Source organism: Pyrus communis, chromosome 3 (assembly GCF_041283825.1).
Source record: "Pyrus communis isolate YQ-2024b chromosome 3, ASM4128382v1, whole genome shotgun sequence".
Lineage (NCBI taxonomy): Eukaryota > Viridiplantae > Streptophyta > Magnoliopsida > Rosales > Rosaceae > Pyrus > Pyrus communis.
In genome coordinates this window covers 16974177-17044763 of record NC_142567.1, presented here as the reverse complement: position 1 = coordinate 17044763, position 70587 = coordinate 16974177, and the positions used below count along the sequence as shown (strand labels likewise).

General features: G+C 37.0%; 5 protein-coding genes and 2 long non-coding RNA genes across 30 annotated transcripts in view; 3 read left to right on the top strand and 4 right to left on the bottom strand.

The window, feature by feature from the left end:
• The window catches only part of LOC148698049 (uncharacterized), a 3946-nt gene extending 291 nt beyond the window's left edge, over positions 1 to 3655 (top strand). Inside the window, exons 2-6 of one of the 3 annotated variants that reach the window (XM_088691161.1) lie at positions 2009 to 2062; positions 2170 to 2224; positions 2357 to 2397; positions 3172 to 3231; positions 3326 to 3655. In XM_088691161.1, the coding sequence (XP_088547287.1) occupies positions 2009 to 2062; positions 2170 to 2224; positions 2357 to 2397; positions 3172 to 3231; positions 3326 to 3361 (246 nt within the window). In that variant the 3' untranslated portion in view covers positions 3362 to 3655. Of the gene's footprint in view, positions 1 to 2008; positions 2063 to 2154; positions 2225 to 2356; positions 2398 to 3171; positions 3232 to 3325 lie in introns of all 3 variants that reach the window. The other 2 variants (XM_088691160.1, XM_088691162.1) reach the window with 2 other exon arrangements.
• LOC148698048 (uncharacterized) overlaps positions 1 to 5527 on the bottom strand; it is a 5782-nt gene extending 255 nt beyond the window's left edge. Inside the window, exons 1-2 of the long non-coding RNA XR_015960792.1 lie at positions 5341 to 5527; positions 1 to 2738 (exon numbers count right to left, since the gene is read on the bottom strand). The exon at positions 1 to 2738 is cut by the window's left edge and continues 255 nt beyond it. This is a non-coding gene — a long non-coding RNA (uncharacterized LOC148698048). The remainder of the gene's footprint in view (positions 2739 to 5340) is intronic.
• A 7418-nt stretch (positions 5528 to 12945) lies between these two features.
• Positions 12946 to 15726, bottom strand: LOC148698047 (Core-2/I-branching beta-1,6-N-acetylglucosaminyltransferase family protein). Its single transcript, XM_088691159.1, has 2 exons — positions 14173 to 15726; positions 12946 to 13469 (listed from the first exon to the last, which is right to left on the bottom strand). The coding sequence occupies exon 1, from the start codon at positions 15306 to 15308 to the stop codon at positions 14193 to 14195; it is 1116 nt and encodes a 371-aa protein (XP_088547285.1). The 5' UTR covers positions 15309 to 15726; the 3' UTR covers positions 12946 to 13469; positions 14173 to 14192.
• A 16064-nt stretch (positions 15727 to 31790) lies between these two features.
• Positions 31791 to 36689, top strand: LOC137709552 (uncharacterized). 6 transcript variants are annotated; one of them, XR_015960790.1, is made up of 7 exons: positions 31892 to 32057; positions 32178 to 32379; positions 32468 to 32679; positions 32912 to 33024; positions 34568 to 34902; positions 35818 to 35889; positions 36180 to 36689. It is a non-coding gene; the product is annotated as an uncharacterized LOC137709552 (long non-coding RNA). The 6 variants fall into 6 exon arrangements; XR_015960787.1 differs by having other exon boundaries at positions 31870 to 32057; positions 34568 to 35889; XR_015960789.1 differs by having other exon boundaries at positions 31895 to 32057; positions 35818 to 36689.
• A 793-nt stretch (positions 36690 to 37482) lies between these two features.
• On the bottom strand, positions 37483 to 45400 carry LOC148698046 (protein IQ-DOMAIN 5-like). 15 transcript variants are annotated; one of them, XR_015960784.1, is made up of 10 exons: positions 45147 to 45361; positions 44839 to 44974; positions 43667 to 43778; positions 43213 to 43455; positions 41939 to 42166; positions 40741 to 40854; positions 39187 to 39676; positions 38068 to 38268; positions 37903 to 37967; positions 37483 to 37809 (listed from the first exon to the last, which is right to left on the bottom strand). XR_015960784.1 is itself a non-coding variant. In XM_088691155.1 (8 exons), the coding sequence occupies exons 2-7, from the start codon at positions 43742 to 43744 to the stop codon at positions 38114 to 38116; spliced, it is 1308 nt and encodes a 435-aa protein (XP_088547281.1). In that variant the 5' UTR covers positions 43745 to 43778; positions 45147 to 45394; the 3' UTR covers positions 37483 to 37967; positions 38068 to 38113. The 15 variants fall into 15 exon arrangements, 8 of the variants coding, with proteins under 8 accessions (XP_088547281.1, XP_088547278.1, XP_088547279.1 ...); XR_015960783.1 differs by lacking the exon at positions 44839 to 44974 and having other exon boundaries at positions 37903 to 37965; positions 38069 to 38268; positions 45147 to 45388; XR_015960780.1 differs by having other exon boundaries at positions 37903 to 38268.
• Positions 45401 to 60084: 14684 nt separating this feature from the next.
• LOC148698045 (dnaJ protein homolog ANJ1-like) lies at positions 60085 to 62587 on the top strand. Its single transcript, XM_088691150.1, has 6 exons — positions 60085 to 60421; positions 60762 to 60930; positions 61019 to 61160; positions 61279 to 61555; positions 61676 to 61874; positions 61970 to 62587. The coding sequence occupies exons 1-6, from the start codon at positions 60272 to 60274 to the stop codon at positions 62293 to 62295; spliced, it is 1263 nt and encodes a 420-aa protein (XP_088547276.1). The 5' UTR covers positions 60085 to 60271; the 3' UTR covers positions 62296 to 62587.
• A 4416-nt stretch (positions 62588 to 67003) lies between these two features.
• LOC148698044 (Protein kinase superfamily protein) lies at positions 67004 to 70567 on the bottom strand. Of its 3 annotated transcripts, XM_088691149.1 has the most exons (8): positions 70350 to 70567; positions 69163 to 69325; positions 68811 to 69066; positions 68152 to 68204; positions 68012 to 68079; positions 67645 to 67734; positions 67479 to 67548; positions 67004 to 67410 (listed from the first exon to the last, which is right to left on the bottom strand). In XM_088691149.1, exons 3-8 carry the CDS (start codon positions 69050 to 69052, stop codon positions 67106 to 67108), a joined length of 828 nt encoding a protein of 275 aa, XP_088547275.1. In that variant the 5' UTR covers positions 69053 to 69066; positions 69163 to 69325; positions 70350 to 70567; the 3' UTR covers positions 67004 to 67105. The 3 variants fall into 3 exon arrangements, with proteins under 3 accessions (XP_088547275.1, XP_088547273.1, XP_088547274.1); XM_088691147.1 differs by lacking the exon at positions 69163 to 69325; XM_088691148.1 differs by lacking the exon at positions 69163 to 69325 and having other exon boundaries at positions 70355 to 70565.
• Positions 70568 to 70587: the final 20 nt, after the last annotated feature.

The following is a 70587-nucleotide window of genomic DNA, read 5'->3' as shown; positions in this document are numbered from 1 at the left end:
TTAAAACTTGTTGGGCAGATACAGTATCTACTTTTGAGATAACCCTTTAACATTTCCTATAGTTAGAAGGTGTAAAGATTGAATTTTGATTGTTAAAAGGAAAAATATTGGATTTTGATAGGGATTTCGGTATGCTGCTGCTGCTCTGCTGCAGCTGCCGATGCCATGCGGGACTATAAAAATTATGTATGCATGCTCAATTAGGAGTGAGAACCTTATGGAAGGTCTAGGTTTTGAGTCCTGGATGATGCTGAACAAGCGGCTAAGGAGGCTGTGCGGACAAATTGATTTAGATGGATGATGGGTAGCATTAAGTAGTTTTGATGATGTAGATACCATATTGAGTCAGAGAAGAAAAAAGGTTTCAATCAACTTGGTTAAAGTTCAGAGTCACTCAGTACTACAGTCCGGTGGAATTCCTCTTCACTTGTAAGTGAGAGATCTTAGGTTCAAATCTCGTGAATAATGAATTCGATAACAAATTAGGTTTTGTGTGGCTTAGCTGAACTCCCCCCTCCCTTTAGTGCAAAACATACCGTTGTACTAAAGAAAAAAATTGCATTGGCCAACGTCAAGGATGCATATGAAAATGCTGAAATTTTCATTCTTGTTGACTTGTCTCTCCTTATTGGTGATGGTCAGTTTCCAGGGTTAGAAGATGAGTACCTTAATTAGGATTTATTTGGTTTATGTTGGATTATATTAGGGATCCAAAATACTTATTCGGGTTGGGTGTGCCATCCTTGCTTCTTCTTCCTCTTCTCTCTTTGTATTTTGAATGGATATGGGTGGAAATCAAGCACATGTTCTATTGAAGGCCTTTATCAGGGATAAATGGGAATATGTCAAGGGTACAGTACTTCACCCCTACTATAGTTATGTCTTCAAAAGGGGATCTATATTGGCGGAGGGGTGAAGGTTCTGTTTAGAAGTGATGGTTTTTGGCATAGTTGATAGTATACCTCAATAAATAGTGGTTGATGTGCTTGAAATGCTGGTGAGTATACATTTTATCTGGACACAGGTAAACAGGCATCCTATGGAATAGTGTTCAGATTGGTAGCCGTTGTATTGTTATCTCTTTGTGGACTTTACATGATTTAACAGCTGGTAGGTTAGAGGTTCTTTACGTGTTCTAAGTGGTTAGCTTGTCTGCCTTGTATCGTTATTTTAATCCTGAAAAGATCTGTTTTCCATGCAAACAAGATAGCGCAAAACGGTTCCCTACGTTTGGCTACCTGTTTTAAGCATGGCAGGAGATCTACAAGGAAATTTTTTTTCAACTATCACTGCACTTTGTTCAACTTTTATGTATGAATCCAATATTTAATATTCATTATTAAAGTGCCATTATGTTAACTTTCACAATTGTTTTCCTGGTCTGTTTGTAGTTGATTTGAGTTTGTGTGCTAAAACGAATATTTTACATAATATCAAGTTTTTACATGATATGTTTTTTTATTAACATTTTCAGTCTGTGAAGGGATGAAATCAAGTCTGTAAACTAACTAACTTGGTGGAATTTAATAATGGGAGACCTTTCTTTTGCTGTTACAAAACTATTGTTGCGCTTTTTCTTGGATCCATAAGGTTCTTGGCTTGTTTCTATTAGTCTTTTAAACCTTTTATCTGGTATCAATGACGTGAGCATCAGATCAAAGAAACGGCTTCATGGTTTTGGGCATAAATCTCACATTGATATTGTTCAAGGAAGTAGAAAGCTTCATGGAATTTGATTGTTGTAGGAAAAAACTTGTGAGGTTCGGAATCATTTCTTGAGTTTCTGCAATGTCAAAGTTCTGAGATGGTTTACCTAGCACTTATAAAATTCTTGTCCTATTGCTGAAAATTAAATTCCAGGTATCTTAAATGATTCTAAACAATTTGGTGGAGCGATCAATCCATTTATTCCGTTGGAATTGACCATTCTTTTACTAGTTATTATGAATTTTTTTTGGTTGATTATATATGCATCAGCCCATTCTTGAACAACTTTGTGTAATTTTAGGGTGAATCAGAACAATCTAGAGAATCAACTTCTAAGTCACCACAGCATGAAGCGGTATTACTGAAATTTTGTAAAAATTTCCATTTTACAGTACACACACATTCACACACGTGGTGCTTGTTGACATATTTGAATGTTCTCAACAGCTTAAAGGGTGGCAGGATGCATGGGATGAGGATAAAAGTGAAGTGGAGAAGCAAGGAATTGGCGAACATTGTATGTTTTAACATACGCACTCTCTATATTCATCTGCCATGGATAAATTATTAACCAAAACGAAATTCCACCAGTTTGCTGGTATTTTGTGGAAGTTAAATTTATTGCACTTATCTTAATGTGTAATTGCAGGTGAATTCTGGGGGAAGCTAAAGTTGGTTGCTGAGAGAAAGGTATGTCCATCTTCGCCTTTGATTTTCTTGGTTTTCATTGGATATGTGGTGACTGTATTTTACATAATATGAATTTCGAAGACCATTACACAAAACTTTTGTACGAGGTTTTGAAATTAATTGAGTTGATGGAGACTTGTGCAGTTGAAATGAACATATAAGAAACGGCAGAGATCTTATGCAACTCAGTTTTTTTTTCCCTCTCTTTGCTAGTTCATAATAAAACAAATCTAGATAGAGTGACTACAACCACCAGCTCCAGAATAAGTCCTCTTGGCCTTACCTCAAAAGAAACAAAAAATTAAAACTCACTTTGTTTTCTTGTTTGAGTAGTTAAAATGCTAATTCTTTACATATAGTAAGTTAGGAACCAAATCGATCACAAAAAAATAACACTCTGTTGTAATTAAAAGAAAAAAAAAATAGTAATGTTAACAGAAGCCTTGGCCTGTGGACACTGCTTGGTGATAAGCTAGTGTATGTAGTGTGCATGCCTTATCGGTACTTTTAAGTGGTATCGTATTTGTTAGTTGATCATATGTATCAGTTGTCAGCTGTTCATCTGTTGATTGTAAATTTTGCGTTGTTCAGTGAAGTCTTATTTACAAATGGAATTAACTGAAATTGAGGAGACTCTTTCTCAACTACAAAGGATGAAGTAAATGAAACAAAAAATAAAGCCGAATAGTTTCGGTTGTCCCAATACAAATTTTGGCTTGAAGGACAATGGAGAAATACGAAAGGAAAACTAACTGCTTATCCTCAATTGTTTAGGTGGGTGCTACAGAAGCGGAGAGATTTTGCAAGGCGTTTCAACGGATTCATAAGAGACTTGTATGTAGAATATGTTTTTCAAGGAACAATAGTCGTAAATACGAATTTAGTTTCTGTCTGCATTGCTGAAATTCCTCGATTGTATTTGCTTCAGGTCTGTGAAGGACTGAGTTTGGATGCTGCCCAATAATTCCTGAACTTGTCGTGATCTGTACCATAGATTCTGTGTGCTTTTGTACGTTTACATACTTTTGTGTATGGTGATTGGAAGCTTTTTCCTTCCTCATCCTCCAAGGAAACTCTCGTGTCAAGGAGTTTCCGGCGACCACCCCCCTCTGATAGACAACTGAGATTAGACCGACCCTTGTGATTGTATGAACTTTGTTAAACCATTCTTACCTGAGCTAATAGGCGATTGTTGTTGGGATTGTTTTGGACCTTCACAAGTGACAAGTTTACCTGTCAGTATAATCGAGGTTTTCCATCTGTTTTGTTCGTTGAACGCCAATCTATGACAACGCTATACGAGTCTTCCTTCGACGTTTTACATTTTCCTTGGTTACAGTTAATAGAAAAGGGATGGAAAAATAGTACACGAATCACTTGTACTTACAAGGAGCTTCAACACAGAAACGCCGAGCTAAGGGTTTAGGAGGGTTTTTGGAGCTTCTCCAGCTTCACAGAGAGAGAGAGAGAGAGCGTTATCACAATAATATTTCTAGAGGTGATTGGTTAACTATTTTTTAGTTACCGTGGAGGTATATGGTAATTCTTTCCTTCCATGAAAAGAAAGAGACAATTGGAGATTGGACAGCTTCCAAGTAGGGAGGACACTAATAGCATCCAATGTTTCTGATATGAGTTTTTCTACAACCGCTAATTAATTTATTACCTAAATTTTTTAGATCTCAATTGATATGGAGCGATCCATTTGTTCTTGTGTTCACCCACTTTGAACCTTATCTATTTACCACGTATGAGATACGACAATTTAGTATAAAGTAAATTTTGAATAATAGTTAGCCTCTATGATGCAAATTTGGATTTTTCAAGTTTGCCCAAACAAATGTGTTCCTATTCTACACTCGAATTTAAATTTAACCGACCGTAATTTAGGTTAATTTAGCGTAGGTTAGCGCACGAACTTTCCACTCTAGAATGAATACTCATCATTTGTGCGTCCTAGATTGAATCATCATGGATCTCATTGTTTTACAACATTGTGAATATTTACGTAAAACCGTGAGATATTTTCTGAAATACAGCAAGATGATTTTAGGATCACAAACTCAATAAATCAATTATACAAGAAGAATCGCCACACAGCCAAGAATGTCTTTACTCTCTCCTTTAATTTAAATGCTCTTGCTATTGAATAGAATTTAGCATGGAAAGTGCATATATTGTGAGAGCATAGACAAGTCCTTGTATAATGGTGAAATAAACCTCTCATATATTTACCCTAAAAGAGGCAGGAATAAATTGGTTGGCGAACTCGTCATTTTCGAGATTTGAATTTAAGACCTCTTAAATATTAATGAAGACGAATACAATTTAACCGTAGTATTAAGTGGTAAAAAAATAACACAAATAAGAATATTATTTTGGCCATGATTTTTTTTTTGGGGGTGTTACAAAATTGCATGAATACCAACTTAAATATAAAATTACATGATGTAAACGACAAGAGACATTGATACTAAAATAGTCTTTACATCAAGTGGCCCTCTACTGCAATGGTGAAGAGGAATGTTGCCCTTACACTACAACGTGGATTTGAACCTCGTCAGCTTCCTAATCTAACATCTAATTGAACAAATCAATCGTTTAACAAAATGAAAGTGGAGAAGCAAGGAATTGGCGAACATTTTATGTTTTAACATACACACTCTCTGTATTCATCTGCCGTGGATAAATTATTGACCAAAAAGAAATTCCACCAGTTTGTTGGTAATTTGTGGTAGTAAGTTAAATTTATTGCACTTATCTTAATGTGTAATTACAGTTGAATTATGGGGGAAGCTAAAGTTGGTTGTTGAGAGAAAGGTATGTCCATCTTGCCCTTAATTTTCTAGGTTTCCATTGGATATGTGGTGACTATATTTTACATTTAGTATGAATTTCGAAGACCATTACACAAAACTTTTGTATTGTGTCAAATTTTGACACAACTGGTTTCTGAACATTTTGAAACATAAGACGAACATAAATTTTGACACAACAGATGAATTCTGGGGGAAGCTAAAGTGGGAACATGTGTTCGACCACCACAACCACTTGCACATGCTGTATAAGAGCCTATCACATTTTTGTTTAGTAAATAAATTGTTGTCTATCAAATGATAGTTACTTGGAAGGAAAACTAACTACTTGTACTCAATTGTTTAGGTGGTCTAGATTTGTCCCTCGCACAACTCCCATAGGTCTTGCCTGTCAGGTAAGGTCTGCTGCTTGGTGTATTGAGTTTGTTATTAGTTTGAACGGTGCCTTTGTGGGGCCTTTGTTAAGCCTTGAGGCTCACAGTCAAAGGTAATATGGATATGAGCGTGTCACTGTTATCTTTGTATAACATATTGTTCTTTATTTGTTATTAACTGGGTTGATTACTATCACCACAAGTTACTTAGACTTCTTGATTCTATTGAATTGTTGCAAATGGGTTAAGTCTATATAAAGTTCTTTTTCTTGCCTTGTAAACAAGGACTTTTACTCATAATATCATATGTCCAATTAAAGGGAGTTCAGGGCCCTTCAAATTATCTCTTTGGTTATGGCTAACACTAAAGAAGCAAAATTAATTAGTTCAACAAGATTAATCATAGATGAAACTTTGAACAAAAAGCAGTCGAAAATGATGTAAGATACAATGAAAAATGCATAAAACAACAGATCTAGTTTATGTAAGTACAAACAAAAGAGACTTGGGCAAGATTATGACCTTGTTAGGCAAGGTTCGTCTTCTTGCAACCAATTCTCTTTGTATTTTACAGGGTTTGTAATCTTTGGAAAATGAAATGTAAATCGGGTTTACTAAAGTGATTCAATACTACAACATTGGGAAAGGTAGCAGAACTTCTAAAACTTGACAAAAGATAGCTTTCTATGGTGGACCTATTACTAAAAGGGTAGAGTCTGGACAAACTAAAGCTTTCTGGTTTCTTGCTTGTCTGAGAGAAAAGTTGGATGTCTTTTGATTGATTGGTTGAGTGTCCTTGTCCTTTGTGTCCCTCGTCGCTTTAATAGCCTCTCTAGCCTGACTATCCAAGCCTTGCCTTTTAGTGATAGCCTTCGGAGTATGGTGAGTCACCATTTATTTACCTATTCATGCCCTTAAAAAGTGTTTTTTGCTAGGGATGAGCTGCCCTTTGAGTGTCACTTCTCACATAGGCTTGTTGCCTATTCCTTGGCAAAAATGATTTTTAATTCTTCCTGGGCTGTCGACTTGTCCGAGCCCAATCCTCCTTCTACTTTATACGTTCTTAGGCCTCTGATCACACTAAGCCCAGCATTAGATATTTACTCAAACGTGTCGTGTGGGTGCTGCAGAAGCGGATAGACTTTGCAATGCATTTCAACGGATTCATAAGAAACTTGTATGTACAATATGTTTTTCAAGGAACAATACTCGTAAAGACTAATTTAGTTTCTATCTACATTGTTGAAACTCCTTGTTTCTATTTACTTTAATTCTATGAAGAACTAAGTTTGGATGCTGCCCAAAAATTCCTCAACTCTTCGTGATCTATAGCGGAGATTTTGTGTGCTTTTGTACATTTACTTACTTTTGTGTATAGTGCTTTATAAGCTTGTTCCTTCCTCTTCCTCTAAGGGAACTCTCTTGTGCCAAAGGAGTTGAAAGGTGATTGTTGGTGGGAATGTTTTGGACGTTTACAAGTGACAAAATGAATGGAGAGGACATTTCTGGCTCTTGAAAAGTTTACCCCCAAGTATAATCGAGGTTTTCCATCCGCTGTTTTGTTCGTTGGCGCCAACCTATGACAATGCTATACCAGTCTTCCTTTGACATTTCACATTTTCCTTGGTTTATTTTGCAAATTAGATACCTTTTTCTATTGGGATTAAACACTAAACTGAAACTAGAGAAATGTTCATGTGCTTCCCTAGATATGATGCCCGTAAGGTGATGTCGGAGCTGGAGTCAGTGGTTTTAGTCCTCAAATATATATTTTTTAAAGAAATAGTTGCCAAGTACCTCTTCACTATGACATCAAGTGGTGGGCTCCATGAAAATGAAATGACCAAAGTGCTTAGAGGTTGACACTTTTTAACCCTTTTGGGAGCTGATTTGAGCCTCTAAGGCGATCTTCAATGGAAAGGGCTAAAAAGTCTAAAAGCCAAAAAATAACTTGATTTGTCCAAAAGTTTATCTCCAGCCGATGATTGGGTTATGATTCTATGGAGCTCCCATGCCATTATTTGACCATAAGGGCATCAAGCTGGCCAAATGTAGCCCCCCCTCTTATCTCTTTTTTGGGACTCGGCTTCTCAATTACAATAATTGATTTGAATTCAACAGCTAAATATGAAAACATCAAACATCAGTTTAACTAAATTAACCGATAAACTTAAAGTATAAACTTAAAACTAATAAATTATTGAGAGGGCTATGTTTAGCCCATTCGGTTGAAAATGTTATATGAGTATAACTATTTAAAATAATTGTTTTTTACAGGGTAATAATCCTAGGCGGAGTTATATTTAGCTATTTCAGTTGGAGATGACCTAAAATGTGCACATTTGCCAAATGCTTTTGATTGGAGACTGTTTTGTTCATTTTTAGGGCTAATATTGGCCCAAAGCCCTTCGTTAGAGATGACCTTAAATAACCTCTTTTTTTTTTTCTTTTTTTTTTTTTTATTAACAGTTAAAATAACCTCTTTTTTTATGAGGCTTAGCCCACCCCCCTTAGACCATCTCCAACCCTTTGGTTAAAACTTAAAAATTTTAGCCCATAACATTTAGGTTTTAATCTAGAAACAACTTTTTTGTTAAACCCTTATGTGTTAAAATTTTAGCCCTAGATTATTAAAAAATGAATTTAGGCTTTTTTATCGTTATACTATTCCACCCAAAAGTTTGATTTTAGTTCAAAATGATCAATACATAGAATAGAACAAGTGATTGCTAAGATTCATGTGGGAGCATATACTTTAAATTTAAAGAGAGGGTTCGAAAACCTATTTGTTCTGATTTAGAGGGAGAAATGCACTGGAGTACTAATGTATACCATGCGCCGGAATTTGCGTATAGTAATGTTGTTTCTTAAAGTAACTTTTTTAAAAGAAAAAAAAATTATGTAGATTATCATAATTTAATTTTATGAATATTTTAACCTAATAATATTTAAATTCCGACAAATACTGAAAAATCACTAATTGACATCATGAAACTCGTGAAACACTATGAAAGAATATGAAACACATAAAATAATTTTTTTTAATTACTTTAGCCATTGGATTTAAATTTGGACCATTAGATATTTTTTTTACGATTAGATTCCCACTAACCCAGGAGGAATCCTAGGCTAAATTTGGCTTAGAAATGAGTTTTAACTCATATTTGCCCCAAGGGTTGGAGCAATTTTGGATAAGTGTAAAACCTAAAATTTGAGTTTACTCCAAGGGTTGGAGTAGGTCTTAGTGTAGATAAATCGTTTGTTAAAAGAAAAGCCTCTTTTTAGACATTTCATCAACGTGGTACTAAATTTAAAGAGTTACTTAACAATAGGGAGACAATATTTGCCTCTGTGTTAGAAAAACAACTTGTATGACACGGATTCACCGCAACGTTATGTCCTATGTCAATAATACAAGGACATGGAAAAAAAAGTAATGCATATCATTGTATAATTAGAATGAAATACTGCCATGCAGTAGTATACCTGCACCATATAAATCTTAGCCATGCAGTAGTATACCTGCACCATACAAATCTTAGCCATGCAGTAGTATACCTGCTCCATACAAATCTTTCTCTCATTTTACCCTCAAAAAAAAAAAAAGGTACGGAGACAAGTAGCAAAACCTACTTTCGATGGAAGCAAGGGTAGCGCCAAACATTGACCAAGAAAAAGGATACCCTCCAACGTGGAGATGTATGGTAATTCATTCCTTCAATGAAAAGAAAGAGACAATTGGAGTTTGGACAGCCTCCAAGTAGAAGGGAGCACACTAATAGCATCCAATGTTTCGGATATGAGTTTTTCTACAACCACTAATTAATTTATTACCTAACTTTTTTAGATCTCAATTCATATGTAGTGTTCCACTTTGAACCTTATCTATTCACAACGTATAAGATACCGTCACATAATTTAGTATAAAGTAGAATTTGAATAAATAGTTAGCCTCTATTATGCAAATTTGGATTTGTCAAGTTGGTCTAAACAATGTGTTTCTATTTTACACTTAACTTTAAATTTACTCAACCGTAATTTAGGTTAATTTAAGACTACAAGATCAGATGAATATCAACCAACTTAAATATGAAATTACACGAGAATCAAGTGATGTAAGAGTGTCTCCAAAGAAGATGTCAAATCCTAGGTGGAGATATGACTGTGCATATTTGACATAAAATATCCTTCCAACCGAAGTATGATTTGCTAACTAGATTTGAAGTCTTTGTGTTTAGGAGTCAAATTTGACTTCAACTTTAAATTAATTTTTTATTAGTTTAAAGGTGAGTCCCTTTTTCCACTAACATTTAAACCAATAAAATTTTTTTTCAATAATTTTTTTTAATAAATACAACCATTTAAAGCTCTATATATATATATATATATATATATATATATATATATATTTGACAAATCGGTTAGAGAAACATAAAATTTAACATAAGACTTCAAATTATCACATCAGCCATCAATCGTAATTTGACTCTAATAATTTGATTTTTCCATTGGAGATAATCTAAGCTGCAAGATATTGATGGTAAAATAGTCTTACAAAAATAGTACAGAAGGAGGTAGATTGAGAAGTCGGCTTGGTCATAGATTAAACCACATCTAGTGACCCAGTAGTAAGAGCGCAAACTGCAGCTCCCCAATAAACAAAAAGTTGTGGGAGGTCCCGGTTTCGATACTTTGAGCTAGTGAGTTTGCTTGATTGTGGCCACGAGCATAGTGAAATTTTCTATAGTTTTTTCCGATCCGAGAAAGGTGGATAATCGTGACTTGCCACCAATTTTTTCCTTTCTGCAAAAAGTAAGCTTGGTCATAGATTACTAACAATCTCTCAACCACTTTTGGATGGAGGACCATCAGATTCAGATCGGACGGACATTAATCTCTCAACAACTTTTCATTTAGCTATTTTTTTTCTTTTTTTCTTTTGGGTTTTGTCGGCCGATTTCTTGTAGACAACAACTTGATCGTATGCTAACTTTGACGAGATATGTAAATACATTTTGCATGTTTAACTCGTGATGATCATTCTATTAGTATTATTATACATCTAATATAAAAAGCGAGAATAATTCGAACTTGATTTCATAGCAGAATACTAGCTCTTTTAGTTGACTTGATTAAGCCTAAATCTAAGATGCATGCGTCAAAAATCGGAATGAGCCAAACAGTTTTCCTTTTCCTAGGGATGAACATCCCCAAAATAACAGTGATTAAATAGTTTTACAGTTTGTATACACTTGGTTAGTGACAATGTGTTTATGTACGTCAAATTTACGAGAAATTCTTTCATATCACTATTTCTCCACTCGTCAACCTTTTACTAGAGAATACGTAGTGTACATTTTCAACACATACGATAACGAGTGTCTCACTTTAGGCGTTTCACTGCTGTAAAGTGTAAACATCACCAACCATTCTTGTAGATCTTTTACTAGAGAATACTTAGTGTACATTTTCAACACATAAGATAACAAGTGTCTAACTTTAGGCGTTTCACTGCTGTAAAGTGTAAACATCACCAACCGTTCTTGTAGGTAGGCAGGTGGATGCGTAAAAATGATAAGTTGCCAGTACCAGATGGAAAACTAGTCTTATATACTTTTTCATGGATGTCTGAAAGTCAAAGATGGAGCACCATTCTGTCATGAATTAGCAGTCCCACTACCACCCATATCATATATTTATACAGAAAGTAAGATTTTCTTTCCTCCTATTTTCATTTCATTCTCTCCTTTCTTCTCACATATTGTTTTTCATCTTTTTCTGACCATTAAAAAATAAACATAAAACGTTGACGTAATTTAATTGTAACCGTTCAAATAAGAGGAGATGAAAGAGAAAGGAGACTAAGAGGAGAGAGAATACTACTCCATGTATATGTGTGTATAGATCCAAAAGAATGTGTCATTTTATACGTTGAAATTGGGTTGAGGGTAGCTAGCGGTGGGAGGCAGATCTTCAACCCTCCTGTTTGGATGACATTTCTATCTCCTTCTATTTTGTGTGATCACGGTTAAACCATTTCAACATTTTATATTGATTTTTTTTATAAAGATAATAAGATAAAAAGTAATAAGAATATAAAATATTAACGTAATTTAACCGTGACAACACAAATAAGAAGAAATGAAAAAAGCATCAAGAAGGCAGACAATCTGCCTCCCAAGCGGTGAGCTTGTGCATCCGTGATGAACGACGACGAGGAAAATGAATTGTCGTTTGCAATTAAAAAAAAGTGGTCAAGTATCCAAATCAAATTAAATTAAATAAAATATAAAAAAATAAGGAGCGGACAACGGAGCTCATCTTTAGAGGTATAATTACATAATTATAGTTGGATTGAATCCGAAGATAGCATGAAGGAAGCACCGCGTTCGCACTTCACACAGACACCGCCACGTTTTCTGACATTAATGATATTAATAGAATTGGCAATGGCACACCACATGACATCACAACAGTACAAAAATAAAAACAAATGTTTATCGTTATTTGGTGCGAAGAATATGATGTAGGACCAATCTAAATTAATACGGGCGGTTGGGGCCCCACAAGGAAAGCTGAGAGGAGAGGCAAGTGGTTGGTTGGCCTACCGCCGTTGATTTTAATATCATGTGGTTATGATTGCTTTCATATCATGTGGTTGCTAGCTGCAAGTGCTTGGGATGTATCCCACATAAATAGCCCATTCATTGATTCCAGCTAACATCAATCATACCTTGTCTATCTATTCATTCTACATAAATCAAGTAAAAACGCTTAATTTACCAAAGAAGCCAATCAACACGTATCATTTTGAATCCCTTTCGAACTAGAAAATTTTTTATTGACATTCCTCTTCACTTGTAAATGACAAGATTTAAGTTTGATTCACGCCAAAAATAAATATGAATCACATTATTGTTAACTTATTAAGCGGTTAAGCCTCTCATTCCTCTTAGTATATATAATATCGTTTGTTAAAAAAAAAAAAAACCAAAAACAAACATTAATTAGACCGAGAAAATTCTCTTGCAATCCACGTTATAATCATCCTACAAACAAATAATGTACTATTTGAACACATGACAATCATCCGTATCATCGATTTACACATCAATAGTGTAACTTGACATTACATATTTTTAATACAATTAGGCAATTATAATAAATTAATATTAAATTCGTACAAAATTCAAACTTAGAACAATTTCTACTTAAAAAGCCCATTTCTTCATACTTACATATCCTCCCATAATTTGGTCTACACGGTCCATGTGTCTCTAGAAAAATAATGTGCGATTGTTATTTCTCTACATAGAAATACCTCACGAAATATAATGCGATCCAAAAAATATGCGATCTAACAAAATCTAATCCGGTCAATATTGCGGATTCAGTCTAACAAAAGAACATTTATCTTATGTAGCCAACATTTTTCTCAATGGAATCTACATACATTTTACCAAAATACACAACAATTTTCCATTTTTAGGAGGGAAGGCAAAAAATTTAAAGAAAAATTCTTGGAAAAAGAAATGGGCCGGGCTTACGGTTTCATTACGGCCCTAGGCCCAACACCATCCCTCCAACGTAGGGCCTATTTTTCTTCTTCTTCTCGTCGTGTATTAGAGAGACAGACAGCACTCGATTTCTGCATTTCATACCAATATGTACACGAAGAACACGCATCGAAAAGACAAAAATGACCCTACTAGCTTACCCTTCTCCTCTTTATCTGTTTGTTGATTCCCTCGGCCTCTTTTGACATGATGTCTGAGACGAGGACTGGGTTGGAATTTCCTATATGGGATTCGATAGTTTGGGGGCAAATTTGTACGCCTCTCCAAAACCACGTTCCCACTTGGTTTCTCCAACTTCTTTTCACCTGCACGAGCAAATAGATACCCAATTCACTTAATTGTTTCTATGTACAAAGAAATTCCAAGGTGGACGGACATAGAAGCAAGCGTGACATGCGCGCAACAACCTTTTCTTTTGTGGTTTTAATGAATTACTTTTGTGATACGAGAGATGAATGACTGAGATTGAAAATACAAGATGGTTAATGAGTATTTATTGAAAAAAACAAATGGGAGTTTTAGAGTGGCATCGCACTACAAGCAAGCTGTTAAGTCTTGGAAGGTTGAAGCTACCTAACTCTCAATGCGTTTTTGGCATTATTTAAATAACACGAGACATCTTACAATGATACACCTATTAATCTTAAATCAACAATTTTAATCCGAAAAAGAAAACACATTAAAATTTAAAAATGGGTTGGAAAATTGGAAGGTTTTGCAATCTCAACCGCAGTTAAACGGTCGAAAATTCAGTCATGCAAATCCAGACGTCCACTGAACCGATGCGCATTGTGGAATTTTCGTGGAAGGCACAAAATTTCCATTCCCATTTTAAACGACACTGACTTACCTCCCCTAACAAATAATCCAATTTTCCCGGGTTACTGTTACGGACAAAACTCAACTGAGTCCACTCGCTAACAAGGAACAACCGAGTCAACTCCTAACTCACCAAAAACAAAATTAAAAAGAAATAAAATAAAAAATAGAAAAAAAAAAAACGCTTACCAGAGTGAATGCGGCGAATCTCAGTCCCGGAAAATGACTTTATCGGCCAAATCCAACAAGGGTTTCAGGCAATCCGGCGAGAACTTCCTCGCGAACAAGTACGACTCCGAGAAATTAGACTTCCGCAGCCGATAAATCAACTCCGCCGACACTTCCCCGGGTCGGTACGTGTACGGGTGCCCGTTAACCGTGCCCGTCCAATTAACACGGGTAAGAGTGTAACGGGTTACCCCTTCCGGATCCGCCATTGACAACAAGGTCGGAAAGTAGTGCTCTTCCGGGTAGCATTCGTCTTCTCTGTAACACGGCACTCTGAACTTTCTCCAGAGCGCGCGATCCTTGAGCACCACGAGCGCGTGATGGCGCGTAAGGAGGAAAAACTGAGATCCGACCCGGAATTGATCGAATGGAACCTCCGGCATCATCGCGAAGCGTCCTCTGGCTGAGTACCGCTTCCAGAGATTGGTGGATTTGGAGATGATCTCGATGAAGCTCTTGTAGCGGATCTTGAGTCCCATGCGAGTCAACTCGGCATCGTCGGAGTCGGCAGCGGGGCGGGTCAAGTCGAAGGTGGTGGAGAAGAAGAGGGAATGGTAGACGTATCGAAAAGAGTGGAGGGGGACGCAGTGCTGGGAGAGGACGGCGAAGAACATGTTGGCAGGGTCGTCGATGATGGCGGAGGCGAGGAGGCGGCGCGTGGCGGAGATCAAGGTGGCGGAGGCGCGGTAGGTGCGCTTGGAGGGGACGAGGCGGTTGTGGAAGACGGTGCCGGGGGGAAGAGTGACGTTGGCAGAGGGGTCGGCATGGACGTAAATATTGTAAAGATTGGGGTTGGTTTTGGAGAAGAAGCAGGACCAGAGAGGGGCGAAGTGGAGGTCGGTGTTGGTGAGGAAGAGGAAGGCGATTTTGGGCTTGGAGGATTTGGAATCGAGGGCGAGGTGGGAGAAGGTGGGTTTGGGTCGGTTAGGGTTAGGGTTGAGGGCGCGGGAGAAGAGGATTTGGTCGTCGAGTTCGTCGGCGGGGGAAATGGGGACGGTGGGGTGGGAGGGGGGGAGGAAGCGAGGGCCGAGGAGGAATAGGAGAGGGAGAGAAAGGAAGAGGAAGAAGGAGACCAGAAATGGGGTGGAGGAGAACATTGGGTTGGAGCATGAAAGGGAGGTGGCGGTGGAGGCGGGGGCGGGAGGGGGACGGTGGATGTTGTGGTGGAGGTCGGGAGGATGAGTGGAGGAGGACTTCTTGGAGGTGGAGTCCCTGTGTTTGGGGGTGGAAGGCGGCGGCTGAGGCGGCTGGTGCTTGAACACGTTGAGTGGAGTCAAAGAGTGATTGGTGGGGGGAGGATGGGTTTTGGAAAGTCGGGAGATTTGGACATTTGGAAGGGAATCCAGATTGGAGGTTGCGGTGGGTTTCGCGGGGGAGAGAGAGGGGTGGAGGGATGCAGAGGTACAAGGCCTATATTACTTGCGCTGTTACGGGTCATTAAATCCAAATCCCTAACTTATTTCCTCTCTTCTTTCTCTTCTACTTTTCTATTTATTAGTATCACTTTCACTGCCCCCCTCTCTCTCTTATTTTGCTTTTCAGCCAAGAAAAAATGAAATTTATATTATTCAGATTTATAACAACTAAAATAAATATTATTTTAAAGGCCTTTGATTCATCCATTTTTGGGGCTGACTATCATTTACGAATATCTATTTTTCTACATTTTACTATTGGATTTTGAAATTGCGTCTAGTTTGTATCTTTACTCTATTTATCATATTGATGAGTTTTTTTTTTTTCAAGAGGACTGGTTAGTAGCTTTACCAGGACCGCTAATCTTTTCGAAGGTCGAGAAAACTCATATAGGCATTTCAACTTTTTTTAGTCATCATCATTTAATTCACCAATATGTAAACGTGGCTTACAAGTAAGTGATAAGGGAAATTCTAGTCAATATTCTAATCAAACTTAGTTTACTATTTGTTGTTATATATTTTTAGTTTAGTTAGAGTTTGTTATTAGTTGATAAGGGTGAGTTGTGACTTAGAGAGTGTGTTGATGCCTCGTATACAAATAGCACATGTAATCATATCTCTTTATCGATGAAATCATAATTCCTCAATATGGTATCCTCGGTCTCTGTCTAAAGACGCGATTCTGTCGAAACAATTTCACCTTCTCTCTCGTCTATCTCTCATTTTCTTAGTTTTGTACCCTAACTCTTCTTTTGATTCTTCGATCATGGTGACCTCTACATCTTAATCTTTAGAATTTGCATTGCAAATCCATTCCTCTCCAACCACAAATCTAAACCTAAATCTTTGACTTTCAATTCTATTTAATTACAATTCAAATATTGGATCCATGGTTCCGATCAAGATCACAACACACAAATTACCTGAAATATGTAGATACAACTTTTTCAAATTCAAAGACGACAAAATTTGCTACCACAAATATTACTATAGAGAGTTATTACTGTATATGTGAACAAAATTGCTTATGTAAACTTGAGATTGATTCTCTGTATGGTGAATAGTAAGTTGATATGCAATGTAAAAACATGTCAAGTATTATGAAACCAAGTTCTAGGAAATCCTTGCATTTTTTTTTTTTTTTTGGAAGAAAGGTAAATTCATTACCAACAAAACATAATTACAAGAAATGAGGTCCAATAACAATAAACAAACATCCAAGATATGGACCACCAAAAGAAAATAAAGAGAAGCTCAAAACAAGACTTTCGAGCCCAAACAAAACACTGAAACAACCTAACAGCTTCCTACCACACCCATATATGGATGAAAAAAAGGCTCCAAATTCCATCCAAGAGCACAACATCGTTTGCCACCACACAACAAAAAAAACCAATGGAAAGAAACCCACTAGCATCAATGCCATCAAAGACACCCTAAAAGAAGGAGGTGGTGTAATCACTTGAGTTGGAGCTTTACACACCTTCCAAGAGATTCGCGAGAAATTGCGTTGTAATTGTGAGAAATCGCAATGAGAAAAAGCGGGTAACGAACCGAATTGTTGGATCAATGAAGGATGGAGCCGATTGGAAACGATATGGAATGGATTAGTTGAAATCGTGGAGGTGTAAGGAATGGGGAATGAAAATAGGGCGTAGGCACACGGAAATTAAATGCCGAAGGGGTTGGGTGGGAAAAGAAAGATTGAACCAAAAGGAGGAGAAAAAGATTGCCACCAACCCTAGCCAAAGCTAGGGCTGGCAGCTAGAAAGAGGATAAGGTTAAGGAGGTAACTCACACAGAGGTGAGAAAAGCATTCACAAAGAGAGAAGCTTTCTCACAAGACGAAGAGAAAATTTAGGTTCACAAATTTAGGGAGATTTATGTTATGTTTTTTAAGTCTCATTTGTGGGCTAAGGGTCTGCTATCCCTAAATTGATGTCTCTTTTGTGTCTATTTCCTAATTTTTTGACACTTGTCCATTAAATTAACACCAAATTTAACACTGTTAACTTTTCATAAACTAATTAAACAACTAGAGATTAAAGAAAATAAAAACCATCACTTGATAACCATTGACTGCAACTACACAACCCCAACTGCTACAACCACACAACACCATCGTTGCTAACCATTACAACCACACTAGTGACACCACCCTATCGCCATTAATGTGAGGAGACGTTGCTCCTCACAGACTGCGAAGCTTCCTTTCTTTTCTCTCTCTTCAAATTCTCGATCATCGATCTATCTCATCAATACATGTGAAGTTTGAAGTTGAAATTTAAGGATATCTAATCGATCGATGTGATCAAACCATCTTCGTCAGCAAGAGAAAGGAAGAGAGATTTTGAAACCCCAAATGAAACAAAGAAGATAGTCAATTATAGGAAAAGCAGAACCTGCAAAAATATCTTCAATGGGTATAGGAAATAATCAAAGAATACCAAAGCAGGGGAGAGAGAGAGATAGATAATACTCACCAGGTTTGCGTTGCAATTGGATCAGAGAATGAAAGAAGGACGAAGCTTGCAACTTTCGACTTGCGGGAGAGGTTCAAACTTTGAAATTGAAGGGAAGGTTGAGAGCTTGCAGTTAATGGATGTATGATGATGAGTTTCCACAGGGTTTAAGGGTTTCTTTGAAGGATTGCAGGGAGATTGGGGGAGGTTATTGATACGGTGGCCATTCGTTTTTTAATTAAATTTTATTCAAATGAACAGTGTTAAAATTAAAGTTAAGTGGAGGAACATGTGTCACAAGATTAGAGAGGAGACACAAGGGAGATACATTTGGGATATCAAACCCGTGACCTCATTTGTGTGGGTGTCGGAGCATATTAAGATATTTAAGGCTCATTAACATGCGTGTCTCCGATGGGTGATGATAGAGGATATAAGGCTTAGTATATAAGTGCTGCTGACAGGTGGCATAGGAAGTTATAAGAAATAAGACTCATGTACATGTGTATCATTGAAAACTAGGGTCAGCAAAAACACCTTAGATTACAGCAAGAAAATCATGTTATATTGGTTCATAGCTTGATTTGATGCATTAGTAATATGTAAAGTCTAGTTTTTATTGTTTGGTTTCCCTTGTCAAATGTTGTAAAGTGTACCACAGATGCTCTAATTAGATTTAGGGTTTAATTGTTTCTCTGGGACATGCTGCTAGAAATATCACTTCAAGAGCTTAATTTCTCTCATCAAAGGTTTGTTCATACATATGCATTTCATGTCATTATTTCCAGTTCATTTTGCCTAATGGTTCTGTCTAGTCAAAACTTCTTACTGCTTTCACACGAGCTGGGCACACACTTTAAAGTAACCCACATGGGCTTTTTGACAGCCTTTTCCTTCAGAGTGTTTTTCAATCCTAGATCTTTTTAGATTGTGTTTGTAAATGACACATGACATTTTCATCCCCTCTCTTTGTCTAAAAATCAGCCTTTTATATAAAGTTAAATCTAAGGTCCTTTTGGCTGGGAGATTTATATTTTCTAATAAGGGTTATTTTTAGCTGTGAGCTGCTCTTTGGTTTTTACTTGAAAACCTTAGCTACAAAATCACACTCATGCACTAAGTACACACATCATTGCATATTAAGGTAGCGTTGCTTTTGTGATTTTGATCTTTGTTTTAGGTCAAGTTTTTCTTAGTTTCAAATCTTTGAACTAACCTTTTTTTGGATTCGCGTCAGTTTCATCTTTCAGGTGTTTAACTGGTGAAACTGACTAGACATCGAATCCAGATCCGCACCAACTTCATCATAACATCATTTGCATAAGTTGATTTGATTTCGATGCCACAAGGTAAAGAACTCAGGAGAAGTTGCCACTTTGTGAAGACCGAAGGAGTCCATCTCGTGAAAGGCAAGGTTGCACAAAGGTACAAGCTGCTTCGTAGATTAGGATCTAGGAATTGAGCTTGTACGGTTACTTTGTAAGAATCTTGATTTCACTAGTGGATTGGATATAGTGGAGAGTCCTCGATTTTTTAACCCAGAGGTGGGTTTTTCCAGCCAAAAACATCCCGTGCAATTTATGGCTTTTCTAGTTCACTTATCTTATTATTTGCTTGTGATATATGTTCATTATTATTAGCAAATAGATAAGCCCATGCAACTCAGATTGTCAGAGTTAAAATGTGCACTGAACTAGTCCTTAGTTAACTAGGTTCACTTTAGTAAGCTGAGCTTTGAACTAACTACTTCCGTTATAAGTAAACTAACATTTCTGATCTTAGTTGATGAGTGTTGCTGACTAGTCAAACAAACATATACATAGATTTTAGATTTCAGGTTATTCCACTTGGTAACAATTTCATTTAGTATCAGAGCCTTGCTCTAGATATACATAGAGTGGTCTTTGGGAGATGCTGGTATTGGTAGATCTTCATCATGGATTGTGATCATGTTGCGGGATCTTGCAACTCTCCCTTGTTCTTTGTTGGAAAAAAAAAAAACTGTGTTGCATGGAGCGAGAAGTTTCAAATCTTTCTAGAAGCACAAAATCTAATTGTAGTGGATTATCTTACTTTTGAATGGAAGGCTCATTCGAGGATAGTCGATTGAGAATATGTGGTAAAGGCCAAAGATAAGTGGACTCAAGGAGAGATTAATTCAACTATGGCTAATAGAAAAGCACGGAATGCCATTGTTTCAGTTATCTCACCAACTCAATTTACTCATTCGTTATTGCATCACTGCAAAACAAGTTTGGGGTAAACTCAAAATTTTCCACGAAGGTGACAACCAAGTGAGGGATCTTAAACTCCAAATGACTCTTTCAAAGTTTGAAGATTTAAGAATGTTGGAGTCTGAGACCTTTTTGGTGTTTTATGAGAAAGTTGAAATGTTGACTAATGAGGCATTGAGGTTGAGAAAACCTATTGATGAGACAAAAATTGTCCAAAAAATCTTGAGGACCTTGCTTAAGAGATTTCAAGCAAAGAAAGATGTTAAACAAGAAGTTCAAGACTTGAATGAGATTAAGTTTAGAAAGTTGGTTGGTAAACTTATCACCTATGAGATGGAGCTGGACATGGATGAAGGTGAGTCCAAGAAGAGAAAAGAGGTTGCTATCCAAAGTGATGACAAATCACAAGCAGTGAATGAATCGTGTGATCAATCTCCTGATAACGATCTTGCCTTATTTATTAAACAATGCCGAAGGATTCTCAAGAACAAAGGAAAATATGTTAAAAATGTTGAAGAGTCGTCAAGCAATCTATTTGGTCAACATAATGAAAGGTTATCTTTTGGACGGAATCAAGGGAGGTTTTGTTAATAGGATGGACAAGTCTTTCTTCAAATGTACCTGGACCATGGTGGAAGAGGACATCATGATGCTGAGTGTGTAAACAACAAAATGTCTAGTCAGAGACGTGACAAAGCCATGATGGGCACATGGAGTGATAATAAATATGGAGAATCTGTTTATTCTAACAAGTCATTAGAAGATGAAGAAAAAGTTGTTGCCTTTGTTGCATTTGTAAAAGAAACCTCTACTAAGGACAATAATGAAGTTTTGAATGGTTTTGAAGAAGTATTACATCATGATGCGTTTAAAATGTATGACTGTTTGATGAGAAGCGTTTTAAAATTGGAAAATACTGAGCTATTCGAGAAGGTGTCCGAGTTGCAAGAAGTTGAGTCCATTTATTTGGTCAGGACAGAGTTGAATGAGAAAGTTATTTTTCTTGAAGCTTAGCTTCGTGATCTGAATGAAATGGCTCATATTTGTATTAATGAAGATGAAATAGATGATCTTATTGCCTCGCTTAAAGCTCAGGTTCAGGAATTGATGATATCTCAAGAAAGACTACTACAAGTTCATGAGTTGAAGGCCAATAATGAATTGCTTCTTATGGCCAACTTGAACCTATCGTCTGCGTTGAATGAGGCTATGTACAAAGTGGATTATTTTACTCTTGATACTGAAAGATCCCACAAAGTTCTATGTGTTGGAAATCCATATGGTGCTAAGAATGCTCCTGATTTGGTGGAAAGTGGTTCATGGTCAATAAGTGTAAACTTTCCAAGTTATGAAGGAGTTTTTGCCTGTGACTTCTATGGTCAATACTTCTTCAAATACAAGATCTATTTCCACTTGTCATCACTATGGTAAACTTAGCCATATTAAACCTAGGTGCAGAAAACTGTACTCAGAAATGAAGAATGACTTGAAAAGTAAAGTTGATCGACTAGCCATGGAAGTCAACAGAATGGCTCAATTTGTTGATTCTTCTGGCTTTAGTATCCGAGTTATTTTGGAAGGGTTTTTGATAAAGAGGCATTCATGTCACTTGCACCTGCTAACAGCAATAAGTTTGGTAAGGATGCATAACCTACATCACTGGAAAGGGTGCTGTCCAAATTCCAAACCTTCCCTAGCTTGAAAATGTCTGTTATGTAACTGGGTTGATAACAAACCTTCTTAGCATCAGCCAACTGTGTGATGATGTTGCTAATGAAGTTTGTTTCTCAAAGAGATGTTGGGGAGTTGTTAGTAAAGATGGAAAAAACATGCTAGTTGTTCCTAGATTAGGGGGTAATTGCTATTCTCTTGTCATTCCTAAAGGTGGTGGACATACAATTTGAAACAAAGACACCAATATATGATGTGTTCTAAAGGGGCAGTCATATCTATTATTATCTTAATGTTATTTGTGTGAATCATGCAACTTGCAAAAGCACTTTATGATGTCTCACATAGGAGTCACCTACTCTGGAATTTCCAAAACTTCTCATTTGGTTGAAATGATCTCAAGTGACCAAACTCTAGTGGTGTTTCATACGAGGATGAAGACAATCTCAATTGCTAGTTGCATTGAAAATCAAAGGTATGTTTCTCTCTAAGATGCAATTGCAAATTGTGACCTTATCTTGTTTCCTTGTGATAGTTTGTTGTAGACATTGAATAACTTTGGTGTGAAACTATTGGCTATTTGTTTTCATTGTGATCTTATGTGTGAAATTGATTTTTGGAATGACCCTATCTTGCATTTAACTATAAATCATTTTGGAACTCAATTTTATTTCATTGGTGAGTTTATGGAAAGAAAGGCATTTGTTTTAATTTTAATGTCATTTGAGAAATAACTGACCAACTATCTCATAAGCACTTTGGACAATCGATTGATGGTCTATTGCTCTTTGTGCCATCAATTGAACAAGTTGAACAACTATGCTTCCAATTTTTTTATTGCATGTGTAGTTTCATCAGTTGTATGTGACTAGATAATCTTCTCATCAATCAATTCTGTTGTTCTTGTTTTGCATCTCTTAACTGTTATACATGGGTGAGATTTTGTGGATTAACCTTGAATAATATTTCCATTGTGATGTCACATGTTCTCCCTATTATGGTTGATAGTCTCTGAAAAATTATTCTTTCATTTAGCAAAAACTTATTTTGATTTTGTGGTTAAGCTTACTTTGGTATTGATTAGGTTGGAGTGACTATTACTCCATAAATTGAGTTTAAGTAGCAATTCATGTGCAAAACACCACCAGTTTCTCTTTTGCTATCTTGGTAAATGCTCCTTAAAAGAAAATCATTGGTTTGAGCATCAATATCACCACTTATGGTCAACATACTCAATTTGCCAAAATGGGAATCTCAATCATTCATCTCTACAAATAGTTCTCACGTGCAATGTCATGTTCATCAAACCATTCCCACTTGTCATAAAAAGTTCAAAAGTGTTTTGGGATGCTTCAAATACATCTTGCAAATGACTTGGGGTTTCTTACTTCCTTATGACATCGTAAAGTTTCATTTGGCTTTGGCTTTCCATTGTGCATAGTTTTGTGTGTTGTTCCTTAGCTCGATTTATGTTCCAAGTGTTGTTTCTTGAACTTATTGGATTATTAAAAGTTTGGTTAGCCTTCAAATTAACCTTGAGCATAATGGAATGAAGTTATAATTTAAAGATGTCTACCTCCAATCTCATTCTCATACCTTGACACATCATAGTTAATTTATGAACTTGTGTTAATATATGTCTTACTGTCCATATATGACTTTGAAGACCTGTGTCTATAGTACTGCATATTATATTTCCCTTCAAGTATTTAGTTGAGGTTAACTCTTTTGCTAAGGCATAGATATTGGACCTGTTTTCATCATGGTTCTCCTTGAGAATTGTTTAGCTTAATGGTGCCAAGATTGTGCTTATCTTCTGCGCTTGTAACAACCAGTCCCGAATAATTTTACGGATTTTGGAACGGAAGGGTATTTTGGAAAATTTATCAAGATTGGACTAGATATTTTGTTATTTGCTTTTTGGGCCTTAAAGGAGGAGCTGGGTGGGGCCCACTTGCTTTTTGGTCCCCCAACTCTCTTATCTTTTTTAGCTGCCACGTATACCCCTCTCCTCTCTTCCTCTCACTTTCTTTTCTTCTCTTTTCCCTCCCCCGTGAACAACCTCTATCTTCTCTCTTTACTTTCTCTATCTCCCTTACTGCATCTTTTTTTCCTCGAGGACCAACATACACACCCACCCACACCACGACATCGACGGAAGCACAACCACCATCATCCACCATCAGTGTTGCCTTCTCCCTTCCTTCTTCCCTATAAAGCACAAAGGCTACCCAACCCTCTCCAGCGAGTTCGACGGCTTTCAAGCCGATTTTCGGCTAACTCCGGCCATTACTTGGCAAATAAAAGGTAAAATCCTAACCTACTCTTGTTGGTCTTCATTTTGGTTGGTAAATTGCATGCTAAGGTGGAGAATTAAGGTTGAGCAGAGCTCGAGAAGTTCCGGCCTTTTCCCTCGTCGAAATCGGGTCAGACCCGACCCAAACCCTCAAACCCAAAACCCAAGCCTTCGGCCCAAGGAACCCTCGACCCAAACCCAAAACGCAATGGCCCTAGCCCAGGAACCAAGCCCAACCCAGAACTCGAATCCAGCCCAACCTAGTCGAATCCCACACCCCTGGCTAGCGCGTGGTCTGCACGTGGATGCTTGCCTTAGCTGATGCGTGGATTACATGAGCCTCCACCAAAGGTACTGCGCTCCGCTACCGTCTACGGCGGCGCCGACGACTTTTCCGGCTAACTTTTCAATGACCCAAAATGACTCATGGTGGCACGTGCGGCGACGCATGACCATTGGGGCCTTTACCCCATGGCGGCGTGTGAAGGCGCATGGGGGTACCTGAGGTCCCTCTTTATGTTTTTCAATGTCCTGAATCCGTTTATGACGTCTGTTTCCCGAAATTCAATCGTTATGATAAAGTTTTATTAATTAGTATATTTATGTGCTTAGGTGCAATTGTTTATGGCATTTTCATCTTCGCTAGTTTGCATGACTCTTCAACGGCAAAGTATCTATGAGTGAACCCCTTCAAAAATGCATATTTTACAACTAGAAATGCATACATGAAAGCATGATTTTATGACCACGTTTTATGAAACGTTTATGAGTAAATTGGTTTCATGCTTCATGAATTATCATGTTTTATCGACTTTACATTCCTTGTGGTATATATGATTGATGACTATATACATACTTGTGAATGTGATTTTACGATATGATGTTTTAGCTGCTGAACTCTGATTAAGATGGATATATATATATATTAGAAATATTATATTAATGTTTTTATGTACTTGCTTAGTAGTTATTCATACGATCTGCCTATAGGCAAACAATACTACCCACAGGCGAATGATACTTATTTATATGGCTTTGGTTGGCCATAGGTTGATGGCTTCGGCCGGAAGAAATTTATAATGGCTTTGGCCGGGTGTTCGGTTGGTGCCTATGGGCGGAAAATATTTATATTGGCTCTGGCCGGAAGATATTTATGTTGGCTTCGGCCAGGAGATGTAGTGCCTTTGGGCGATGAAGATATATGTTTATATATATATATATATTTTATATATATGCCTTGTGCTACTACTACTAAGCAACCTATATACAATATATGTTTTTATGAAAGGTTTTATGGCATGCTAGGGTTTTCGGAAAAACCTATTACTTATTATGTTATACGAGTTTTTTAAACTTGAGGGTTAGTATGTTAAAGATTAACTGTTTTAGTAGTACTTATATATCAACTTGGTCCACTCATGTTTTGTTTTGTGCCCCTTCAGGACTTAGATTCGAGGTGTACAATCCTAGTGTCAAGGCACTCCTGCATCGGCATCTTCTAGTCTTCTCAATGTAGGACCCATCCTTTTATTCATTCAATTTTATATTATTCCTTTTAGTGTCTCATTTTAGTTGTATGCTCTGAACACGTTCCACAATTGCATATTCATTATAATTAAATTTACAAGTTTTATTTATGCCGGTTATTTGTTTTTAGTTCTTATGCATCTTAATATGGCTTCGTCACCTTAGGGTGTCGGCTAGCACGTGCCTACCCTGGTGTTTGGTGAATATTAGGGTTGAGCGTGTCAATTTGGTATCAGAGCGTGGTTTGTTCAGAGTATACTTATGATCTTTTGTTACTGTAGTAGTGTGTTGGTCATGACACCATTTGGATGTCACGACTTCTGAATTTGTTGTCATTTGGCACGATTGTGCAACCCACATTTTGCATGAATAGTCACATCCTATTGAAGAATAAGAAATTTCGTGTCAGGATTGTGCCGCATCAGTGACGTGATGGATTGTTAGATGACTTTCAACACCGAACCGATACTTTGCAACATGCGTTCCTTAGGAATTGTAGGCAGAGTTGGTTTTACATTGAAGTGACATGAATTAGAAATCTCATTAAGAGGAAGTCTGGTTAAGACCAGCTGCAGATTCAAAGTGGCGATGCCACTCTGCAACATGCGTTCCTTAGGAATTGTGGGCAAAGTCAAATCTGCATATGAGTATTTAGAAACGGAAAGTTCTTAATGGTATGAGTTGGTTAAGACCAACTGGAGACCCGAAACAGTGATGCCACTTTGCAACATGCGCTCGTTAGGAATTACGGACATAGTCGTATTTACGCAGGAATGTGATGAAACGGGAAAATCTAAGTGGTTTGAATTTTGGAAGATCTGAATCAGTGATGTCACTCTGAGACATGCGTTTCCCTAAGAATAGTGGGCAGAGTCATATCTTTAAGGAAATGATTCGAAACATTCGAAGTTCGTGTGGGAGAAAGCGAGTAAATGCTAGTTGTTACGAAGTTTAGTAAGTGGGAATTTGGTGGGATTAAATTAATGCTCTCGGACTCGTTCCCACTGAGGAAATTTGTGTGAACCCTTTGAACAATTCTCAACGATTGTTCTATCGATAACCTTTTTGCTTACTCCAACCACGAGGTCAGGTTTATTAAACATGGACAATCAGTTGTACACCAAATTCTTCGAACGTTGTTTTTGTTTAAAGTAGACACTTTTCTTGGGAATTTATTTGGTAGCAGTCGTTATTCTCATCAATTTCCAAAAAGGGTTACGATCGTTGGAAATTGAAATTCCTCACATGGTGTTGTGGAATACGAAATATCCTTAGTTTTGTCATTTTCTATTAGCAGTTCTTAACTATTCTTTGAACTTAGCCCTATTTCCTTTTTAACTAAGAAACCAGTCAATCTCATTGTGATGCTGACGATGAATGAAGTTTTTGACAACAGGGTATTGTCTCATCTGATCGTAGTTTTTACACTTTTTGAATTTTGCGCTGATGTAATATTAAATGTTTGGCTGCAAGCTGATGCAGCAAAATCGAGTCACGTGAGTGCCTCTTGACGATTGGAACTGCATGATGTGAACCATCATATCCTTGACCTAGAACTGATAACGACCTTCCTTGCTGTAAAATCTAGTGATGTTTTCTCTACAGCAAGAAATGTTACACCTTTTTTTACCAAAGAAGTTGTACTATGTTTGCACATAGAAATAGTTGAGTCAGAGAAAAATGAGGTAGATAGAACTCATCGGTGAGTTGATTTCACCTTTGAGTACCATCATGGTCAGGCAACTGCTGTAACTGATGCTCTTAGTCAGAAATTCTCATGATTGTCCTTCTTAGGGTGTCGGGGACCCACTAAGGATGCGAATGGAGATGGATGAATGTCACCATAGATTTCCGGTACAAACCACCTTGTACACGTGGAAACTATGATGACGTTTCGGTATTTATTAATTAACTCACTCATCGTATTGTCTACCAGTCCTTGAAGACTATACTTCAACCGTTTGTCAAAATTCTTCATTCTAGATTTCTTTATACTGACGTCTCAATTTACATCGGTTGCGACCATAATCCCAGTTTCACCTTCAGGTACTAGGAAGCATTTGAGTCAACTTTGAGTTCGAGCTTACCCTACGACACTTCGTATCATTTCCTACGTATTATTTCCAAGTAGACAGACTGTTCAGGAAAACCACTCAACCCGAAAGTTTTAGCTAGAACCATCAGTCATTTAACCACCCTTTGACATCCTATTGAGCGAATTATTACCACTAGTGTTTGAATATCTCTGAGGTTATTGTTGTAACAAGTTGTTGTGAATATTAGAATGGGAAAAAGTTTGAGTTCCCGTCTTTCAGAGTTCTTTAGACTACCACCCGAGTCGAGTCCGCACTCAACCATCTCGACTTACCACCACTAAATCAAGTTAGGTACGTACGTACATGTATTCTTGCATCAAAGCTACACATTCACTTCGGTTATCTTGCTTCCTAGCTTTGGATGGATTTGTTTTGACCCTAAAATTCGTGAGTGTTCACTTAGCCTTCTTGGCATAGCTATTCGTGAAATTCGAGAGAAATTTGCAATGAATTAGCTTGCTTAGGAGTTGCGAATCACATTGTTTTGGTTTTCGATGTATCGTCAATTTCATACCTCATCATGATGCACGTTTCACTTCTAAGTTTTGTGAAGTTTTTGTGAAAGCTTTGAGTACTAATTTGTTTGTCCTGTAATGCTTTTTTATTTGCAGACTATTGGTCAGTCTTGAACGAACTATCTAGATCTTGAAGGACGTGTTGCGTTCTTTTAATTTGTGATTTCTGAATGAGTAGATTTTGCATATATCTCATTTGGAGTAGTTACGAAGATAGTTCTTATTTCCAGTTTGTGTAAGGCACTATTTGGGACTTGGTTTGATTGATTCTATTGACAGCATTGGTTGGACATTGGAGTTCTGTGAATTTGTTTATGGATGTTTGATTTTATGATTTGAGAAATTGTGTGCTTGTGTTGTTGTTGACTTGGGATTGGACAAATTGTATGTTTGTACCCTTAGGAAATTACTATTTGCTTATCGAGACAACAATGTGTTGTCGGTATCACGGGCAGCCGACTATGATATCGATGGCTTAGAATTGTTTCCCTTGTCAAATGTTGTAAATTGTACCACACATGCTCTAGAATTGTTTTTATGGGACTATGTTGCTGGAAATATCACTTTAATAGCTTAATTTCTCTCATCAAAAGTTTGTTCATACATATGCATTTCATGTCATTATTTCCAGTTCATTATGCCTAGTGGTTATGTCTAGTCAAAACTTTTTGATGCTTTCACACGAGCTGGGCACATACTTTAAGGCAACCCATATAGGCTTTCTGACAGCCTTTTCTCCAGGAGTGTTTTTCAACCCTAGATCTTTTCAGATTGTGTTTGCACATGACACATGGCATTTTCATCCCTTCTCTTTGTCTGAAAATCAACCTTCTATATAAAGTTAAATCTAGGATTCTTTTCAATCTAGCTAGGAGATTTATATTTTCTGATAAGGGTTATTTTCAGCTATGAGCTGCCCCTTGGTTCTTACTTGAAAAACATAGCCACAAAATCACACTAATGCACTAAGTACCCACATCATTGCATATTAGGATAACATTGATTTTGTGATTTTGATCTTTGTTTTAGGTCAAGTTTTTTTTTAAACTTCAAATCTTTGAATTGACCTCTTTCTAGATTCGCGTCAGTTTCATCTTTCAGGTGTTTGACTGGTAAGACTGACTAGACATCGAATCCAGATTTGCATCAACTTCATCATAACATCATTTGTATAAGTTGATTTGATTTCAATGCCACAAGGTGAAGAGCTCAAGAGGAGCTACCACTTTGTGAAAACCAAAGGAGTCCATCTCGTGAAAGGCAAGGTTGCACAAAGGTGCAAGCTACTCTGTAAATTAGGATATAGGAATTGAGCTTGTGCGATTACTTTATAAGAATCTTGATTTCACTAGTGGATTGGACTCAATATAGAGTCCTTGGCTTTTTTAACCTAGAGGTGGGTTTTTCCGGCCATAAACAACCCGTGCAATTTATAGCTTTTCTAATTCACTCATCTTACTCTTTGCTTGTGATATATGTTCATCATTATTAGCAAATAGATAAGTCCATGAAACTAAGATTGTCAAAGTTAAAATGTGCACTGAATTGGACCTTAGTTAACTAGTTCACTTTAGTAAACCGAGCTTTAAACTAACTACTTCCGCTGTGAGTAAACTAACATATCTGATCTTAGTTGATGAGTATTGCTGACTAGTTAGACAAGCACGTATATAGATTTTAAATTGTAGGTTATTCCACCTGGTAGCAGTTTCATAAATCATACCTGAAGACGCCATCACAACTTGAATCAAAGAAAGATCTTATGCTCACTAAAAAACTTATGCTACTAGTAATAGAGCTAGTAAACTTTGAAACGTGTGTTCTCATGAGCAGGGACCAACCTATATCTAGACGCTAAATCAAATTAACTCCCACCTATCATGGGTAATAGTTAGTAATTGCAGGCATTTAGTAACTACACCATCTCAACTTCATAGACGTGGGTTTATCCACTTCTCTAATTTCAATATGTTTGCCTAAACATCCTACTTTAAAGGAATCAAGTTAATTAAAATATTAACTCTAAATGATGATTATTATTATTATTATGACCTGACAATTAAGTCTTTGTTGGAGAACAATTTAGAAATTAAATAATAACAAAATATGAAAATAACTAAATATAATAAGGAAGTATACTTGCAATAAAGAATGAAAACTATAACAAATAAAAATGAAAAATTATACTAACTTGATTAACAGATAGAGGCTAGCGATGCTATATCATTTGAACAATATTTCCATCCCACTCTTATGCTTGTGGTTCTAGCTGCTTACTGAGTTAAATCTTATGAGTAGTTTATTGTGGTTCTAAGAAAGCTTTTCTTTCCTTTTGCAAGAGCTTTTTCCTTTTCCCTCCTCAAATCTGGTCTGCTTTCTTTTAGTTTGCCATTTTGAGAGTCGGCGACTTAGGCATCTGGCATCCATCTCTGGCTTTTCTCTTTTTTTTTTCCCCTCTCGTGTCTTTCAACCCCATCTTTCCATACTCCCATCAATTTTCTGCATATGGTTCATCTTCTTCATTTCCTTCCCTACCACTCCCCATTTCCCTTAACCAAATATTAGATATTGCAAGGTTGGATCCAAATTGGGATTTTAATTTTAAGGTCTCAATCAGTAGCAAAAATGGGGAAAGTTTTCCATTTTTGGGTTGTTTTGGACATGCAATGCGTTTTATGGACCCACCTTGGACTGCAGACAACTTTAGAGGGGGCTAGCAAGAGAACAAGAGGTGGGATGCTTCTATTTGTTGGAGATTAGGGTATTTTCGATTTTTTTAAACTTTTGACCCTAATGCTTTTTCTGTATTCTTCTCTTTATTTGTTGCTAATGCCCTTCTTCAGCCTCATGTCTGCGGTGGCGGGTTCGTGAGTTTATGGGTCACGTTTGTCCCTTTCTTTGATCGTCCGAGGATGATGCTTGTTGATGGCTCGCATAGGATGCCACAAAATCGTCCTCTATAGATCTCATGTTGTGGCTACGGCCTTAAGGTCTTTGGTGTTCGGTATTCCAATGGTGGTGATAGAAGGACGTTAGTGGCGGCTGTTAGGGTTTCTTTGTTTTCTGTTTGGGCTCAAAATATTGCTTTGAGCTATATTTTATTTGGTTTTAGGGTCCATCTCTATGTTTTGAGCTTAAAGTTGTAATTGGGCCTCTCTATGTATAAGTTTTCTAGTTTGGTAATAAATTTACATTTGTCCAAAAAAAAAAAATTATTGTGGTTCTTTAGACGGCTTGGTGACATGGCGGTTGGTCTTGGTCTTTGACATCATGCCCTGAAATTTATTTGTTTATTTATTTTACAATTTTTGATAAACCAATGTTTAGCCTAACTTTGAAACATAGTGATTCAAAATTATATATACTAAAACTTAGTTTTTTAGGTTACTGTTGATCTATAGTGTGTGGACAGATTTACCCCTCATTTTCTTCTGTTTTCTGATTTTGGTGTGATTTTATAGTGGGGTGGCGATTTTGCCCTTGGTTCATCGCGGAAAGCCTTTCTACTGCTTCCTGTACAGATATCTCGGTCTCTCCAGCTCTCTCTCAAAAAACCCGGAACCAAAAATCTCTTCAGTTCTCTCTCAATTCCAGCACCCACCGCCATCGCTCAGACGCCCCCAAAAGGTAGATTTCTTCTCTCTTCCTTACATTTGGAATCTTGAAAATCCTCGCAACCAAGCTCCCTCATTTGGGCTTCCACGCCCACCCAACAAAACCCCCAATAACAATCACAACAATCCACAGAGGGGTTATGAACATCATCAACTCGCCCAGCACCTCCACTATCATGGGTCGTCTCAGAATCTCCATAAAAGAGCATCTTTATATATATATATTTAAATAGAGAATTTCAAGCTCTCTCTCGCTCTCCATGGTTGCTGACAGAAACAGATGCTAAAGGGAATCAGGACATCAAAACTTGATTGGTAATCTGCAAATCCACGAGGTGGGTTTTTTCGAATTTTCAAATCTTATGAGTTTGAACTTTTGGTGTTTTGAGGAAATCTTTGTGATTATTTGGTTGTGAAATTTAGGATTTTGGCAACATGGGTCGGTCCAAATCTGATTAGGGAGGGCTCTCTGATAAAAGGGGAGCTGTTTTTCTGTACATTTGAGAGAACCCAGAAGGTAGGATTTGATTATTGTGGACTAGTTAATATGCGTTGCAGCTGCTTTGGTGCTTCGGTTGCTGAGAGGAAAAGGAAATCTGGTTCTGGTTCTGGTCGATTTGGCCATGATCTTGATGGTGCGGTCATGGTTAAATGTTCCCACTTTCTGGTTTTGTTATTTTTTTACCTTCGTGCTGTGGTTTTTTTCTTCATGTGATTCTGCTGGATCATCATTGTTATTGTGATTGATTGATTGTTTTGTGTGTTGCATAGAGAATGTGCTGGAAAATATGTGGGTTTTTTGTTCATGTGATTCTGCTGGATCATCATTGTTATTGTGATTGATTGATTGTTTTGTGTGTTGCATAGAGAATGTGCTGGAAAATATCAAGGCTTTCTCCTACAATGAATTAAGATCCGCGACGGATAATTTTCATCCGAGTAATAAGATTGGTCAAGGCGGTTTTGGAACTGTATACAAGGTACTCAAGATTATGCATTTGTCTTTATTATTTATATTGGGAAGTTTGCACCAATTATAGAGAATTCATGATATCTGTAGTTCGAAAGATGTCTTTGTTTCAATTCCAAATTTGCTGCAATGACTAATGAGTTGGCAGCCTCAAAACATCAAGCAATTGGGTTTGCGTTTTAAGAACACTTCAAGTTCTATCCTTATGTTTTTTAACACATAGATGCAATGTTTGGTCAGGTACAAAGTATAATAAAGCATTTATAAAAGGATGATTACCCATTTTTTTTACATTTTTTAAGATCTTATAAATCTTTTCCTACATCTATGCATTTGTTTTTCTCAGTTCACAATTTAGCAGAATGAGAGTATATTTATGTTTACTATAAGATGTGAATTCTAACCTTTATTCATACGTGCCGGCTAAGAATTGTGGTAAAAGAGTTTATTGTGGTTAGCTTAGAGGAAAATATGAGATTAGCAATTTGAAGAGTCTACTTTCTCCTCATATGTTTGCTTTAACATGTGTAAGTTGTAATTATTATTTTTCTCTTCATGGCGTACTTAAATTTATAGATCAGCATATATTTGTTTTTGACATTTCTTGTTAAATTTATTTGAAAACTAACTGAAAAAAGTATCCAATTTTTAAGCAATTAAAAAACTCACCTCAATAATTACAGTTTTATTCCAATTTCTAAGCAAGGGGAAAAAACCTCTGAAGTTTCAATGAAGAGAGTCAGAAGTTCTGAATAGTATATATGTGTAAATAGGATTGTAAATATGAATGTACATATATAAGTAAATAGAGATGTAAACATTGTTGTTAGTATGTTTAAACAGAATTGTAAACCCGCAGCAATGTGCGGGCTCTTTTGCTAGTAAAGGACTATATGTTGGTTACTATACAAGGATTATATATTAACATATTTATTTCTTTATTAAATTAGGATTTTCAATTTGATTGAGGAAGATCTTAGTGACGGTGTACTATGACACGATCATCGATCTGCTTTGTGAAATGATAATATATATATATATATATATATATATATATGTTTGAAATGATTGCGAACTGAGGGCTAATAGAGGACCAATACCTTGTATTTTTCTTTTTCTCATTTCATGTGGGGATATTAAATCCCTAGTATGTTACCTTTCTTTATGATTCCATGAGTGGTTCTAGAATCCTGCTTGACTTTCAATAGGTTCCATAAGTGGTTCTGGAACGCTACTTCTGTTCAGTTCAATGAGAGGTTTTGGAACCCTATTTCGTGTATCCTTGTAGTCTGGTTCCATGAAAAGTTCTAGAAAGCAGGGCTTGATGATGTTGCTCTAGCCCTATGATTTTATTATATATGAAAGAAATGACAATTGGATGCCTGTGTGGATCAATCAAGATTTATGAGTGAGGATTATTTTATATATATAAGGATTCCAAAATGTTTTTTTTAATCACATGTTGTATTATTGTCGCTCACACAAGTTTCGCAGCTTTTTGAGTTTTTGCATTGTTCAATGTGCCATTTCCATGACGTAGGGTTGTTTTGCAGAGTAATAGGTAGCGGTTCTAGAAGAGGTTTTCAAGGGGTGTAGCTGGCATGTGCAGTGCACTCGAGAGTAGGGTTTGTTCCCCTTTGTTGTAATTTCATTGCTGCTGATCATCTGATGTGTATTATGTATGAGTTCCAATTGACTCTATGTATTGTTGTAATGCTACTTTTAGCTGCTACGTGTCGATCCTTGGCGTATCTCGAGATCGGGGTGTGACAACTTTTGATGGTATCAGAATACTGGTTCTTGGACCTTTGCATTTCAACGGATGCTGATACATGCCTTGTTGTATCAGTTGTGTCAAGACCTGAAATTTGGACTTACTTGGGCTAGAGTGAGAATTTTCTTTCATCATCTTCTTGTTTTCCTGTGTTTTCATTTGGAAGTTGTGTGCCTTTGAAGCCGAGGCAACTAGAATTTCATTAATTAGTTGAGCCTTGAAGTGAAGCTGTTAGTTTCGAGAATAAGTTGGTAGAAAAATTGGAAGTGCGAAGGTCATTTCTATTTTCTTTTGATTTTAGTGCAAGTATTTTCAACTTTATTTGATTATATGAGTATTATATAGGAGAATTGAGTTGAGTTTGGAGGCATGAAAGAGGAATCATTGCAATTCGATCACAATAGAATAACATCCTCTGTATGCAGCCGCTCTTGCTTTTTTTTTTTTTTTGTCAAACATTAGAATTGTTAAACTAGATTTTAGATTAGGGAGCCGATGGGGTTCGAACCCACGCCATGGTGTAGGGGCAACACTGTTCTCTACCACTGTAATAGAGGACCACTTGCATGTAGCCGTTCTTGCTTGATATCTTCTTATATTTTCAATCTATAGTTTGAGTATTTTGAGTATAGCAAGCTATTGCACACAAATTTTTTATAAGGTGGACAGGATGTGATATCCGGCCCTTTATTTATTTTGTTTATTTTACAGTTTTCTAAAAATTTGGGATAAACCGATGTTTAGCCTAACGGAAAGGGATCCTCTCCGGATCCCTTCCACCAAATCCACCCAATCACTTAATCCGGACCCTTGAAATTTGATCCAACGGTTAAAGTTATTATAACTTTTAAAGGGGCCTCCTGTTTGTAGCCGTTTGATCAAATTTCAAGGGTCCAGATTGATTGATTGGGTGGATTTGGTGGAAGGGATCCGGTCCTAGCCTAACATCGGAAACCTAGCGATAAGGACTATATGTTGGTTACTATATAAGGATTAATAGTGACATATTTATTTCTTTATGAAATTAAGATTTTCAATTTGATTGAGGAAGAGCTTAGTGACGGTGACATGACATGGGTGCAGGCTTTGCTCGGAGCACAAGTGAGTTGACTTTAATATTATGTGATAAATATTTTGCATATGAAAAACTCCCATGTTATGTACTGCGTGTATAACTTGGATTTACAAATGGTTATTACCCGATCATTGATCTGCTTTGTGAAATATTATGCGTATATGTGTGTGTGTGTGTGTGTGTGGGCTAGTAGAGGATGTATACCTTGTATATTTACTTTCTCGTTTCATGTGTGGATATTAAGTCCCTAATATGTTACCCTTCTATCTGATTCCATGAGTGGTTTCTGGACTCTTGCTTGACTGACTTTCAGTAGGTTCCATGAGTGGTTCTGGAACGCTACTTCTGTTCAATTTGATGGGTGGTTCTGGAACCATAAATCTTGTCGGAGTCCACGAGGGGTTCTGGAATCCTACAGTGATTCCTTGAGAGGTTCAGAAACTATGTGCATAGTTTTTATCGGTTCCATGAGAGGTTCTGGAACCCTACTCTGTGTATCTTTGTTATCCGGTTCCATGAGAGGTCCTGGAACACCGAACTTAAATGTTTTTAAATCACATATGTTGTATTATTGTCACTCACACAAACTTTGTAGCTTATCTGGAGTTTTTATTTGCTCGGTGCACCATTCTCACGGCGTAGAATTATTTTCTAGGGTAACAGTTAGCAGTTATAAAAGAGGTTTTTAAGGGGTGTAGCTGGCGTGCGCAGTGCACTCGAGAGTAGGGTTGTTCCCTTTTGTTGTAATTTTATATATGCTAATTATCATATGTATATTATGTATGAGTCTCAGTTACCTCTATGTATTATTGTACTGTTAGTTTTAGCTGCCACGTGTTGATCTTGAGATTGGGGCGTGACATATTCCCTTAGGCAATGTTTTGATAATTGATGTTTTCTCTTAATTTAAGTGTTTACCACAAAGGCAGGTAGAGTAAAAAATTATGACTAGGAATTTGCTTTCATTTGGCGACTCATTTCGTCTCTTTAATTCCGGATTTTAACTCTTGGCCGAGCACAAAGTTCATCATTTTTTTTCCAATTCAAATCTCTTTGAGCTACTTTCGAGGTCATCTTGAAGAAATTTGTAAGTGGGAAGAAAAATGTTGAATTTTTTATATGAAGAAATTAATTTTGTTTAGATCTCAGTCGTTAAATCACAAGCTAACATTTTCATCGGATAACACTTACGATTTTTTTGTATATCATTGGATAACTCTTATGATTTTTTTTGTTACTATAACTAAGTTTTAGGTTTTTGGCACTTGTGCTAGAGATGGTTTAAGTCGACACTCGAAGGCTAATAAGACCCCCTACATCTTGTTACCTATTCATCACGTGAGAAACGTTTATTAGATGGACAATTCTCTTTCTAAACACGCGACAAACATCAGTTGGACAGTTGGACAAATGACGCCACTGAGACTAAACCTCAGTTACAAGAAAGAATCTCTCCTCACCAACAGGGCAGCAAGTACAAGCCCCAAGGACTTGTTTTGTTAGTCATTTTAAAACACTAACTTATGTCAAACAAACAAACAATTCATGTTCTTCCATATCTTCTCAGTGATTGATTCCCACCACATTTTTATACTAAAGAAAAATAAGTAAACCCAAAATTATATTACAAATTGGTAAATTACTCCAATATACACTAAAGAGGTAAATTACAGTTTCTCAAGTCAGCAAGTAACATTTATTTGGAAAGATTCAAACCCCATTCCGAAAATCGACCAAAAATGGCATGTTAAAAGCCAAAATGATAAGGTATTCAACAATCAACATTCACACAAAAATTTAAAAAAAAAAACAACAAAATGATATACATGATATCCGCCGAAGTTTCAGTAAACCAATTCCCAGACTGTTCTATCTACCAAACATATGCAGATCTATGGTTAGTCCACTTTTATGATATTCACCCCGATACCCACAGATCTTAGCACCTGAGCCAAAGATGATAACATTGAAGGCAACTACAAAAATTGTACAATGAAATAATAAACTCACGCTAACATAATTAACGACACTAAACAAACCTGATTCATTGATCCTGCTACTCTTATTCCTTCCAATACCACCAATTGATCCACTCTTGAATCCGCTGCACGGAAGCCACTTTAAAATGGTATGACAATAACAAAACGAAGCGGTTGCAGCCTCCCAACGTTGCTCAATATGTACAGATTTATAAAAGCAAGCACCTCAACAGGGAATGCAAAGAACGTCATTTTCCATGGAACCTTTGAGTTACGCATCAACGGTTTGCGAGACTGACTTTGTAGGGTTTGAATCCCCTCTTGCACTGGGTTTTGATCTAGCCTTGATGGGTTTCTGAGAACTTGGCGTCCCTTTGACATTGGATCTAATAGGATCTCTGGAAGTTTGGGAGACATTACTTCCTCCTGACCAACCCAAATTGAAAATGAAAAATATTTAGCCGCACAAATATAGGTGGTTTCCTAAAAGGTAGGAATAAACATCATAGTGCATTGCTTATTTACGTGTTGGAATTCATGTGAATTCGTCAGATTTGGATTCATGTGAGTCCATCGAGACTTGGATTGCAACCAATCTTAGAAATGAGCTATACATAAACGTGAACTTCTTAGGGTTTGTATCCGGACAAACTTCAAACATATTGGAGGGAAAATGACGTAAACTACATGTCAAATAAGCCATAAGGCAGTTGGTTGAATTAAGAAACTGATGGTAACTGCCATGTTGATGGGATCAGGCAGTTACCAACATTGAAGGAGTGGATTGGTCCCTCTTCTTGGTACACAACTGATGTTCATCTACGAGTGATAGCCCCATCGAAAATCCTGAGCATTTTGCAGTGTGTACAAGAGAAGGGAAGACATCACAACCGAGAGAATCATGGCTGCAAGTTCAGGTTTGTATACTTATTGCAGTTCCATTAGGGTCTGTAATGATGCTGTATTTACTGCTGCGGTCACTAGGGTTTACACTTGTATAATTATATTAAAGAACATGTAGTTTAGTTACTTAGTTCATTGGATCCTTGTACTAAAGAGATTACATTACGATGCAGCATTTAGTCCCTTGGGGAAATGACATCAAGCATACGCCACCTCTGTATTCTAGAAACAGATATGGCTATCTGAAGGCTTTTTGTTTTCCGGGGAGCTTTATAAATTGAGATAAAAAATAAATAAATTTAAAAAAAATAAAAATAAATAAATTATAAAAAAAAAAAAACCACATTAAGAAAAAACCTGGATATGCTGCTGATTCAAAAAGATGAGCTCATACAATATATATAGAGAGGGAGGGAGGGAGAGAGAGAGAGAGAGACTCACTGCTATTTGGCAGAGACAGCCGCTTCTTTGCCCGTTTGTCTGATTCTGTGGCTCTCTCTTTTGGATTACTATGGGATCTTGAAGTAATAGCACGTTTGGAGTTTCTTTCTTCAGCTGCATCATCCAAATTTGGCTTCGACTTTTGCTTTTCAAATTGGGTATTGGATGCCTCTAACATTCTGGCCGACTTAATAGGTGAAGAATCACAGCCATCAGAATGACACGGACCGGCTTTTTGACTTGAAATATTTGATTGAATATTTGAAGAAAAAGGTTTCTTGCCAGCAGATTTTAACTGGGGCATACTGCTGTTCTTATCATCAGCTGATTCATCCACATGTACCATTACTCCATCCCTAAGATTAATATCTAGGAAGCGGTTCTCCCAGGGACGGACAGCCATCCATCTTTCTAACCAGTTCCAACCCCAGCTGCTTTTATCTGGTTCAAACCCAGATGGAACTGGCAGCTGCCTTGATCCAGCTTGCCACTGCACAAAAACAAAAATCTTATGTGTAAGTTTGTGGGGGTGAACTAAATGCTTCTAACAATTTCCAACTGGGAAAAAAGACTTCTAATGACCCACTGCAGGTTAATATAAAAGATTGATGCAGCTGAGATGCATAATGTGTGTGTAACACAAACACACTATAATTCCACAACTTAAAATAAAAAAGAGATCAATCACATTCACATTGAAATGTCCAACAAACTTTATGATATTTATGTTTTCCCTTACAATTTCAATAGGGTGCTGTTATTTTGGCACTCCAAACCTTTTAATTTTTTGAACAAACGATATTATCTACACTAAGGGGGTGGGGGAGTGGGTTAAGCCTCACAATGGGCTAGCAATAATGTAGTTCAAATTCGCCTTTGGCGAGAATCGAACCTAAGACCTCTCACTTACAAATGAAGAGGAATACCACTAGACCGTAGTACTACGTGGCTACTCATTTGTTATTATGTTAATAAGAATCAGTGGTAAAGTATGTGACAAGCCTTGTCCATCATACCAAAAAGGAACATGTTTACCTCAACCAGCGAACTTATTTTAAAAGAATTCTATTTGTTATCTCTGTCTGCCTCAGAAACAAATTCGTAGGTAAGTGTCTTAACAATTTGTTTGATGGCTAAAGTAAACTTCAATTTAATTGGAATCAAATTGAGGATTCGGAAATCACCATAAAACACACTGATCTAATTATATAATGAAATTCAGTTTTGCTTAATGATGATTTCTAGAAGTAGATGGCCCAACTTCAAACAAATTATATTGGTTGAAACTTCTGTTAGAAACAAAAGACCTAGTAAAACATTATTTGTTATATTTATTATACTAGCTAAATATCATATTAAAGCTGAGAATCCTAAACTGAAGTCACTACTTTCCCACTCCAGATGGTTATGTTTCAACATTTATGCTCCTCCTTTCACGTCGTGTCTTTCCTTTCAATCTTCCGTTCAATGCAATCCATAAACAAATTCAAAGACAAAATAAAAAGACAAATATGCTGCTACAAGGAAATCAACAGAGCGGTTATCATGTGTCACCTGATGAGCAAGAGCATATGCCATGGCTCTCTCACGCTTAGCAGCAGCCTCCTGCCTCTTCAACAACTTGGCTTGAATTTCTTGAACAGATCCTACACCGTCACACCACCCTTCCTGCACCAGAGTCAAAGCAAGAAGAAGCTGTCAACTTCGTGAGCCTGATCCTACACTGTCACACCACCCTTCTCCACTCGCCTACGCCTTCGCCTTTTAAAACATTGATCCCAAGTACAAAAAGTGAACACTAAAAACTAAAAACTTAAAACGAAATAGTTATCAAACCAGCCCGAAGTGTACAAGGCACACTTAAACAAACCACAGAGACTACAAGATTAAACAGAATAACACCGACTGCCAGATTGCTCACAATCCTAATCAAGCTGAGCCTACCTTGTGTTGTCCCTACCTTTACTTGCAAAGAAATATTTTTGGGATATTACGTGGAGCTTATTATTATTATTATTTTTCTTTTGTTACTTTTATTGAACACAAGATATCAATACATTAGTCATTACAACAGAAAGGAGTCTATCACAAAAAGAGAAAGAAAGTATAGCTGCAATTTTCATGACAAATCTGAACTACTAAAAAATGTTAGCTAAAAACTGCCCTCCTATCTAGATGAATATTGGACAGAGGTATACCAATGAAGTCGGTTGAAGGTTGAAAAGGATGCCCACATAGAGAAGCAAAACCTAGCCCTGTCCCATTATTTCCCTCTAAATGCATTGAGATTCTCTAATCACCTCCAGCTTCTATTGCGTTTAGTTTCTGAACCATAGCTGTCTCTTTTTCCAGCCCCTTAAACAGTTACAGGGATGCCTTTTACTAATTTTTTGAGTATTTATACTCCCAGGTTTTAACTCCACCTAAAATGAGAGGGCTTAACCCTAAATCCTAAACTTCAAAACAAAGATTCTACAAGAACCCTTAGGCATAAGCTACTAAACTCTATAAGAGAAAACCACAGTAATCCCTAATAGAACTTAAAAAGAAAAAATTTAATTGTTTCAGGGGGTGAAATAAAGTTGGAAAAAGAGCCATGCGCTATAGAGTTGGGCTCCTAATTGGAGGTTTGCAGTAATTTCCTATCAAATTACAAAGCAGAACAATGGAAAAACATGAAAATAATGACTCCCATCTGCACACGGTACACTGCTTTGTAATTAAAGTAGACACAGTATCTACAGTTGCTTACTTCTATTTCTCGAACATGAGCCTTGTTTGCAAGTTGTTCATGAAGCCTTTGTTGAGCCGTTTGACCTTCCAATGCCAGGCGAACGCGCCTTGCTCGCACTCGAGCCTGAACTCTAACTAAAGCTTGCATACAGCGAAGAGTTATTGCCGCTTGTTTTCTCACAGCATGGCCTCTGACAAGGGCTTGAAGTCTCACCAATCCTTTTAAAGCTCGAAGAGCTCTTCTAGCCTGATATTTATCACCAAAAAATTATAATGTGATGACAAAAAAAAATTGAAAAAAGGTCAATAAATCAAATTATATGGACAAACACAACATGCAGCCACTGTCAATAAAGTACAAACTTTGAAGATGTGGTAGATTAAATGAAGATTGCAGAACAAACCCTTTATGCAAAAAGCTTTCTGAAACAATAAACATTTGCATTTTTTCTCTTCGACATGTCAGTCCAACTATTCAAGCCACCAACTCTGACTAAACAAATACATTCTAGGTTATTTCACAGAAAAAAAAAAAAAAAAAAAAAAAAAACTTGTCAACCAATACAAAATGGCATGTTTGCCAAACCACAAAATGAAAAATGTTTATAAATTCAATTAGCCATCTCTACATGCTTAATGATGACCTGACTTTCTCAGTTTAAGGCTTGGTAGTTGCATACAAATCAACATTTTATTTTGTCACAAAATAACCTGATAAACTGCCAAACTGAATCTTGATCTATGCTTGAGAAATAGGCTTTATTATGCAAACACAAGATCGCTGGCAATTTTATTGGAGCTCATTTAGAAAGTTAAGCAGTAATACCTTTTTCTTTTCTTGTGGTTACTGCAATGCTAATGGGTGGTATCTTCAGCAATTTTTATAGTTAAGGGACTGTTTAGTTTATTGTGGTTAAACTCTAAGGGGCAGTTTAGGATAGCCATGTGATTGCAGAAACTAATATGGCAGATATGGAATTTTGGAATTTTATCACTCCAGTAATATTATGATATGCAAGTCCAACTTCTACTTACATTTTTCCTTTGTCTATAAATGTAAGCATGTGCGCATATCAAATCCTTCATTATTTCTATTAATTAACACTTACTACTGTACCAATTTTTGAAAAGAAAAACAAAATATATAATGTTATATAATTGTTAGAGTAAAATGAGACTTTTGAAAGAAGAATTTGATATAAATTCATTTGAAAAAAGTCATACTTGAAGTAAGCAATACAAACATCATTATCAGTGCTCAATGAGTGCAAATACAATTGAAAATTTTAATACCAGAAAGCCACGAAAGGCTGTTTGAATGCGTGTGGCAGCCCATTCTTCCCTCACATTCTGCTCACTTTCTGCATTGTGCATTTGAAGTGAGGCAGAAGAAGAATCCACAGCATCTGGGTGTAATTGAGTACTGGCATCTCCAACTGGTGGAGCAACATCTGCATCAAACTCATATTTAAGCCTATTTGTGTCAAACTCAATGGAATTCTTTCTCCTGTGCCAAAACTTGTAACCAGCTATTTTCTGCAATGATTGAAAACAGGGAAATAAGTCAGACAGACTGGTAGGTTTGGATAATGTAAAAATATCCCATAAGAAAACAAGTAATATGGAGAAAAAATGTCATTGAAGTGTTTATCCAACCTTGCAAGTGATCGGATGAAGAACAAGAAAGAAGAGGAAAAGAAATAGGAAGAAGATATATAAGATTGGTATTGAAAGTCATGCTACCCACATTGTCATCTTTTTCAATGGATTGCGACTTTTCTGATTTCTTTAACAATGCCTTAATCCATTTTCCAGATACTCCCATGTCGTCAGTCAATTCAGCACAACCAAACGAAGACCTGCTAAGGGAAAGTTTTTGACAGTTAAGTTGTACGTGCAGCAACAAGACTTATTAATTATTATAATATTACTTAATTTCCAAAAAGGATGCTTCTTGATCTCTCACCTAAGGAACCATTGCTACCAGAATAATCACTTATGTAAACTGGTGCACCAACCCAAAATTTCGGGCAACATCCTCATTTCTTTGAAAGCATTATAAACATGAAGCTGAGGTTTCAAAATATGCAGAGCCAAGTAACCCCACATATGAAGCGAATCAAACCGGAAAACAAGAGTGCTATTTTATCACGAGTAATAATCATACAAATTCTAGAATCTCAACCATATATGCCATTGTCAATTGTCCTTAGGCCCAGATGTAAGCAATACTACCTCATAAGTTCATAGCAAAACTTGACAGAACTAAACAAAGATTCACCATAGAAACAGACCCTGTAACTTCCACAGCTAAGATTCAGAGGCTGAATATTAGTCATATTGTAAAAGCATCCAAACTTTCTGAACAATATTGCTTAGCAATCAAGTCCCACATGGATAAAAGACTTTAAGGGAGTTTTAAGTAAAACCAGAGAAGCTAAAAACGCTTACGATTGGTAATACAGTACCCCGATCACACAGTGATGTAGGACATGAAATAATATTATCAGAAGATGCAATTCATTTGGCTTTTGAAATTCTTCTGAAAAAAAACAGCTGACGGACATTGAATATAAGGCAGCAATTATACTGTAGTGTGCTAGATTAAAATCTGTTACATGTATGAGTCTTAAATGAGGTGGGTTTAAGCATCTATAAATTCATGTATTTGTAAAGCAAAGTAGTAGAAGTTGTTCAGTACTACAGTCTAGTGGTATTCCTTTTCAATTGTAAGTGAGAGGTATTAAGGTTCGATTATTGTCATGACGAATTTAAACCACATTATTGCTAGCCCATTGTGAGGCTAAGTGTAGATAATATTGTTTGTTCAAAAACAAAATGTAACAATTTCATCAAACTCGCATCCTTATTGCCAAACCAACTGACAATACAACAACCCAATTGGATAAAATTACAAACCTCAATTGCGATCAACCAAAGCCATCCTCGACACTCACTTAACACCCCACTAAGCCCAAATTCAACCCCTCCATTCCAAATGACCGAAATTCGCAACTTTCGAACAATTCAGACTGAACCCTCGAAAAACAATTCCCTAGTAACAAAAATAGAAAGAATTGGGCAAATAAACGCGGATCCACCGCTCACCAACATAACATACTCAATTCACTCGAAGGCGGAAAATCGGACACAGGCAAAGAGAGAGAGAGAGAGCAGTAAAAGGAGAGAGTTATCTGAGTGAAATTACAGAGAAAAGTTGGAGATACCTTGATCCATCAATCAATGGGGTCAAACTAGTCAAACCCTCAGTCAATTTCCCCTCTATCCCTTTCAATATCCGCTCACTCGAATTCAACCCTTGGAATTTGGAATTTGGAGCTTCAGTTTTTGCTTCTGCTTCGTTCAAAGGCGAATTTTGCAGTTTGTGATAAGAAAGGGATTTGATCCTCTCCTGAGCCTGAGCTAATAGGAGGGTCCTGACCAATCGTCATGATAGTTGAATTTTTATTCAACAGTTATAATCATTATAATTTTAAAGGAATCTTCTTATTTGTAATTGTTGGAGGAAAATTCAATGATTCATAATGATTAATCATGAGGATTCTTTTCATTAGCTCAGGAGAAGGACCGCGAGGACCGGTTGCTAAATGTGCACCGGGAGGCTTGTTACAACTTTTTCTTGATACGGCGTCGTTGAGAGGGTCGGGTCCTTGTCACGCATGAGCCATAGTGTGTGTGACAGAGTTAATCACGGGACGAATGCCACCCACAGAAATATAATGAAAAGCGCAAGTGGTCTCAAACAGTAATGTGGTGGAAAGGAGTTGAATTTTTGCATGATGGTTTGAGTTCGAATTTCGTTAGTATCTAATTTAATTTATAATCTAAAAAAATTTATTGATTGAATATATATATATAGGGAGTGGTGAAAGATTAGGTAGGCCTTTTTGCCCCCGTGCACGTTAGAGTTCACCCAAGTGAAACTTGGAAGCATTTTGCTTCCTAATTATCGCTTACTAATTCATAATTAGAATGAGAAATGGTGAACGAGGAATTATAATTGGATTCATATTAAAGTTGTTTATTAAATTATTTGAAATCGGAGTAGGAGTGATAATTTCATATAAATTGTTCACCACTTCACTTAATTGAAATTTAAGAATACTAAAACGCCCTCATTGCAAAAATATATTTATTTTATTTAATTGTATCACCAATATTAATAACAATTCTATTCATTTTTAACAAATTAGAGATCGTGTCCTGCCTTCCATCTCCATGCGAGTTTTTGGATATGTGTAGTTCTGAGTTTGCACCGTCACCTTATGTTGTGATAATTGCAATGTACAATATCACTCAAGTAATATAATAAAAAGTCGAGTGTCGTTTCAACACGAATTAGTTTAATCTAAATTTACTATTGTAACCAAAATTCAACTAAAAAGTTAACTAAAAAAGAATTGTGTTGACAAAATTGAATATGTAAGAAACTAAATAGAAGTAAATATGAAAGATGAATGAATATAATGCAAGACAAATAAAATATTAGGATGCCGACTTCATCTAACCAAATCTCATGCGAAATCTACAACATATTAACCCTAATTATTTTCCATGTCGACAGTTGGTTTTCCTAAATTATAAGGCTTAACCAAAAGCATTCCTAACTAACAACCCATTTTCTTTCGAGCAACAAATTTAGAAAATCAAGAACTCATTATGCATTATGGAAAATCCATAAAAATAAAAAATAACAAACTATATGAATCATGTTAGTCCATTCGTGGCACTCATTCAAGACATGACATTCGTTACAAGAAGCTATATATTTGTGTTGAGGCCCAAAATGTCACATGCAAGCCCTATCGTCATAAAAGGCCCCAAGCTAAACCTAAACACATGCAAATGTGCGAAATCGAGAAAGGAAAATATTTACAATCATGCCACCCTCCAGTTATTAAACTGGACATTTATATAAATCACGCCATGCCCACGCAAATCCATGCATATACGTCACACCAAGCCTTATCATGCTAAAGTAAGCCCAAGTCACATGCCTAAAGCTTGCCAAACGAATTATGGTGTGGATGGTTATGAAAGTTTATCGGGCCAATGTAGAGTCAAGATTATGGAAGACTTTGGGCTGCTTAGGGGCCCAGATCCAAGCCCATAACCTTTAAAGTCCACGCGGGTGAGTTTGAGAGAGAGCATACTTAGTTTCCTTATTTACCTAGCAAGCTAACCAACTTAGCTAGGAATGAATGAAACCATAAGCCTTAACGTCACATGAAAGCCCAACAGAGCATGCATTTAATGAAGAGAGAAGCTGACTTTCTCTTCCTGGTTCACACAAAAGAATAACACACGAAAGTCAAGAGACGTGTTACCAGAAGTAATGCATGTCGAAGGCTAGCCCGGGAAAGCAGCGCCTAAGGAAGAAAGTCTAGCGCAGGCTTCACGAGACCAACAATGCATGTCTACCTTATACCAAGAGGAAAAGTCGTAGTTGCGCTAGGAGAAAGAAGAGAGAAGACCAAGCTACAATTAGAGATTCGTTAGGAATCCTAGAAATGAGTCATTCACCTACAAAAGGAAGGTCAGAAGCCATTAAAAGGGGATCCAACAACTCAACCCAGGGAGAAGAGATAGAACGTTATGAGGATTAAGGATTATATTGCTCCAAACTAGGGAAATCACTCCCTTAGGGCAAACAACCTCAAACCTTAGAATGCACCATCCCTACAACCATGTTGCTTTTCCATAACTTTCCTCTGAGCATCCCAACCATTAGAAGCTTTGTTACTGCCCTAGGAAACCCAGTGGCCATGCAAACACTCTTTCTCATGCTAACTGATAAACTTCTAGCTTTCACACCACACCTCACTTCACTTGAGCAAGCCATTATTTGCTTAATCATGTTATCTTATAGTCATTGATATAACCAAGATATTTTCTAAGACATTCTAATTCTTTCGAAATATTTTTGGACTTGGAATGAAACCGAACCAAGGGAAACAAGAGGACGTTCTCAAAACCCAACCCCACCTCAACCTAAATGTCCCCTAACATATCTCCTTCTAGTCTCAATCTAATTCTTCTAATCAAAAAATTGGTGGCCAATTAATTGCAAGCATTAAGAACAGTAACGAACACTCAAAATTGACTAATAATGAGAAATTAATATAATTGTAAACTTCGAGTATTCATGGATAAGCTAGATCTTAGATCTAGCAAATAAATTAGATCATTGTAAATTTAAATAAAAACATGATAAAATTTGAAACATAGAAAAAAACAACCACAGTTTTACCTCAGCTCCACGACAAATCTACAAACTCTAGTTTATTCCTTCTTGCTCTCAACTTCTCTCTCCTTCTCTGTATGTATGTGTGTTAAGCTAAGAGGTCATTTCTTTTTCCTTTCCTTTTTTTTTTTTTTTTTTTTTGTTCTGTACCATCTTTTGTCTAATTAGAATTGGGAATTACTACTTCCTTAAAAAGCAAGGAAAAATCAAAATTTTCCTTTCTTCTTGAAACTACACGCCGCTAGGAAGTAAACCCAATCCTTATTGGGAAAAAGATCATCCGCTTCTAGTAACTTGGGCCACTGCACCTTCCATCTTCATTGGACCCACTTTCAATTACACAAATCATCCAATGCTTGTACCAGTCCAACACAAATCATGCAACCCCTTCAAAATTTCTTCAATTTTCTCATATTTTTACCAAAAAGTTCATGTTTTGCTCTTAAATTATATTTTCTACTAAACTCACACAAAACACATGAAACCCAACAATGTAATATAAAATCATGACTAAATAAAATAATGAATTGTTTTATCAAAATAAATCGTCCTAATCAAATGAAACCTTAGAGTATAAAGTTCTTCAGAGCACATAAGAATTTTTTGGGCAAGAAGAAGCAAAAACGGTACAACATCAAAGCAAATCCACTGATGAGTTGATTTCGTATCATGTATTTTACTCTATTCTTAGTATGTTTTGATAATTATTTTGATGAAATTTTGACACTCTGAATTATATTTTAAATGTAGGACATGCGACTTCCTCTTGAGCAAAAAGTGACAAATGAATGAATTTGGAGTGATTCCAACTGAAGGGTGTTCGTGAGTCTCTCAACTTGTTTGTATCAAAGTTTCAAAATTTTCTACTAGCCAATTAACTTATGGAGAAGAAATAAAGGATCAGCGCGCGAAGCTGTCAAAGTGACGCTTGGGGCTTATTTGGGCATTTTGGCATCCTAGATGGTGCCTTTTGGCGATGTGCCATTCTACAAATATGTTCAAGACAACTCAAGCTTTAAAAAGAGGTATCTTGGGCTTGTTTTAGACCTTGAATGTGGCAGATTTATTAGCTGGCAAGTTTCTCCATGCTTGACTAGGAGATTGTATCCTAGTTTCCCTTAATTTACTTTATTTCCTAGTTTTTAGAAAGACTTTTTCTAGGAAGGGTTTTAATATTATAGTAGCATAAATAAAGGTTTCGGCCCTAGGGAATTCTCTACACAACTTTTAGAGGATTGCCGAAGGCTCTGGCAGACTTCAGAGTTTTTCATACAAGGTGTTTACAATCATTTTCTTCTTAATAATATTTTCTTTGTTTTTAATTATGATTATGCATAACTAACTTTCTTTTGCTAGGGCAAGGCCATGAACTTTAGCAAGAATATGTAGTTTCTTTTCAATTATTTATGATATTATGCATGCATGTTTTGAATTATTAATTACTATGCTTGAAACTAGACTTGTCTTGATGATTGGCCACCATGAGGATATTTAGAAAAGTAATTTAATGCAATTTTGGTCGGAAGGTTCCCTGAAATTGGCTATGGCTTCTTGTGGTTAATAATTGTAAGTTCACTTAGAGTGAGTACCACATTATAAGGGTTGCATGGGTTTTCAAAGGGCTTCCATAAAGCTTAATGAGTCTTTCATGTTCACATTTGATCCGAATGTTCGTATAGATTGCATGTTTGATATATGTACTAGCTTGGAGTGTAATACTCTGATTATATTTAAATATGTGATTTAGTTATGAAATTTAAATGGGGAAAAATAAAAAATCTCGTTCCTAGATTTTGTGATTACGTATTTTATAGTCGTATTTGGAGTTACGACGCATTTATATTTACAAAGTATATTTGTTCGATAAGTGCAAAGATGGAAATTCGCCTAGTTGGCTAAACAAAATTATACGAGGACGTATTTTATCCTTATATGTTTTGCTGTATTTCTTAGCATATTTGGATAGAGGTCGATCGTACAAGCGTGTAGGAGAAAATTGTTCATGAAATAGAGTTTTAACGAATGAGAAATTAACGATTAAATGCAGGGGTAGAATGGTAATTCGACCTTATATATAGAAGGCTCCTGGAAAGCTGGAGAACCTTCTCGTGAAAGATAGGCCATGTGTGTGGTTGTGATTAGGGAAGAGAAGAAAATGAGAAAAATGTGAGGGAAACTGGCCAATTGGGGGGGGGGGGGAAGAGAGAAATAAGAGAAAGGAAAGGGGTTGCAACGGTAGAAGAAAGAGAAACGGCCCAAATCCGGCAGACTCGTTTCCTGACTTATGTACCTGACTGCAGACCCAGATTTCTGGGCAATCTCTAACAGTTTTTCATCGAATTTCCAACGAATTGAGTTGATCCACCACCCCCAATCATCATATTGTCCCTTCCTCTTTTATTTCCACTAAAAACCCAAAGGGATTTGGCCTTGGTTTTGGTAAAAGCACACCAACGGCCTTCGTGGGTGTACATCGCGATTCTGCCGTTTCTGCAAGCTTCACTGTCGACCACCACCAATTTTCAACTCCTCTTGAACCCGGGAACAAAGCCCAAACAAGTTTGGGGGCGGCGAAGCTGTGAATTCGACGAATTGAAGAACACTCACTCTAGGGTTTCTGACAGATCGAGGCCAATTTTACGTGTTACCCAGCCGAATTGGACTTCGGCCCAGGTATGAAAAAATTTTCCCTCATTGAGCTCTACATGTCTGTAAAATTTGGTAAATTCCAGAGTTGGTAGGAATTCGTGGTTTTCGTTCGCCAGAAACTGCCGTCTGGGGCGTTGCGTGTCCAAAAGGCTGATTTTGTCTTTTTAGCTAATTTTGATATTCTAAGTTAATATTTGATTTTCGTTTGATGTGATTCAATCGTGTGGATGTAGTTTTATTTTTATCAACCGCTTAAATATTTTTAGTATGCGGTTTAAATTTGACAGCGAACTACGAATGGCTTAATCCTGTTTGAGGGTATGTAGGCAGTCTAACAAGAAAGTTAGATGTAGCCATAAAATGACCGAATTAAATTTATTGTGGTTAATAGATTATTGATTAACCATGACTTTATTTTTGGCCTATCGCTAAGAATCGCTTCCGAATAAATTTCGGGTTGTTACATGAAGGTTCAAGTAGAGCATACTTTAGGAAAACCTAACCTTCAAAATATGTATGGTAATTCATAACTCATAGGTGATCGGGAGAACTACATAAAGATTGTTAAGGTGATGATGGAATTCTAGTGTCTTTTAAAATGATTTTCAAACCGTTTTCTTCTAGTTATTTTCCTTTTGCTGAATCTTTTAAATTGTTTTTATTAAATTCGTTTTCATTATTTTAAGTCATAAAATCATTCTTCTTGAAACTTTTAAGAATTGGTTTAAAACATAAATTGTTTTTAATAATTCTTGTGAAGAACGACCTTACTTGAGTTGTTATACTACAACTACCTTGTACTCTTGCAAGTATTTTAAAGTTTTTTTTATCTCTACTTTTGCAGGTGGTAAAAATCTTATCATCTACCAGTTGCACAATTGATAGGGCACTTGGGTTTTGCTTTTGTGCCCAAAAAAGTTGGTCCACCAGTGAAAAAATGGAAGGCAATTAGGCCAATGGCTTGTGCCCTTTTAGCTGCCCTTGCAAGAAATGCTTGGGCTTGAGCCCACTAATGAGGGATGACGGGATTATGATGTCATGCAGCAGAAGGTGTGGCCCCCACCCACGTGCGCACCACCAAGCCAACGATTCCATTTTCTGCAATCTAAAAATTGAAAAAAACAATGGTGTGCCACATGGCACAATCTGGCGCATTTGATTTCAAATTTTTTTTTGGAAATCAACAACCAAGATTTATCCAAACATAAAAAATAAAAATAAAATCCTAAAATTACCTAAAAATCTCAATTTTTTTTTTCTATAAATACCCAACCATCTTATTCATTCCCCACACCACAACTCAATATTTATTTTTACAACAATCTCCTGTATTTATTTTTTACTTCCCAAATTATTGAAATTAGACAATAATTTTATTTTCATGGAACAAACTTACAAAGCATATTTTTTTTATAAATAGTAATCACCCTTGCCATTCTTCTTCCTTAACGGGTGAACTTGCACAAAAGTAAATAGTAAGTGCAATTTCATTGCCCTTGCCCTTGCCCTCCTAAAAGGGGTAAAGTTGCTCTTAAAGCAACTCCACTCCTTCCAATCCCCATGCAATTGAGTAATTCAATCCCCTTACCATAACAAAAAGTGCTCCAGTGAACCCAAATTAGTGAGGCTATTCAATGGGCACAACCCCCAAGACCAAGCAATTGGGCCATTATCGTCTGCATGTCTGCCTGAGTGGATCATGGTGTTAACAACGTTCTAATTTCTTTTTCAATTAGGCGCATGGGCTTCATGCACGAGTGGGGAGAGTCAACGGCGGAGGCAGTAACAAGGCTATGGTGGGCTATAGCATAAGGAGAGTTTTAGTTGTTTAAGGTTAAAAATACTGATAATTTAGATTATTATATTATTTTTAATTGTTATAGCCCACCCAACAAGTAAAAGTTCTGAAAAATATGATTACTTTTAGAAAAAGTAAGAGTTAATAAATATTAAATAAATGATTGAAATTTATTCAATATCAAAATTTTTTATTATTATATTTCAAATTGTACACACGACACACACGTCCCAATAAGTCTATTTATTTGATTAGTTTATAGGGAGTAGTCTATAGTGATTAGTTTAGGTTTCCTAGGAGTAGTCATCGGTTTTAAAAAGTAGATTTAATATTTTATTATTTTAGGTTTCTTAGGAGTAGTTTATTATTATTTTTTTTTACTTTTGGGGTACAACGGTGACCTTATTTCACTTTTCAGTTCAGAAAGCCTTCGTCCTGTCTTGTCTGTAGTTCACAGAAACCAAGCATACAAGTGAGAAAGTTTATTGATTTTTCTCATCAATAGGTAAGTTTTTGACCAATTTATTTTTATATCTTGATGATTTTATTTGTTGATTGCTTTAATTTTAAGAGTTCGTACAATCGTACTTTAAAAATTCAATTTCAAGTTTAATATATTTTTTCTGATAGTCTGATAGATTTCTTAGAAATATAATTTATTATATAAACTTGTATTATTAAAACAAGACTTCACAACAAGATGGCGAGTGAATTTCCAGCAGATTCAATGGTTGTGTACATTGAAAAAGAGCTTGCCGAAAAGATTGATTCAGAAGAAATAACAAATGATTTCAATTCCATTAAGGATCAAAGGGCGTAACTTGAATAAGTACTTTTTCTTTTACTTGTTATGACAAGATTGATGATTTATTTTCTTTCTACTATAAATTGCAACTTCAAATGTTTTCTTTGGTAAATTTAGTTGAAACTTGCTTTATTCATAGTTAAATTTCTTACTTTAAATTATTACTTTCAGGCTTTTTATTGTGTAACTTTATGTAAGTAACAAAAAAATTTAACCATTTGATATCCTTGTAATAATTTTAGTTTAGCCCACCCACCAAATAATTCCTAGCTCCGCTATTGGGGAGAGTGAGCTTACCAAAGTGTCAGTGAGATTGGCACTCAAGCGCACTCAGTTTTTGTTCAAGCATGAGCCGTTGGAATTCTTAGATCCGACAGTCCACGTTAATCTACCTTTTTAACTCAGAAAAAAATAATATGGAAAAGGATTGAGCCCACGTGCCATAACCTGGAATGTTGGATTGTAAAAAAATTGTAATCCAATAGTCTATCTATGTCATTTGGAAAAAAAAAAATAGAAAAATTATTTGAAAATCACAAAAAATGCAAAAAACAAATTTTAAAACTAAAAGAAATAAACATAATTGTTGTAGAATTAGTGGGTGAATGCCCACTCAAAGGAATAAAGACTTAGGAATAGTATTTGATACTTTCAAAAGTGTCATCATTGTATTTGGATGATTGTTATTACGGGAGTTACTCTATAAATAGAATACTCAGTGTGCTATCAAAACACAATGCGAAAGAAAGAATCAAAGAAATAATATCAATATCCCTCATTCTCTTTGTCTGCCATCCTTTTGTGTTATAGTTATAGTGTGATATTTTGCACCTGCTTCACTTGTGTCCTTAACAAAGGTTATCTTTCTAACTTTTGCCTATTTATAACACGTTATTAGCACGACTCTCTAAACTTAACTAGGTCTCATCTTCCCTTCACCGAAAAGAAAAAAAAATGCTTCCTCCAAGGATTTTTCAGTTTTTTTTCCTTTGCCTCACCTGCATAATGTACCCACGCAATGAACTGCTAGCACCATGCTTGCTTCTTGTTCTCAATTTAACAATTCCTTGTATCTTTGATTTCTTGTTTGGTGTAGTTCCTGATTACTGACTTAGTGTTCGTTTATGTTAATTTTACTGTAATCAAAGATTGTGCGGTACAATCGCCCATCTTGAACTGCAAATTTAATTTCACTACGATCAAAGATGGTGCGGTACAATCGCCCATCTTGAGTTGCAGATTTTATTTTATTGCAAATTTAGGTGGTGTGGTATAATCACCCTTCATGCTCTGCATATTTAAATTTTCCTGATGTTTGAGTGGTGCAAAATAATAGCCCATCCTATGCTTACTTCAATGAAAATGGTACGGTACAATCGCTTTCCTCATTAATCATGTAAATCTTGAGCCTGAAATTTCGAGTGCTTATCATTTTGACTTGAAGATCAAAATGAAAAATTTGTAAGAACCATAAGTTCTAACATTATATTCCTTCAGGAATACATATTATTGCAAGTTCTTACATATCTCATTTTTCTTTTAGAAAAGAAAATGGCGAACTTGGTAAAACTTGATTTTGTTACCCTGGACATTACTGGGAAGAACTACCTTACCTGGGTATGAATACCCAGATCCATCTCGAAGCAGGGAATCTTGAAGAAACCATTAGGTAGGAAAACAGTGCATCTTCTCAAGATCGGGCGAAGGCCATGATCTTTATTCGTCGCCACCTTGATGAAGGATTAAAAAGCGAGTACCTAATGGTTGACAATTTGTTAGCTCTCTGGAAGACATTGAGAAATAGATACAATCACCAAAAAATGGTGATTCTTCCAAGGGCTAGTTATGAGTGGACTCACCTAAGGATCCAGAATTTCAAGTTTGTGGCTAAGTACAATTCTGCAATGTTCAAAATTAGCTTCTAGATGAAGATCTGTGGGGAAACCATCACTGAGGAAGATATGTTGAAAAAGACTTTCAACATTTTTCATGCCTCTAACGTGCTCCTGCAACAACAGTATAGAGAACGAGGCTTCACTGAATACAACCAGTTGATATATGTGCCCCTGGTAGCTAAACAAAACAACGAGCGCCTGATGAAAAATCATCAGTCCCGACCTATTGGATCTGCACCATTCCCAGAAGTGAATGTTACTTCCCTCGAAGTGAACGCTACATCCTCTGGTGGCAATAATCATAAATAAGAACGTGGACACAAGCGAAGCCGGTGGAATGGGAAAGGCAAGAATCATCATGTCCAGTTTCACAACCAGGTTACAAAGCATAATTCAGGCCTGAGCTTCAAAAATGTAAATCGCCACAAAGACAAAGCTCATTTGAACAATGCTTCTAGAAACTCTGAAGAAGTCTGCCATAGGTGTGGTGGCAACAGGTACTGGGCGCGTAGCTGTCGTACCCTAAAATATCTTGTGGATTTATATCATTTATGTTTGATGTATTCTGAACTTGTAGTTTAAAACTCGCATTTCAATTTAATAAAAGCGGCATTTCAATTTCCTTTTATTATGAATAAGTTGTTTTTAATTGTGATCCCTTTTACTAAAAAAGTATGGATAAAAACTATGATTATTCTCAAACAAGAGAAATAGTGGATATATTTATCTTGCAGACAGTGCAACTACGCATACAGAGATCGAAAATATTTCTCAAGCTTAATGCTTAAAAAAGTAAGGGTAATATCAATATCAGGCCAATCAAATGTAATTGAAGGCTCTGGAAAAGCCCAGCTCATGTTACCAAATGGAACAATATTGTCTATACAGAATGTGTTGTACGCTACTTGATCTACTCGAAATTTGTTGAGTTTAAAAAACGTACATTTAAATAGATACCACATTGAAACGAAAAGTGCAGAAATGTGTAGTATCTATGCATTACCTCTAATGATACCCAGAAACGTATATTGGAGAAGTTGCGTGGTTTGTCGAGTAGATTGCATTATACATACATAAAGACAATTGAATCACATAGTGTCATGAACCAGAAGTTCATTGATTCAAAGGTTTATATGCTTTGGCATGACCATCTGGGTCATCCAAGATCTACCATGATGCATAAGATCATTACTAACTCTAATGGACATCCGTTATTGAGTAGACACATTGTTATCCCAAATGATAACCCTTCCAAGGCTTGTTTTCAAGGGAAGTTGGTGATTAGACCATCACAACTAAAGGTTGATGCTGAATCCCCATCATTTTTTCAAAGAATTCAAGGGAATATTTGTGGGCATATTCAACCATTTTGTGGACCGTTTCAATATTTTATGGTTTTGGTTGATGCATCTACCCGATGGTCACATGTTTGTTTCTTATCTACTCAGAATGTAGCTTTTGCGAACTTCTTGCTTAGATAATTAAGTTCCGAGCATAGTTCTTAGATTACCCATAAAGTCAATATGACTTGATAATGCTGGTGAATTTATGTCTCAAACCTTTGATGATTATTGCGTGACATTGGGCATTGATGTTGAACACCTTATTCCTCATGTCCATACTCAAAATGGTCTAGCAGAAGCATTTATCAAGTGGCTTCAATTAATAGCTCGTACTCTGCTCATGAAAACAAAATTGCCAGTTTCTGCATGGGGACATGCCATCTTACATGATGCATCATTGGTTTGATTGAGACCTATAGTCAACCACCAATACTCTTCAGTACAACTCGTGTTTAGGCATCAGCCAAACATTTCACATTTACGAATTTTTGGTTGTGCTGTTTATATGCCTATTGCACCGCTCACTAAAAAAGGACCTCAGCGTAGGCTGGGAATTTATGTGGGTTTTGATTCACCATCTATCATTAGATATTTGGAACCCTTGACATGTGATATGTTTATAGCTCATTTTGCTGATTGTCACTTTAATGAGACAATCTTCCTATCGTTCGGAGGAGAAAAGACCGTTCCAGAAAAACGGCAAAGGCTAACATAGATTGTACCCACCTTATCTCATTTTGATCCACGTAACACTCAATGTGAAAATAAAGTGAAAAAAGATCGTTCATCTTCAAAGTATTGTTAATCAAATGCTAGATGCATTTAATGATGCTATGAAAATGACAAAATCTTATATACCAGATGCAAATGCACCTGCAAGAATTGATGTCCCTGTTGGACAAAATAAAGTGGCAGCGAATGAATCATCTGGTGCATACCTAAAGCGTGGTAGACCTCCAAGTTCAAAAGATTCAACCCCTCGAAAGAGAAAGACGAGGGCACAACTGAATCCAAATGAAATCATTCAAGAAGAGAGAAGGAATGACAAATCCACAACTCATGATTCTGTACTTTCAAAAAAAGAAAATGTCCTTGATGAGACACATGTCCCTAAAGAGACAGAGGTATATAAAAGCAAAAAAATCTTCATAAATTATGCATGTACTAATGATGCTACTTATGAATGTTATCACTGCGTATCTATATGGAGAATTAGATACAGACATATACATGAAAGTCCCAAAAGGACTTAAGTTGCTTGAAACAACTAACAAACCACGAGGTATGCTCTCAATCAAATTAAGGCGATCATTGTATAGACTGAAACAATCTAGACGAATGTGGTATAATCGTCTCAGTGAGTATTTGATCAAAGAAGGGTATACCAACAATGTCATTTGCCCTTGTGTGGTCATTAAGAAATCCAATTCTGGATTTGCTGTAGTGGCAGTATATGTCGATGATATGAACCTAGTTGGAAGAGCTCAATAAAACTGTTGAATATCTGAAAAGTGAATTTGAAATGAAAGATCTTGGAAAAACAAAATATTGTCTTGGCCTGCAGATCGAGCATTGTGCTAGTGGAATTTTGGTCCACCAATCAGCTTACATTAAAACAGTCCTCAAGCGATTTGGCATGGACAAGGCTTATCCACTCAACACGCCAATGGTCGTTCGTTCTTTGGACATTAAGAAAGATCCATTCCGTCCAAAAGAAGATGATGAAATGGTCCTTGGTCCAAAAGTACCATATCTGAGTGCTATAGGTGCTTTATTGTATTTAGCACAATGTACTAGACTAGATATGGCTTTTTCAGTTAACTTGTTAGAAGGTATAGCTCTGCTCCAACAATTCGTCATTGGAAAGGAGTCAAAGATGTTTTGCGATACATTCGTAGGACAACAGGTATGGGTCTCTTATACTGAGAGAAATCCACAAATGACTAGATCCTTGTTGGATATGCATATGTTGATTTTCTTTCTGATACGCATAAAGCCCGCTCACAAATTGAATATGTGTTCACTAAGGGAGATACAGTAATCTCATGGCACTCAACAAAGCAAACACTAGTTACTACATCTTCCAATCATTTGGAAATACTTGCTTTACATGAAGCAAGTCGTGAATGTTCTTAGTTAAGATCAATGATCCATCATATCCGGAATTAATGTGGTTTACCTTTAAAGAAAGACAATCCAACTGTCATCTATGAAGATAATACAACTTGTGTTGACTAAATGAAGGAAGGATTCATCAAAGGCGATAAGACTAAACACATATCTCCAAAGTTTTTCAGTGCACATGAACTTCAGAAGGCTAAAATTATTGAAGTCAGACAAATCCGTTCCAATGAAAATCTGGCAGACATGTTCACCAAATCTCTACCAAAGTGCATGTTTCAAAAGCTAGTGCAAAGTATCGGATTACGTCGACTTACCAATCAGCTAAATTTAAAGAATGCGAAATCAGGGGGAGATACATATCAGGGGAGCATCCATAATACATGCACGTTGTACTCTTTTTCCTTCGATTAGGATTTTTCCCACTAGGTTTTTCCTATCAAGGTTTTAACGAGGCAATATAAACATACATAACACTATATCAACAGTCTAGGTAAAGTTGTATTTTTTTTCCTTCGCTATGGTTTTTTCCCACTAGGTTTTTCCGAACAAGGTTTTAACTAGGCAACTGATGTTGATATATGGGCATCTAAGGGGGAGTATTGTAGAATTAGTGGGTGAATGTCCATTCAAGGAAATAAAGATTTGGGAATAGTATTTGATACTTTCAAAAGTGTCATCATTATATTTGGATGATTGTTATTACGGAAGTTGCTCTATAAATAGAACACTATGTGTGCTATCAAAACACACTGCGAAAGAAATAATCAAAGAAATAATATCAGTATCCCTCCCTCTCTTTATCTGCTATTTTTTTGTGTTATAATTATAGTGTGATATTTTGCACTTATTTCGCTCTTGTCCTTAGCAAAAGTTATCTCTATAACTTTTGCCTACTTATAACAATAATATTATTATTTTTTATTAATTTTAAACCCAATAGCCCGGACAATTATCGCTTTTAAGGGTGAAGGTTGCTTTTAGACGACCATACAGGAAGACCAATACTTAGACAGGAAGGCAGCAGGGCGTTTCAAGGAAGGAACCGGAACAAAAACCTTTCTTCTTTTTCCTTTTTATTTTGGCAACCATTTACTTCCTACAAAAACAATCAATTCCCTCATCAACCCATCCAACGGTCCATAACTCACGAGGACCAAAATCATCAGAGGGAAAGGAATTCTAGACCCTTTCGAAACACGGATCCAATCCCAACCGTCCACTACTTTCTCTCTCTCACATGATCACCTGATTTGTCTATATATATACACATATACACCCACACGGTCACGGCCTCAACTCTCCCAAGTTGCTCTGGACTAGGTTTGTTCTTCTTGTTCTGGCTTTCCTCGCAAGAAAATAGCAGATTCTCTGGGAGCTTGCTCCTCCTCCCCGTTATCTCATACAAAAGGAACACGATTCGCGATTTCGCTTTCGATTTGGGGATTAGGGTTTCGATCGATTTAGCCTGCCAAGATGTTTGGGAGGACGCCGAAGAAGAGCGATAACACTCGGTACTATGAGATTTTGGGAGTTTCGCAGAGTGCTTCTTCCGACGATTTGAAGAAGGCGTATAAGAAAGCCGCCATAAAAAACCACCCTGATAAGGGTGGAGATCCTGAGAAAGTAAGTGCCCACCTTTCCTTTTTGTTTAGATTTCTCGATTTGGTTTCCGTATTGGGATTTGGGGAATTGGGTGATTGTGGATTCTGCTGGTTCTGCTTTCATCGTGCTTGTAATTCTGTCAAGCCCTTTCCTTTTTGTTGAATTTGATTGGATATGGTATTTTTCATAAATTGTTGAGTGAATGAATTCATGGGTTGACCTGGAAATTGGGTTTCTTTTTATATTTTGGTTTAGGTATTTGTCGATAGAATTTCAGATTTGTGATAATGGGTTGCGGATTTTTTGGTTGATTTGGATCTGTAGGTGTAGGGCTAATGGTCTTTTCATGTATTATGCGTAGTTTAAAGAGTTGGCTCACGCTTATGAGGTTTTGAGTGACCCTGAGAAGCGTGAAATCTACGATCAGTATGGTGAGGATGCACTCAAGGAGGGAATGGGGGGTGGAGGTGGCGGCGGCCACGACCCATTTGACATCTTCTCATCTTTCTTTGGTGGAAGCCCATTTGGAGGTGCGAATTGTGTAATTGGTTTTCATGGTTTTCAGGTGGGGTTTCTTGTTGTGTAATGAATCGATTTTGTACTTGTTTGTATGAGCAGGTGGTGGTAGTAGCCGAGGACGAAGACAGAGACGTGGAGAAGATGTTGTCCATGCACTCAAGGTTTCTTTGGAGGACCTCTATCTTGGGACCTCGAAGAAGCTATCTTTATCGCGTAATGTGCTATGTTCCAAGTGTAACGGGTGAGTAGTAGTAGTAAAATTTTGTTTTTAAGCTTCATGCTAGGATAAAGTATAGAACTTGGAGGTTTGAAATTACGATGCTCACATGCGATGTGAATGTGTTTTTTCAAAATTGAAGCAAGGGTTCGAAATCTGGGGCTTCATTGAAGTGTTCTGGCTGTCAAGGAACTGGTATGAAGGTCTCAATTAGGCACCTGGGCCCGTCTATGATTCAACAGATGCAGCATGCTTGCAATGAGTGTAAGGGTACTGGAGAGACCATTAGTGACCGAGACCGCTGTACTCAGTGCAAGGGGGAGAAGGTTGTTCAAGAGAAGAAGGTTTTGGAAGTCCATGTGGAGAAAGGCATGCAGAATGGACAGAAGATCACATTCCCTGGTGAAGCAGATGAAGCTGTATGTTACATATCCTCATTAATTGTGACTTGGTGTTATTAGTAGTAGCAGTTATAGTTTTAATTCTGTATTTGGAAATGTGGGATTGATTGGTTTGCTGTGTCTACTGTGTCATTGCAGCCTGAGACAGTCACTGGTGATATAGTGTTTGTCATTCAGCAAAAAGAACATCCAAAGTTCAAGAGAAAGGGCGAGGACCTTTTCGTCGAGCACACTCTGTCTCTAACTGAGGCTCTATGCGGCTTCCAGTTTGTGTTGACCCATCTGGATGGCAGGCAGCTGCTTATAAAATCAAACCCTGGCGAAGTTGTCAAGCCTGGTAAGTAAAGCTAATAAATAAACTAAGAGAATTTAATGTATTGGCTAGTGAATCCTCGGAATGTTATAATCCTGTGATTTATTTTGATAATGCAGATTCGTTCAAGGCAATCAATGACGAGGGTATGCCCATCTATCAGAGGCCATTCATGAAGGGGAAGCTGTACATTCACTTTAATGTGGAATTCCCAGAGTCTCTCAACCCTGAGCAAGTAAAGGCCTTGGAGGCTGCTCTTCCAGGCAAGCCATCAGCATCTCAGCTCATGGATATGGAGGTGGATGAGTGTGAGGAGACGAATCTGTATGATGTGAACATGGAGGAGGAGATGAGGAGGAAGCAGCAGCAGGCTCAGCAAGAGGCCTATGATGAGGATGATGACATGCCTGGTGGTGCTCAGAGGGTGCAATGCGCCCAGCAGTGATGACTGATGCTAGTTTTTGAAAAGTTGGACAAGTTTTCGGGTGCCTGCTGAAGTGTAACAACGGATGACAAGGTGGGGGGATGAAAGGAGAAGGGCCCCCGGGTTGGGGGGTGGGGGGGGGGGGGGGGGGGGGGTGGTGTGGGTGGGTGTGGTGGTGGGCGGGGCGGGGGGGTTGTGATGATGGCATGGCGGTCTAGAATTTTGAAACACTTATTATAATTAGATGTTATGTGATGATTCTGAACATCGTGTTATTCTTCCACTATCTTTTTATAAATGACCATTATTCCTATTGCTCTTTTTATGGCCATCAGTCTTACAGTTTAATGTGTATTTATAACATTTTCAAAGGAGATGTCAAATTGTTCAAATCAGCAATAACGGTAACAAAAGACAGCAGCAATGATTTTCAATTGAGAAGCAAAATCTGATGTTGTATGACATGGATTGACATCTTTCTCTCTTGCTGTCAAATTTGACGGCAAGGTCAAATGCTTTTTAATTAATTATTAAATATTTTTTTATTTTTTTCTTCTTCAACTCCTTTGTGCTCAACTCCTCTAGTGAGGTTCCCAATGCCATGGTATTGTCCAACGCCTCCCCCTTCTTCGCCTTATCCGAAACCTTCTGAACCGAAAAACTGCAATAACTCTGAAATCTCATCCAATTCCTTCACCAATCCTTCCTGCCCTTTTGACCCAATCGTCAATTCGTAGTTTAATAAATTGTTTGGATCGTTCGTCTTTGCTTTTGGGTTCGATCCTGGCCTGGAGTCGGAGTCCGATGAGGCGTAGAGAGAGAAGTAATGCGAGTGGTCGAGCTTGACGGCGCCTTCGTCCTTAGCCGGAGGCCATTGGATCTCGTCGTCGACTCGGGTGGAGCCGATGCTTCAAGCAGAGCAAAAGGGGTGGTATTGGTAGGTAGGGTTAGGGTTTTTGGGGAATAGATTTTCGTAGAGGTCTTTCATGTCGAGGGAAGGGTAGAGATTTGGGGCTACGGAGGTAGGGATTGAAGTTGTTTCTGGGTTCTATTATCAAATTATTTATATATGTAAAAATATAAAATATATAATAGCAATTATGAAAAGAAAATAGTGTAATAAATTAATAATTTAATTTGACATATCGGATGAAAAACAAAATTTTAAAAGATGTTAAAATGCCACATCAGCTGTCAAATTCAAATTTTATGTTTAAAATTTGACATCTCGTTTGGAGATGGTATTAGTGTGTTAAAAATATGAGGCGTTGGAGAGTTAAACTGCATGTCTTAATCACATATATGCATTGTTCTAAAAATCATCGCCTAGTGCCGTCTAAGCCTTGTCTAGGCGTTAAGTGGCTGATCAATGTCCTGATTAATGCTTAGGTGTTTGAAAATTAAGAATGGATGCCTAGACCTGCTGAGACATCCTTTAGGCACCTGCCTAGCCCGTTCAGAGCTGCTTAGGCACTTGCCTAGGTTGCAACTCACCTAAATAGAAAATAGATAATTTTCTAGTGCCTAGACGGATCTCACTTGAACAGAAAATAGATAACTTTCATTTGCATTTTTTTTTTTAATAAATTGTAAAATACTTGTTGAATACTTAAATGAACACACATTATCCATATTTTCATTATATTTCAATACTTCATAATATGTATGTCATTCTATTTTGTAGTTTATGATGAAATTATATATATTTTAAGTATAAACAAGCACTTATTTACACGAAATATAATAGATTTACTTAAATCCGTCTTGTTTGTCTAGGCGCCCACCTAGCCGCCTATGTGCTAGGTTCCAGCCCACTAACCGACTAGCGCCTAGCGTCTTTTAGAACCTTGCATATATGTCCTGCATTTGTACGACAGTTGATATATCTATTATACATAAAGAGAGCACAAAAGGTGAATAGTATTTTGGTGTCATAATGCTTTACCAAAAATAATTGGACAAAAATGCTTCGAAAATAAAAAACATTAAAGGCATCCTAAAATAATGCATCAAATAAGTTAAGGGCATTTTCGTCATTCTAATAGTATTTTTTTAATAATTAATGATTTTGTGGGTTTTTTGTTTTTGTTTTGTTTTTAATTAGTACTTCACAATAGGCTAGTAATAATGTGATTCAATTTATCTATTATCTATTTTTAAACACGTTCAAAACATCTTAAAAGACATGTAATGCCGGTTATAAATTCGCACGTGGATAATAATATGATTAAATTAGTTGTCAAATGATTTTTTTTCTTTTTTTAAACACGTTCAAAACATTTTAAGAAACCTGTAATGTAAGATCCCACATCGCCCAGGGGTGAGGATCATGTAAGTCTTATATGTATATTCCCATCTCTACTTAGCACGAGACCTTTTGGGAGCTCACTGACTTCGGGTTCCATTGGAACTTTGAAATTAAGCGAATTCGCGCGAGAGCAATCCTAGGATGGGTGACCCATTGGGAAGTTCTGCTCATATGAGTTCCCAAAAACAAAACTGCACTCCGCAACGGCATGGTCGGGGCCTAAAGCGGACAATATCGTGTTACGGTGGAGTCGAGCTCGGAATGTGGTGGGGGCCTGGACCGGGATGTGAAAATTTGGTATCAGAGCCAATCCCTGGTCAGAAGTGTGCCGATGAGGACGTTGGGCCCCTAAAGTGGGGTGGATTGTGAGATCCCACATCGCCCAGGGGTGAGGATCCTGTAAGCCTTATATGTATATTCCCATCTTTACCTAGCACGAGGCCTTTCAGGAACTCACTGGCTTCATGTTCCATTGGAACTCCGAAGTTAAGCGAGTTTGCGCGAGAGCAATCCCAGGATGGGTGATCCATTGGGAAGTTCTGCTCGTGTGAGTTCCTAGAAATAAAACCATGAGGGCGTGGTCGAGGCCCAAAGAGAACAATATCGTGCTACGGTAGAGTCGAGTCCGGGATGTGGTGGGAGCCCGAGCCGGGATGTGACATGTAATGCTGGTTATAAAAAAGTCTTTCGTACGCGGATAATAATATGATTAAATTAGTTGTCAAATGATTTTTTTTTTTTTTTTTTTAACAAACGATATTATCTACACTAAGGAGAAGGAGGTGAGCTTTGCCTCACAATGGGCTAACAATAATGTGATTCAATCAATTATTTATTAAATATTATTTTCTCTATTCTTAATGTAAATTCTATAGAGACTGATTTTATTATATGAATTCAGCTGCTTTAATTGGTTTAAGAGGGGTTTCTTCTAGCATGTCTTAACTTCCTGGTTTCTCACAGAATTCTATCTATAACCTTTTTGGATTTTTCACCCTTCCGGGCATAATTTATTGGTGGGCATGGATCAAAATTTTTCTCTTGGTCACCAGGTAATGTATGAATACCTATTGCTTACTTCAATATCAAGAGAAAGTTGTAGCAATAGTTTTTCAACTTTATTCAATTTTAGCAATGGTCTCACAATTAAAAATCTATGATCATTAATCCCTTAACTCATCAAAACGTAGCTATGGTCTTTTTCTTTAACTCTATTAAAATGAGTCATGTTAGAAGAACTATTGCTGAAATTGGGTTAAAGTTTAAGGAACCATTGTTCCAATTGAATTAAAGTTGAGCGACAATTGCTACAATGTTCTCATTTGGTTTTTCATATTTACCCATTGATTTAGCCTTATATGTGTGGCAAGTGACTCATTTTGACAAAAGTTTTAACAAAGTTGATGAAAAGGACTATGCACGTTTTGATGAGTTAAGGGACAAATGATCACAGATTTTTAGATGAGGTATCCTTCCTCCAATTGGATTAAATTTTCAAGGTTCATTTCTACAATTTTCTCTAATATCAATGGTACATAATACATGAACGTGGATTTAATGTTTTAATCTTAACATTTGACATCAAATCTTAATATGAGTGATCACAAACAACAGAACGAGACTTAGACTTGAAGAGAAAACATTTCGAGAAGCATGCCTACCCTTTTCATAAGATTTTAAAAGACGCTAGGCGCTAGTCGGGTGGCGGGCTGGGGTCTAGCGCCTAGACGAACGCCTAGGAGACTAGGCGGATTTAAGTAAATATATTATATTTTGTGTAAATAAGTGTGTGTTTATACTTAAAATATATATAATTTCATCATAAACTACAAAATAAAATGACATATATATTATGAAGTATTGAAACATAATAAAAACATGGGGAATAAAGATATAATGTGTGTTCATTTAAGTATGCAATAAGTCTCTTATAATTTATTGAAAAAAAATATAATGCAAGGGAGATTATATTCACACACCCCAAATTACTTCTCCCACACCCTTTTAATTTTTTAATATTTTTCTATCACGCGTTAGTGATGTGTAGAAAATATTAAAAAATTAAAAGGATGTGGGAGAAGTAATTTGGGGTGTGCGAATATAATTTCTCTAATGCAAAATGAAAGTTATCTATTTTCTATCTAAGTGAGTTGCAACCTAGTTGAGTCTGGACGGGCCAGGCGGGTGTCTAGGCGATGTAGGCGGGCGCCTCAGCACGTCTAGGCATCATTTCTTAATTTTCAAACGCCTAAACATTAATCGGGACGGTGACCAGCTGCCTAGCGCCTATGCAGGGTCTAGACGATGCTAGGCGGAGATCTTTAGAACAGTGCCCCTTCATGTAGTGGAATTATTATTAATTTATTTATACATTTCAAAACAAATTAGAAAGTCTTTCATCCACAAGGCAGAAAGCAGAAATATCAAACCTGGAGAGTACGAACTCTCCATGAAACAATCAAATATTGGTTTCATAAAATATGAAAATTTTCGTATGAAATGATAATAAATTCAGTACAAAAACTAGTCTCGTGGAATTTCGATCTTTTTACGGAGATACCGCAGAATTTGCTGCATAGAAGCCTTTGGCTTATCCCCATCTCTAACACATAACTTTGCCACAGCTAGAAGACTTTTGAGCTCCCTAGAATCGTAACTGCTACCAAGATCAGGATCTAGCATCTTGTGAATAGAACTACAGAAGCGAGACTCCCGGATCCATTGAACTAGATCTGCTCCTCCATTTTCTGATGATTGACCGGTGATGAGCTCCAGGATCAGCACCCCAAGCTGGAACATTATGTTACCGCATTCCTGACCCATGCAATCTGCATGAAAGGGGAAGAATATGAGGTCTGCAGTAAGTATTTACGAGGGTTAGGTCAAGAGAATCAACCTTTCGGGCATGAGGTATGTGGTACTGTGACATAACTTTCACCAGAACTTTGAAGCCCGACGTCTGAAAGCTGTGATCAGAAAAACAAAGACCATATGAAGTTTGACAAAGTCGACAGCAGTAGCCTTCTTACACCTAGTAGATCCGAATCCAACGGAGTCCTCACCTTTGCATTAAAGTTTTCATCTAGCATGATGCTACTTGAGTTAATGGAGACGTGATACATTGGAGGTTCGTTGAAGAGAAGCAAGTACTCCTGCATTGAAATTCTAGAACGCTGTAAGCTAAACTCCTCTGGCTGGCAATGCACATAGAGGAACTTCCAACACGTAAATATATGATTAATTTAGGTACATTATCGACACAATGGAACCATAGAACTTTACAAATTTTTTGGATTAGTTGAGATATAAGAGCAGTGGATTAGTATCCTGCTTTAGAAGTGGAAAATGATACTGCTACAATCTTATGGTGACTTGATGCATGAAATCAAATTATGGAGTAAATGTTTGTGGCGTTAAGATGTAAAATACCAATGCTGCCACGACACCAATGGCTATTTGTAGCCGTGTCCTCCAATTCAAGGGAGTTCTAATGGGATCTGCCAACAATAAAGAGAGAATCAAATTTTGCACAGATGCACACATACACAAAATTCTGCTTGGAATGTTACCATTAAGATGCTCCTTCAAGCTCCCCCTTTCTATGTTGTCAAACACTAGGAACCTGAGAAAACAAACGATAGATATGTCAAATGAAAAAAAATTGAGAGCAACAGATAATTTCGACAACGGCAAAGGTATATAACTTATTCATACATTGCAGTGACCGTGGACAGAATGGTCGTATGACTAGTTCTATTGTCAATCCAAAAAACCGATCTTGAAGGAATGTCAATGTATTTCTTTAAAGGTTTATCTTCCACTTTCACATTAAATATAGAATTCAGGAAATTAACAAGAGCTTGAAAAACCAGAGCAAATTTAACAGTTCAAGAAAAGGACCAATACACAAGGCACCCCCCGCGGGGGGGGGGGGGGGGGGGGGGGGGGGGGGTGGGATGGCATAATATCTTGAGCTCACTCAAAAGAAACCAACACTTTAACATCCCTGGAAAATGCACATCGGAAAGGTAATTAATTTCGTTTTGTGGCCTCTTTCGATTCGTGGACAGGGCAAAGCACCCATCCTCTAAACTTACCGCAGCATACATCCTAGGCAAAAACAAAATCAAATAGTTTCCTCCATTCTCAAATGGTGGCCATTTATACGGGTGCGTTGGTGGAAATTAATGAAAGAAAGTGACAGAATGAAACAAGTTGAGCATCAGACCGTCTATGTCCAGTAGAGAATCCCCTGAGAGCAAGAAGGTGACGATGATGCAAGCACCCCAACAGTTGCACTTCTCTGTAGAAGACATCTTTTCCTTGATCGTAGTCTCTAATTTCTTTTATCAATACAACTCCACCATCATGAAATCTGGCCTTATAAGCAGCTATATGAGAATTGGTATACATGATTGTCTCAAAACCATCCGTTGCTCTCTTTATATCCTTGTAAGGAAAATGCTTCATAAATAATATTTGGCCTGAAAATAAGAACATATAAGAGAGGTCTAATAAAAATTTATTTAACCACGCGTAATTGGAACACAAATTGAATTCAGTTTCCTTTTTCAACTCACTATGATATCCAGGTTATATTAGGAGTCAAAATCCAAGCCGTTGCCTCATAATAATTAGTCTGAACTTCGAAGAGTTACAAGTGAAGAGAAACTAGAAATACATTGTAACTATCGGGAATTGGTGCAGAGTGAGGTGATCGAAGATAAACTGTGCAGGCCCAATCTTGAGAGAGAGAGAAAGAAATTAAGGGAAACACAGACACTCTCCAAATTACCCCTATTTAATCCGAAACTCAGAGAATCGTATAGTATTAATGGACATGTATCTTAATCCATAATCAGTCGCTTTAAAAGTTTCGCAAAACTTGGCCTTCGTTCATCAAATGTAACTTCTATCAACCGAAATTTACCACTTGAGGATCAACCGAAATTTACTTCAGTAAGAATACTTCACTAAACATGAAGTTGCTCACATGCATAACAGAGATGATTTCTGCATTAATGTTCAACAAGCTTTTCGACAGATATTTAAATTGGCTAATTAGCGCATACAAAAACAAAAAGAAGCCTCTGAAGACAGGTTTGGCTCAATCAAAGAGCCAAGTTAAACTTTTCACAATTTTTACAGACCGCAATGAAACAAAAACGTACGGGTAATGCTACGGAGACAAAATTTGCAAACTAAATGGTGTGTCACCAGTAGGAATGAGTACGTTTATCAATGCTTAAGTCATAATCCAATCAGTAACTTCCATTTCATTTAGTTTGAAAAATTTAGTCTCCGTAGCGTTACTCAAAACGGAAAGGTCTGCTTCGGTATATCACATTCAAACCAAGAAAATATAACAAGCCAAATTGCTTAAAAAATCCTTCCTCAATTGGCCAGTTTTAAAAGCAAATCCTCAGATTCTAACAGTGGACCTACAAAATTACTAGAATCTACGAAACGAACAAATTCCTCAAAATCTCAAAATTCAGATAGAAATCTGGGACACAACAGCCCTGAAGACCAAAACAGAGTAACAGCTAACAGCTCCAAGACAGTTCAACCAACATCATCAAAAACCAAAAACAAACCCACGTTGAATTGAGCAAATTAAACTCCGAATTCCGACAAACTGCATAAATCCGACGACATCAAACGGATAAGAAAATCCCATATTGTTTACAAGCCCAACAAAAATTCATGGTGAAGAGAGTAACAATTACTTGAAAACAAAAGAGTAGAAGGTAAAAATTTGAAGTACCCGACCGAGATCGGCGGAGCCACGAGAGGAGGCGAGGCCGGAGTTTGCGAATCAGGCGGTGCATTTGGGTGAATTGGAAAGTGGGATCCAAGAGGTAGGTGAAGTGGAAGAACAGAGGCTGAGGCGCTGTAAATTTCCATTTCGTCTTTATACCAAGAGAAAAAGGTTACGGGATGGATTCGCTTTTTACCTTTTTTTGTGGGGTGCTTAGCGAGAGAGAAGATTAGGAAAGAGGGTA

Bases quoted from the DNA above. Each gene is read 5' to 3' on its own strand.
- LOC148698045 (XM_088691150.1), top strand. From the start codon at position 60,272: ATGTTTGGGAGGACGCCGAAGAAGAGCGATAACACTCGGTACTATGAG. The intron at 60,931-61,018 runs GTGCGAATTGTG...TTGTATGAGCAG, and splicing joins TGGTGGAAGCCCATTTGGAG to GTGGTGGTAGTAGCCGAGGA. The intron at 61,875-61,969 runs GTAAGTAAAGCT...TTGATAATGCAG, and splicing joins TGGCGAAGTTGTCAAGCCTG to ATTCGTTCAAGGCAATCAAT.
- LOC148698047 (XM_088691159.1), bottom strand. From the start codon at position 15,308: ATGTTCTCCTCCACCCCATTTCTGGTCTCCTTCTTCCTCTTCCTTTCT.
- LOC148698044 (XM_088691147.1), bottom strand. From the start codon at position 70,413: ATGCACCGCCTGATTCGCAAACTCCGGCCTCGCCTCCTCTCGTGGCTC. The intron at 68,205-68,810 runs GTCTGATGCTCA...TTGTTTTCTCAG, and splicing joins TTCTCTACTGGACATAGACG to GTTCCTAGTGTTTGACAACA. The intron at 67,411-67,478 runs GTTGATTCTCTT...CCTTTCATGCAG, and splicing joins ACATACCTCATGCCCGAAAG to ATTGCATGGGTCAGGAATGC.
- LOC148698046 (XM_088691151.1), bottom strand. From the start codon at position 43,744: ATGGGAGTATCTGGAAAATGGATTAAGGCATTGTTAAAGAAATCAGAA. The intron at 42,167-43,212 runs GTATTAAAATTT...GATAAATATCAG, and splicing joins CAGCCTTTCGTGGCTTTCTG to GCTAGAAGAGCTCTTCGAGC. The intron at 39,677-40,740 runs GTGACACATGAT...GTTTTTGTGCAG, and splicing joins CATATGCTCTTGCTCATCAG to TGGCAAGCTGGATCAAGGCA.